This window comes from Rhipicephalus sanguineus, chromosome 8, assembly GCF_013339695.2.
Source record: "Rhipicephalus sanguineus isolate Rsan-2018 chromosome 8, BIME_Rsan_1.4, whole genome shotgun sequence".
Classification (NCBI taxonomy): domain Eukaryota; kingdom Metazoa; phylum Arthropoda; class Arachnida; order Ixodida; family Ixodidae; genus Rhipicephalus; species Rhipicephalus sanguineus.
In genome coordinates this window covers 70,981,236-71,053,324 of record NC_051183.1, presented here as the reverse complement: position 1 = coordinate 71,053,324, position 72,089 = coordinate 70,981,236, and the positions used below count along the sequence as shown (strand labels likewise).

The 72,089-nt window shown below is 46.1% G+C and overlaps 2 long non-coding RNA genes across 2 annotated transcripts; both read left to right on the top strand.

Moving 5' to 3' along the window:
- The first annotated feature begins 37,455 nt into the window (after positions 1–37,455).
- Positions 37,456–69,838, top strand: LOC125759554 (uncharacterized). Its single transcript, XR_007417148.1, has 3 exons — positions 37,456–37,683; positions 58,547–58,629; positions 69,601–69,838. It is a non-coding gene; the product is annotated as an uncharacterized LOC125759554 (long non-coding RNA).
- On the top strand, positions 52,015–53,068 carry LOC119402072 (uncharacterized). The gene is made up of 3 exons (XR_005185624.2): positions 52,015–52,326; positions 52,442–52,582; positions 52,943–53,068. It is a non-coding gene; the product is annotated as an uncharacterized LOC119402072 (long non-coding RNA).
- Positions 69,839–72,089: the final 2,251 nt, after the last annotated feature.

The following is a 72,089-nucleotide window of genomic DNA, read 5'->3' as shown; positions in this document are numbered from 1 at the left end:
AGTAGCTTAAAGTACATGGAAATCGGAATTGATAGCTTGATATTTTTTACTGAAGAGTCGCACTAGTGCAGTGTATAAATGCAGCAAAAACACGGCAACAATAATACAATGACCCTTTATTTTATATCCTCATTGAGTGGCGCGGGTCCAAATATTTCTGATATGGTACATACTCACAATCATGATGCTTCTGAGCGAAGTTCTTACATGGTAAAATTCACTTTAGATCGGGAAATCCAGTGTGAAAAAATTATTATGCTTCCCTGAGAGAATCAACATATGTTTTTTTACGTCTCAAATATAGTAGCAATATATTACCGTAGGAATCTTATTGAATCATGCAATTATTGGGCTGGCATACGCGAAGTTTCAGCAGAGAAGGGGAGTCACGCGAAAGAACATTTCCAAACTGCAAGAAGCTGATTAATGAACACGGCAGTTATTTAGATAATGCATCACGCATTTTATTGCGATAGCAATTGTATGGGCACTCTCGGCTGGTTTTTGGCCGTCGTCATACACCGTATATATATATACATATATATATATATATATATATATATATATATATATATATATATATATATATATATATATATATATATATACGCGCGGCGTTAGACGGCAAGGCCACGAAGAGTACCGTCTTTCCGCATGCTGACGACGAGCTATTTATATACACCATATACTTCAGCGTGCTTTCTTACTCACCAGCGAGATGGCGCGAGCTGCGCGCGGGGCGCACTTTAAAGGCCGTCGCTCCGCTCCTGCGAACGCCGATGTTCTTCGCCCTACAGGGCGTTGTCACCTTCGTGCGCTTATCTCGAGGAAAGAAGGGGGGCGGGCGGGGGGGTGGAGCGGGGGGTTGTATGTCTTGTGCTTTCCCCGCGATGTCCACGCTGAAGTCACACAGCATACGAAGGTCACTTCGCTCGCTGCAGCGTTTGCTAAAGGAGCGCGCACTTCAAACAGAAATAAGTAACAACTGCGACATTTAGTTCGCGCTCGTCCTGTGTGTACCTGTTCGTTGGTTTCGTGCGTCCTGCTTTATGTTTCAGCAGTACGCTTCAAGTGTCAAGCTGTGACGCATAATACTTCGCGATCGTCCTGTGTGCGTTCTTTTCGTGCGTCCTTTGAGCTCGAGCGACGCGCTGGCAATTTCGAGCTGCTTTCTGTTCATCGCTTTACATTCCGATTTGTTGTTATAGCATTCATTGCTTCGCCGTTCCGGTGAAGCTGTGACTTTTTTAATACACCGGTAACCTGAGCGACGCGTTCAACACGAAAGCGTTAAAGAGCTCCTTTCGCGGAAATTCCGGTGTCGGCGTCGCTGGATGTGAGCGAAAAATCAGCGTCCTGCGTGACTGAAAATTCGATAAAGATGCAAATAAAATTCATAATATCTTTCATTCGAAGAAGAATCGAACACCAGGCCTTCTGCGTGCAAAGTAGGTTTTCTACCATAGAGCGACGCCATTGTTTGAAACTACTTCGAAAAGAAAAACACTATATGAATGTCTTGTAGTAGGATGAGTCTTCTATACGCGTGTAATATTCCGTATCCGTAATATTCCGTAATATTCGTATCAATTGAAGTACGTGGCAGCGTACAAAAAAGTAGCTTAAAGTACATGGAAATCAGAATTGATAGCTTGATATTTTTTTACTGAAGAGTCGCACTAGTGCAGTGTATAAATGCAGCAAAAACACGGCAACAATAATACAATGACCCTTTATTTTATATCCTCATTGAGTGACGCGGGTCCAAATATTTCTGATATGGTACATACTCACAATCATGATGCTTCTGAGCGAAGTTCTTACATGGTAAAATTCACTTTAGATCGGGAAATCCAGTGTGAAAAAATTATTATGCTTCCCTGAGAGAATCAACATATGTTTTTTACGTCTCAAATATAGTAGCAATATATTACCGTAGGAATCTTATTGAATTATGCAATTATTGGGCTGGCATACGCGAAGTTTCAGCAGAGAAGGGGAGTCACGCGAAAGAACATTTCCAAACTGCAAGAAGCTGATTAATGAACACGGCAGTTATTTAGATAATGCATCACGCATTTTATTGCGATAGCAATTGTATGGGCACTCTCGGCTGGTTTTTGGCCGTCGTCATACACCGTATATATATATATATATATATATACGCGCGGCGTTAGACGGCAAGGCCACGAAGAGTACCGTCTTTCCGCATGCTGACGACGAGCTATTTATATACACCATACACTTCAGCGTGCTTTCTTACTCACCAGCGAGATGGCGCGAGCTGCGCGCGGGGCGCACTTTAAAGGCCGTCGCTCCGCTCCTGCGAACGCCGATGTTCTTCGCCCTACAGGGCGTTGTCACCTTCGTGCGCTTATCTCGAGGAAAGAAGGGGGGCGGGCGGGGGGGTGGAGCGGGGGGTTGTATGTCTTGTGCTTTCCCCGCGATGTCCACGCTGAAGTCACACAGCGTACGAAGGTCACTTCGCTCGCTGCAGCGTTTGCTAAAGGAGCGCGCACTTCAAACAGAAATAAGTAACAACTGCGACATTTAGTTCGCGCTCGTCCTGTGTGTACCTGTTCGTTGGTTTCGTGCGTCCTGCTTTATGTTTCAGCAGTACGCTTCAAGTATCAAGCTGTGACGCATAATACTTCGCGATCGTCCTGTGTGCGTTCTTTTCGTGCGTCCTTTGAGCTCGAGCGACGCGCTGGCAATTTCGAGCTGCTTTCTGTTCATCGCTTTACATTCCGATTTGTTGTTATAGCATTCATTGCTTCGCCGTTCCGGTGAAGCTGTGACTTTTTTAATACACCGGTAACCTGAGCGACGCGTTCAACACGAAAGCGTTAAAGAGCTCGTTTCGCGGAAATTCCGGTGTCGGCGTCGCTGGATGTGAGCGAAAAATCAGCGTCCGGCGTGACTGAAAATTCGATAAAGATGCAAATAAAATTCATAATATCTTTCATTCGAAGAAGAATCGAACACCAGGCCTTCTGCGTGCAAAGTAGGTTTTCTACCATAGAGCGACGCCATCGTTTGAAACTACTTCGAAAAGAAAAACACTATATGAATGTCTTGTAGTAGGATGAGTCTTCTATACGCGTGTAATATTCCGTGGCAGACGCGCAGAATCGCGCCAGGCGTCAAACCATCTGAAATGTGAACGGGTGTTTTAACGGCCGACCCATTACAAAGCGCTCAGACATATTTATTCATCACCATCAGCAAAAGCATCAACAAAGTGAGCAGCTGCGTAGTTTCGCGTGTTGCCTTGCAGACGCGCAAGGGCACGTTCACACTGAGACATTCGGCGGCGAGAGCGAGCAGAATCCGCTTCGGCGGCAGCGAGATCCGCCGGAAAATCCCTTTCCGCGTCGATCGGTCCTGGACCGATTTTTGCGGCAGCTGCCGCCGGATTCCCTCATCGCGAACCAATCGGAGCGCGAGCAGAACATTCGAAAAATGGCGGCGTGCTTGTGATATTGGAGTCGTCGAAGCCCGCAGCAACAGCGAAGTCTTTCGTAATCATCCTGTAGCTCTCGACAAGTGCCAAGTGTTGGCGCGATTATCATCTTTGCAATACACCATCGCGGTCTCGCAAAACGGGTAGCATTATCTCCGCTCGACCAAGTTTCTCGCGTCTTGCAAATCAGGGCGGACCAACTACGACTGCTTGCGTCGCTTCTTGTTCGGCGAACGCATGTTTCTCCTCGTCAGACGTCGCCAGGAAGTTCCTTGCCAGCAGGCCCAGCAGTTCCACGACCCTGCTCCTGTTTATGCGCTTCGCCATAACGAAACGCGTACACAACGCAGAGCGCGTCGATGCCAGACGTTCGTTTGCTTGCGGCACGGTTGAGGCATGCAGCGAAAACCGAAACCACGCTAGCGATTGAGAAAGCGATGCGCACGAGACCCGATTACGCTCTCGCGCTCTGCTCTTGAAGGCAAAGCTCAAGCGTCCTAGCTCCTCATTTTATGGAGGCGAAAATGTTTGAGGCCCGTGTACTTAGATTTAGGTGCACGTTAAAGAACCCCAGATGGTCGAACTTTCCGTAGCTCTCCACTACGGAAATTACGGAAGTCTCTCATAATCATATCGTGGTTTTGGGACGTTAAACCCCAGATATTATTATTATTACTTGCTCCTCATTTTCTTTCCTGATTTTTGAAGCTCATGTAGGAAGAGCTTGATGAATAGTGATAAAGAAAATCGATATCCCCTTTCGAACGAACTGAAAGAAAGGTGAAGCATGCTAGCGCTTGGCCATGGCGTGCGTGCGGTGGTTTCAGTGAAACAAGTCCGTTTGAAAGGCATAGGAGAAAATGGAGTTGTGTATACGGAATGGCTATAGATTACGTCATACAACAGGCCATTGCGTTACCAGCCGATTGAGAGCTTGCGGTTAAGGTACAGGCTTAATGGTTAAGGTACAGGCTGAATCGTACTTGTCTAGAGCCATCGACCGCGCGGCTGTGGACGCTCGCAACGTGCGCAGCTGCTACTTTGAGGTAAATACAGGCTTCGGTACATGCTCAAATTACAGGATAAGGGCCTAGCATGCTGTGTGACTAAGTTTGGTATCATTACCGCGCCACTCTCTGCATATTTTTGCAAGAAACGGCGGCTGGAGTGGCTGACTGGCCACCCTAGACAAGTGTGATACAGAATGTACTCTTTGAATTCCGAAAAGTATAGCGTCACTCTAACGTATATAACGTTGCCCAATATCACAGGACATTAAGTGATTTCGCTTTTACGTTTTTTTCTTTCAGGGGGGTTTCGATTCTTCAAGTAAGCAATTTAAAGTGTATTTTCCTTCAAGCTTCGGCTACCGGTTCGCCTTCACTGTTGTATTTCAATATACCGCACAATACAAGTAAGCTTTCGTTATGAAAAAAACAAACTGAATGGAATACTTCTTCTCTTTCGCGTCAGATAATTGGGAAACTGGTAGCATTATATGCACTGCAAGAATTGTGTTTCATGCTTCAACATATGATAAGCCAACTGCTCGCCTGTACCACGAAGGCAGCTGATTCGGTATCGCTCACTGCCCTACTAGAAACTGAATGCTGGTTAATTCTTTGTGTAATTGCCTAAATAAAAAAAAGCGGGGAGTTTTCTGCCTTGTTCAAGTCATCAAACACCTGTTGCAATCTCAGAGTAAAAGGAGGCAAATCCCAAATAAAAGTTCGCTCGTGTAGTGAAATACATCACTACTAAGCTATGTAAGCTATGATGTTCGTTATTTTTATTGACCTCCTGAGCCACTTCGCTCATGATTTATTTCAGATATGGTGGAGAGGAGAAGGGTTGCTTTCGTCGGGGAGACCATCACGTTGCAGTTTTAGTATCTCAGATACTTGTTCGGAATATTTCAACACTGGTCCCACCTAGGAAACCAATTATTTTTTTTTTCTGGTACACCATCCTTAGTTGATTGCTCGAGAGTTCGTTTGAAACTCAACAGGTCGAGATCAGGTCGTCAGGAACAGGTCGTCAGGAAAAACGCCCGCATGACTTCAATCGTAAAACAGCGCGTCAACGACGCTGGAAAATTAGTAAGAACAACGAAGTAACGCAGTGTAGGTAACTGGACACCCAGTGACACGAAGCCACCACTGACAAATTCACCACTGACGAAACCACCATCACACAAAACCACCACTGAAGCTAGACAACTAGCGATAAAAATGTAATGCGAAGAAAACCTTGCTTTTCTTCATTTATTCACTCTGCTGTGGCAGTATGACGTCATAATGACGTTTCCGCTAAGCCACGTGACCCCGGGCTGTTGAAGTGCAAATAAACTCTCCCCTTGACTGCTGTATATGCCTTTTCTTTCCTTAAGCATGTGTCGCTCCACGCTGCCTTCACGATACATTACCAACTCTCCCAGTAGACCATCGCTCTGAGACCGTCACCCTTCTGCTCGCTTCACTCTTCGCAGAGACGTAAGCTTAATAACGCTTGCTCACCAGACCAAGCCGACGGAGACATATCTCACGCTTGGCTTTTCCGATGCCTATAGTCTGGAATACTATCGCGACAAACGGCCGCAATATGTCAGGCTTGAACGGATCACGGCGCCTCCGAAAGGGTTTCACGTCCTCGAATTCCACACTGAAGCATCTCGTCTCATGGTAAGATCGATTTCGCTTGAAGCAGCTTAACAACTGTGACAATGATTGATTAGTTGCGTTCAGCAGTACAGGCGAAGTTAGCGCAGATAAGGTTTTGTAGTAGACGCTGTCGCACTAGTGAAAACATTGACTGCGTACCTAGGAGACATACAAGGTGAGAAGGTACACACGTATTTTGCTCAAAAGTGAGTATAGGAAACGTTGCCTGAAAAGAGCAGGAAAATTTGTACCACCCTACAGTACCTGCACAGCGTGCTAGGTGGCACTGTATTTCGCTCTTATGAAGTAATGATTCAACTTATGTCATGCAAACGGTATGCTCTAGTTATTCTGAATAGTTACTTATAATTAAGCATAGGAGCTAATGATTCGTATTTAAGATGTAATATTATTGGAAGTTAGCGCCAATAAAATTGCTGAGTGGTGCAAATATACACATGAAGAGCTATTCATCTACTTTCCACAATATTTTTTTTAATTGTAAGACGAAAAAAAAATTGATATATTGTATAATTTCTATACAAAGAGTTTTCGTCAGACCTCGAGAAAGAAATAGGCGTTCTGACCAACGAAAAAGATCAGTTTTCATCACAGGCTTTCGAACGTTTTGATAAAACGGACGGACCTTTCGGCATAGCGTTTTGTTTTTGAGCTTGAATGACGACTCTTATATTTTACGTACAGGCAAGTCTGGATGGCAACTTTCCTTTTCCCATCCGGAAAGTGTTTACGCAGAGACAGACGAGATGAGAACCTTTCATACAGGACCAACAGGGGGCTCAAAGTTCGTATTTTGGGAAAGCCACTTCACTGCAATCGAATTCTTCGTCCAGTTTGAAGTAAGAACGTGTTCTTTATCAAGATACTAATTCAAGCTCATTAGCTCAATGCGCTTATCTTTATCGCGCTGACGCAATAATTAAAAGCTTTGCATCTAAACCGGTACACGGATTAATCTACCTATTGTTTGTTTGATGGTTGCCCCTTGGTGAACTAATGCAGCGTCTAAGTGCTTCCTTGAAGACTATTGAACAAGGGCATGTATTGGAGTATGACTACCGATGCCAGTTCTATAAGTAATTAGTAGCATTATATTAATTATTTGAAGCAACAGCTATAATATGCACACTACTGTTAATTTCGTGCGCGAGCCGTCATGGTGTTACACTGGTTACGGTAATAAGCCGATGACCCAAACGTTGCGGACCCCGGTGGTCGCATTTATATGGAGGCAATGATAGAGGCCCTGTATGTAGGTTTAGGGGCATATTAAAGAACGCCACATCTTCAAAATTTTTGAACCTCTCCACTACAGAACGCCTCATAATCATATCGTGGATTTGATAGTAAATTTGATAGTAATTCTTACATTTCTTCTCTAATACATGCCGTGTAATTCTGTTCGCTTCGAGACACAAGATTACACGCTTGCAATTTTTGTATATTAACAAGTATCTCTAAGTGTAAAAAAGTAAAGTGAAACTGGACCGATGTGATGAGAAACTGTCGGCTCCTTGGTTGAACTTGGTGATTAAAATGCGTGTATTTACACCCCACCATTAGCCGAGCAATATTGTGGCCACAATTCCAGTTTCTTAATGGTAATCGTTAACTGAGCGAGCATTAGGTTACAGTCAATAATAAGTACTTCGAAAAAAATGCTCTCGGACCCGGTACTATGAATCAGATTTAGGAAAAAAAGCTACGAGTAAGTACAGATGTTGCTAGCGTCATTGTTTCACACCCCTGTAAACAGTCACACTTTCACTGCCAGGGCGAAGCAGTAAATGCGGACAGTAGCTAATTGTAATGTTATACGAAGTGAGACTGGCAGCTAACTCTTTTGGATATGATCTCGCGCAACTCTACAAAACGGTGGTGTAAGAGAATAAGGATGCTCCAGGGAGAGATGCTCTTACTGCGCAGTCTATGCGCGTTGAGAGCGCAGCATGTAGAAGGGTATACGAGCCGCCCGCTCATGGCTGCCGAGACAGCGCGCGCGCCAGCGATCGCGACCGCACCCTTACAATCAAAATTCGCAATTGCGGCACGAGCGACACCCCCCTCCCTCCTCTCGTCTTTTCAGCTCATTCAAGACTCGTTCTGCTTCGACGACTTGTCATGCTCGTTCTGCTTCGAAGACAGGACAGGGTGATGGTTTTGCTTGCGCCCTCCGAGCGACGGAGATGGCCCTGCTCGTTTGATCTTTGCTTCAGCCAGCTTCGTAACCACCGCTCAAGCGCTATTACTTCTGGTAGAACATATGATGCGCGGGGGGATGTTATCAAATTGGATCTTATACGAGACATGACGGCGACGGCAAAAGCCAGCCGAGAGTGTCCATATAATTGCTATAGCAGTAAAAAGAGATCATGTCTAACTCTTTCTCTTTCTCTTCTATATATATATATATATATATATATATATATATATATATATATATATATATATATATATATATATATATATATATTATATATATATATATATATATATATATGTCATACTATCACTCAGGTGATAGAGAAATGCGCGGAATGCAATCACTCCCTATACATAGTCTTCACAGATTACGAGAAGGCATTTGTTTCGGTGTGGACATCAGCAGTTATGCAGGCACTGCGGAATCAGGGCATCGACGAAGCTTATATGAACACAATGGAAGAAATCTACAGCGGATCCACAGCCACTATAGTCCTCCATAAAGAAAGCGACAGAATCCAAATAAAGAAGGTCGTACGGCAGGCAGACCCGAGATTGCGAGCTTTAACCTATATTTCGCTCTTTTAGAAGAAAAAAAATACCATGCATTACGCAGCACACTGTGGACACTATCACTGATTATCTGCATAGGTATGTGTAATATTTTCCTAAACGTTCATACAAATATATCTAACGAGGTTTTAACGTCTTGTCTTCTAGCCAATTTTCACCTTCAGGCACGAGAACCTCAGCATCAGAAACGGAGGATATGCCTTCATACAAGCCAAATGGCCTCGTGATATCGAGTGAGTTTGTGTGCCGGATACCTTTCCTAAAATCCTTTATCCACATGCTTAGTTTGATATCATTAACCATTTGAATTTTTTCGCACACGCAGTTATTAAAAAAAGTAGTCGTTTCTTTAAAATTCAGTGCTACGGAAACAACATTTCCGGGAAGGCCGCACCTACGCCGTTTCGGTCAATGAAGCTATACGTTTAGCATCAGTTTCACGATTTCCAAAGCAGATTTTTCGCGGAGTTTTTATGACGACGTCTTTGTACCTGTTTAAGAGCGAATCACCGACGGAGCGTATATCTATGCAACGCTGTGTTACTGTACGACATGTTGTTAAAACCAGGCGTTCTGACATATCGTCTCTGATATAGGCGTTCTGATATAGGCGTTTGATGACCGGCGAAAAACTATTACGCATCTTCACTTTAACTGCGCCACGCTTATGTTTCCTCTTCCAGTATCAAAGTCCCCATCCGCATGGGGAGTGTATATTCAAAGAAGACGATTCGTTCCGTCGGAGAAACGGCTCTCTTGATCAAGATGTACAACACTGGATTCGCAATTGGCTACGCAAACAAGAACACCGGTGCAATCGTGGACCACCGTTTGACGAACATACCACTAGACGGATTTCAGGTGGAGCCGCTGCCAACTGACGTGACTGAACTCACAATAGTAAGTAGCAAGATGATGCCATGCAAAAACCTCGGCATCCTTAACCACGTGCGCTTAAGGAATGTTCTTACCAAAGCTGCGCGCTTTTGGCGGCATTAACGGTCGCGCAAAACGACATGAGGAGTTATTCTGAAGCAGATTTACAGTAAATACGTTTCTTGTAGCCATAAGGCGATGCTTGTAGTAGTGATTTGCCTAGTCTTCGCCATAACATCTTCGTCCAATTCTCTAAATTCTATCGTTTGAGGACAAGCTGGTAGCAAAGTTCAGCCATTCTCATCATTACTCTCCTCAGCCTATTTTATGACCTGTGCAGGACGAAGGCCTCTCGCAACCATACCATCACGTCAACCATACCTTGGACGCGCTCATTCCGTTTTAGCCTGGCGAACTTCTTAATTTAACCAAACATGCCTAACTGCCCATTGCGATCGGATGCGTCACCCCTTCCTTCGTATCCATTCCGTCGCTCTCACTGACCACCCATTGTGAGTCCGTGCGAAAGTCAGCAACAATACCTTGATAAAAGTGAAGACGTTCTCTACCTGGTCTTTGTGCTCGCTCTGTTCTTTTTCATGTATTTTTAAGCTGGTGGTGGCTTTCCTCCAGTGCAGCGTAGATTTCTCTCCGCTGTATCAATTTAGAGACACATTGTGTGATTGTAATTAACCGTACTCTATCATTCCCATAGGCCAAAACTTGACAGTTTGCTGATGATAAATCTTTGAGCACGATACAGCTACGCCTGACAGGACTGGACGTGACTAGTCAGCACTCAACAGCCTCCCATTTCTTATACAATTATTTCAGTTCATAAATGCGAGTGAGAAATATGGTGGCCTCGGGTATCTGTAATCCCATGTAATGGAATAGTAGGCGACTCATATGTGAGCTGTCCCACTTTCCACAGTGTTATCGCTGAGGTCACATACGACAATAAAAGCAAAGGCAGGGACAACGCCCAATGTGAAAACGTCTCTTGTGACCATGATTACTGGAGCGCAATGCTCAGCACAGAGTACACACGTGTAGCAGATATTCAGAACTCCTAATACAAGTTAACAATAACTACAATACCTTTATCTCTAACAAATAAAAAATCATGACAACGAGTTGAATATGTGCTCTAAAGCCATGTTGAAAAGTAAGTAGGTTAACTGAGTCAATTCACTGTGCGGCCGGAAGGCGGTGGATTTTCATATGCCACTTTATCGATTTTAGTGGATGTTATTAGAACGTTTTCAGTTGTAGCTCTAGCCGGCCGTGCTGTACTAGTTCTAACCGCCTAACATATATAGTTGAAGAAACGTGTTTTATGTTATGTGAACGAACACACATGTCGATTATCCACAGAGTCCTATCATACCAAGTACAGTTGATTTGATGCGATTGATTCAGGAACACGCAAAATAATAATGAATATTCAGTGAATACGTATGAATAATTGCACTGGCTAGTGATCCTAAATCAATTTCAACTGAAAACGCATCTTTTTCAATATTACCCCCAGAAGTCCAAAGCGTCATTTCGGCGTTCGTGTTCACTTTTCAACCAGAGGGTAGCCATCACTTTTTTCGAGAAAGGGGGGCTAAGTGGACAAGAGGGTCACGCGCCATTTTATTACTGTTCGTGCGTGTGTTTTAGGGGTTCTGAGCGCAACGGTATTGAGAATACAAATTAAAATTTACCTTTATAGTTCTCATAGTACGCTTTAGAAACGGCCTCCGAGCTAAAAGCGGCTTCGAAGCAAAATATAACTGTTTTTGTCAAATGCGATAGTTCCAGGATTATTTAATTAAATCAGATGAGATTAACGCAACCTCCATTTTGATTTAATAACTTTATTCTTTGATTAGCAGCACAGATGGTTCGTTCTTTCACTCACTTGATGTCATCGAATGAAACTTACCAACCACAGGGTGTTTTACGATCCATTTACCTAACATAATACAAGCGTAGTAAGAATGCCAACCAAGGCTAAATCTAAAGCCAGCGTTTGACAGTGCATACGGTAATGCTTATGCAAGATTCCTTAACGGAATATTTCTTCTACCGGTCATAATATTATATTAAATCACTCGGCGTAAGTGTTCTCCTGTTTGCATACTGTATGAGGCTCATTTCGTTTCTTGCCTTACAGGTTACCGGAGATCTTCCCTAAAGTACATCTTCTGTTGAATAACTACATGGACAGAGAATGGGTGTCGGAACTTCTGCAGTATATTTCCATCTTAAAATATACAACGACAACGCCATTTATCTCCTAATCTGAATGTAGTAAAAACTTATTCCCAAATTAGTCGCACGCACACGTGTTACCAAAAAGAAATTTTCTGAGAATTCTGAATTGCGTATAGTTCGAGCAATGTTTTCATGGCTTCATACTAAGTGGATCAGTCTGTTTCGTACTCACTCTTTGAACCAACGATTATAAGCATGGATGAGCAGTCCAGTAGAGCGGTATTAATGAACACTTTTGGTTGGCATTATTACAAAGTGCTAATGAATAGCAGAGACTACTTGATGCAAGAGTATAGAATGTCAAGAAGTAATAACAAATGACCTGTACTGAATCACATCTGGACAAGGACGCGTAATGCTGAACTGACCTCCACAAATATTTTATATTGTCAGCGAACACATGATGTATTTCTACAACACATAGAGGAAGTGCAAACTGCTCGTTGTAAATCAGTCACATTACAATTATACCCTAGCGAAGCCGAAAGGAAAATTTCTGAACGGATCTAGCAATTTTTTAGGCCTTATAAACAGTGCTCTCTTCAAAAGTGACAAAAAAAAAACAAGACGGGCCGTCCGGCAAGCCGAGGATGCCGCCCCGGTCCAAGGGCTTCAATCCGTCACCTGACGCCATCATCGTCGACGGAGAGTGGGACGGGACAGGGGTTAATCCCCTCTTCCCCCCGCCTCGCCCGGACTTTTAATGAAGTTTATTCACTCACTCACATACGGGGAGTTAATTCGACTTCGCTTTTCATTCGACACTACGAAAGATCATCTGCACACCGAGCTTTAATTTTGAGTTGGTAAGTCTTGTGCATTGCTGTATAAGTGCTTGTGAGCATCTAAGGTCATCCCATTAATTGCCAACGTGGCATCTGCTCCAAAGCCTTCTTTTGTCTCGCTTAGGGGACGTTGCTCTCCGCACTTCATAGGGGACGTTGCACTTCATAGGGGACGCACTCATAGGGGACGCTTAGGGGACCTTGCTCTCCGCAGTTCATAGGAACGTAGTAATAAATCATAAGGCGAACAAAAAATTATAAAATCAGACAAAAACGTGCAGGACGCTTGAGCTTCGCCTTCAAGAGTAGAACACGATAGCGTAATCGGGCCCCGTGTGCATCGCTTTCTTAATCGGCAGCCTGGTTGCGTTTTTCGGTGGATGCCTCAACCACGCCGCAGAGGAAGGAACGTCTGTGTGTGTAACAGTGGCCGTTTCAAACTATACTAGAACGCCTATTTTAGGTACTGTTGCGCAGTCCCCACTACCCCATAATTCTCCTTTTGCTAATCACCGAAGAGCCCACTGCGCGTCCGTAAGGCAATACGCCAACCTACGCAGCTGCTCACGTTGCTGAGACTTTCGTGTTGATGATGATTAAATATGTCTGAGCGCTTTGTAATGAGTGGGCCTTTAAAACACCCATTCCTTGTGCAATTTCGCATGTTTTGCAGCCTGCGTTATTCTACGCTGCTGCCACGGAATATTGCATGCGTTAAGGACACTCCTCACTACATAACATTCATACAGTATTTTTTTCCGAAGTAGTTTCAAGCAATAGCGGGGGTCTGTTGAAGAACACGTGCTTGTCACGCAGAAGGCATGTGTTCGATTCTCACTCGAATAAAAGATTTTTATTATTTATTATATTTGCATCTCTCTCAAATTTTTCCTCACGGTCAACGCTGATTTTTCGCTCACAACCAAGGACACCGACGCCGACGCCGACACCTGAGTCTCTGCGGGACGAGCTTTTCAGTGCTTGAGCAATAATATGTGCCACTTCTTTGATAATGTTGACTTCCTTGGAGTGAGGCTAATTAGGTTGCCTAAGCATAATTTTGCTTTCGAGCGGCGATGCCTGATAAGCCACGCCGGCTTAACTAACAAGCATCAAAGAAATGGTAGAATTGCTGAACGCTCATGCTACAGAGATGGGTCTTCTGATGCGGCTTTAGCGATAGGTCCCATATCCCGTGCGACCTCACCGTTTTCCCATTTTGCAGCTGTTGCCGCAAAAGACCATAGGCAAGCTGCGAATTATCTATTCATTCAGTCAATTGTACTTCGTGAGGATGCTGCATAGCAGAATGATGAAGAGGGGATTGCCATCCGTTTTACATGGCAAGCTTAATGCTCTAAGACGGAAGACATCCATCTGCACAGTGCTAAATATTCATCCATCTTTTCCCAATGTAGTTTGATTTCTTCCTAAATTTTTGCCTTTGCTTTATAAGCATTATCTGCGAAGAGAAGTACACTTGGTCTTGCGCGAGCTTATAACGAATTTAACCTACCCTTTATTCTGCCCTCTGAAAAACTCTCTAGTTGTTTTGTTGGTAACATGATGCCTGATATACTGTTTTTTCTATTGGCTCAACTGCCGCGATGCAGCCGATAAATTGTGAGCAAGTTCTGCCTTGAAATATTAATCTCACAAAGATAGGCTGTGTGTTATTTAAAAAAATCGCAACCCAGTCGTACCTCTGCCTTAAGTGTTTGGCAGCGTAAATTTTCAAGCGCAAGTCAAGAACCCGATGCTAACAACGTTGCACCTGGACTATACGCCACAACAAACATTCTGGCTTCAAATGAATAGAGAAAGATACAAAAACGTTGAAAGTAATAGTTTGTAAAATCATGCTAAAACACGGTTGAGTCGATGCATTGGTTCGTTAATGCACTATATTTATGATCAAGAGAATTAAATTTAAAGAAGCCTGCCTCTGCGGCCGGCGATATACAGGCACAGACCTACGTAACAATGCGTTCATGCTCCCATTGTCCAGAACCAGATAACCCTTTTTTTAGTGTTGTGTTCAGTACTCAGCTCAATATGGGAAAAGAGTGGCCACGTCTTTTGTTCGCAAACAAAGGATTACCGTCATGAATGCCTGCGATACGTTACGTATTCTATTTTTTGTTGTTCTCTGCGAGTCCTCGATACCAGAAGCGTATGGTGAGCAAGCGAACTCATATTTTTTTTCATTTTCTCTGGTTCCCAGTGCACTAAATGTTGGAGTAATACGCGTTTGGTGTTGCGTTGTCTTAAAGTGAAATTAGTACTAACTGTTGGCGTTTACCGTCGACAAACAAAGTTGAGTCAGCGTCGCATGTCTTTGCAGCTAAATGTTACACGATAATTATCACCTTAATTAAAGGCTCTCTGAGAGAGAGAAAGATGAAATTTCTATTTTCATTACGTCATTTCATTCAACAACGTATTTATGTGGGCTAGTTTATTTATATTACTCACTAAACTGTAAAAGCGGAAAGGAAGGAAAACAAAAAGAGTGATTCCAGAGCAATACACATTTATTCCTACCAATAGAAACATCGGTAATCTTTTACAGCGAAAGCTGCTATGAGATCATTTCAGCGGCAGTTTTTGGCGCCGTAGTTGTCCGCCGCCGCCGCCTGTGTCCGTAACCGCTATCGCACGAAATAAGAAAAAAAAACAGCAAATCAGAAAAAACTTTCAGGACGAAACGAGGATCGAACCCGGGCCCGCTGCGGGGGAGCCCAGTGTTCTACCTCAGGGCCATGCCGGTGTTTGAAACTGCTTTGCAAAAAGACCCTATATAGGCTTCATGTCGGGAAGGAACCACATTAACACATGTAATTTAGTGTGGTAGAAGAGCAAAATAACAACCAGGTGTCAAAACACAAACGCGAATTCTGTAACCGGGCGTCACACAATGCGAATTGCGCAACGAGTGGGTTGTTGAATGCTTCCAACCCATTACAAAGGCCTCTGCGATAATTCTTCATTCGTCATCAGCCACAGCATCAACAAAGTGCACATAATGACTTACAGGCGTTTAGCGAGTACCACGGTTCTCCGCAGAATGACGAAAAAATTCATAGTGGCTGCTTCCCTACTTCACAAAAATTATGATGATTTATAGCGTAGTGGGTTCCTCGCAAATGCACTTCTATTGATTGCCAAGGAAGCCCATAAGGCTCTCATGATCCATTTCATCAGGCTCTCAATAAAGTTAATTCCATCTCTCTCTCTCTCGCTCTCCGTTTCCTCCGGTTAACGTATGTTATAATGCGTGGTGGGACAGCTTAAATAACGACCCGGCGTCACACAATATGAATTACGTAAGTTGTAGGTCGTTTAAAGCTTCCAACCCATTACAAAGGGCTCAGCCATAATTCATCATCATCATCAACCATCGCATCAACAAAATGCACATAATGCCTTACAGATGGTACCTCGCTTCTCCGCAGAATTACGAATAATGTCGTGGTGGGTGCTTTCCAACTTCCCAAAAATTATGATTTGTGGCGTAGTGGGTACGCTGCTAATGTACTTGTATTAGTAGGCACAAGAGAGTTTATAACAAGCTCTAGAAATGCCACTCTTCCAGCTTTCGCTGTGACTGTGCTGCGCTTTCCGCGCAGGCCTGGCGTTTTTTTTTTTGCTAGTCGTGATTAGATTACAGAACATACCTTGAAGAAATGCTTTTGATGTACCGTGCTCAAGTAATTATAAAATGTTGCTGATAGGCTTAATATGCATGCATGCAAAAAATACGTTACTCTGATAGCAATGATAGCACTTCATGCAGTTGCAAACGACTGACTTGTCCAAGGGCAGGGATGGGATTGAAAAGTCTGTAAATTATGGTTCAGAGGCGAAAAGTTTAGTGTGGAATAAAGACGAATGAATAATAATATCCGGCACTTAACGTCCCAAAAGAGCGATATGATTATGAGGGATGCCGTAGTGGAGGGTTCCGGAAATTTCGACCACCTGGGGTTCTTCAACGCGCACCTAAATCTAAATATACGGGTCTCATACATTTTCGCCTCCATCGAAAATGCGGCCGCTGCGGCCGGGATTCGATCCCGCTACTTTCAAGTCACCGGTCGAGCGCCATAAACACTAAACCACCGTGGCGGGGCTAAGGACGAATGATTCAAGGCGCTGTCATTTCGCAAGCTTGGGCACAAAATTATTGAATTAAAGTACAAAACAAGTATGCACGCGTTTATCTATGTTACCACGCCCGGCTTTGCAATAAAATGAGGCATGCGCGGCAGCTGAATTCTTTATTGAGTGATTTTAAGGAAATAAACTTCTCACCACCCAAGCTTGCTACTAGTATATTTGAGGCGAGGGTTCATGCGTTTCCTGGAAGCATGCTTACGACGAACGATTATGAAGGGCACTAGAGAAAACAGGCAACATTCAACATGCAACACTGTTCGACATGTGGTTATTAGCACTTTTACCGTTCAGAAATATCTAATATGATGAGCTACTGCAATATATTCTCTAGTGGGGAACAAAAAAACAGAGAGGACGTAAGCTTCCTAACTTTCTCTGCCAACCATACCACGTATATTACGTATATTACTTAGATATATGCTTAATATATGCTTCAGCACCCGAAGGTGGGGAGAAAATGATCAGCGAGCAGAAAAGTAAACATGAGTTAGAATACACCTAGCACTCAACAAAAGAAGGAAATTTTGAGAGCTCGTTTTTCTTTGTTAGACACAACCTTATTGTCCTTAAGCACTCAAAAATACGAATGTAGCAAATGACTTAATTTTTAAGCGCAAAAACGTTCTAATGTGCACTACAGCATTTCCCAGACTGACGAATGACGGAGAAGAAACTTGACTACCTTTTTTCTCCTAACACAATAGTGTTGTGTCTTGCTTTGGCATTCCTTCGACTTAGATCAACGATGCGGTATTATTGCGGATTCTGTTATTGCACTAGGCACATGGTCTCGTCAGCGACGGTTCTTTAATCGACTTGCCAAAATGTGTACTCCAAGTTTTACCAAAGCAGCTCTATTCTCAAGCAAAATAGAATGCCAAGAAACATGCCGGAGTGGAAAGAGGTTTTTTTAAATGTATTTTTGTCCTACTTCTTTACTATTTTGCATATTGTGGATTGTTGCATTTGCTTCCAGCTGGTAAGCTTCTGTGTCAGTCGCTACCAGCATCTTGTGATGTCGTGACAAATGAGAAGCAGAATTTAAAGCGCAAAAGCATACTCTTAAGCAAGTGCTTTCTTTTTCAAGGAAGCTGTATACGCTTTTCTCAATTGTGCATAATGTTTCAATATATGTCGTTTTGTATAGCATCCTGATGAAGCCATGGTTGCTTTGTTGTTGGCTAACTTGACGCTATACACTACGAGTTGAGGATACGCAAATGACAAAACATAGGTTCGGAAATATGTTTACAAAATGTGATTTACCTTTTTAAGGAAGATTCCTGTAGGTTTTCTGATCCGTTCAGAGCGATTTTTTTTTACTGAAACAATGAATAGGAGCTGTTGGTGCTACTCTGTATCTACTAATCGTAATTTCGAGTGCTCAACCAAAATACCGGGTGTCAAAGCTTACAGATCAGGACTCGGTTTAAACCTCCAGTGCGCAGCATACAAACACGAATGACAAAGGCGTAGTACATATCTACAAACATTATTCTAAATAAGATTGATCCTTACGCTAGACTCGAACAGTGCGTACGCTTGTATAATGAATTACCACTAACTAGACCTAGTATCACTTCGAGTACCGAAGCCGTTGCTTAACCAGCTCACTGCGACTTCATGCTTCACAAGGCGAAATACAGCACGTTTAACAATGACACGCTTCCAAGCAAGCAGGTTCAGACGCTTAAGGCGTTTTTGCGTGGCTCATGGGGCATCGTCAAATTACTATTCACTGGAAGGTGGGCCAGATAAGTTTTTAGAATATAAACACTTCATCAATCGACGATGCTATATGAAATGACAGTGAGAAATATGGGTAGATGACTTGTGCTGTAATTTTTGCTTTCATTTCCTATTCTTCATGAAGAAATTGTGGTATAATCAGTAGGAAAGAAGTTTCACACAATACATACCGCATAAGCTTCCACTTCAGGAACCAGTATTTTGTGATGGCAGTGTAGTTTAACATTTCAATGTCACTTATTAAAGCAGAACGCGGGCCTCATATAGCCGTAACCGTTAGGCGCTTTCATCACCACTCACCAAAAACAAAATAGTCAGGCTAGCCATTTATATCCCTTCAAATAACCAATTGAGTAATTCGTGCTTGCCTACATCGTTTTGTGGTGAAACAGTGGAAAGACACACTGACTCATTACAACTTTGGTAACATCGTGTGAATGAAGTCCAGGTAGAAACGCAGACGGCGCTATGGGCAATCGGGTGCAATTTGTGATTTTTCAAATAAAAATAAGTAAACAAAGATAAAGCAGTAGATAAATCTCAACATCAAGGAAAAGGCTACAGCCGTCATAGTTCGGCAAACTCACTCATGGGTCGACTCACTCAGAGTGAGATTCAGCCATGAGTCCGTGTGAGTCCAGGGGAGCAATATTTTCGTGAGTTTGAGTCCCAGTGAGTCCGACTGAAGAAAATTTCGGTGAGTCTGGCCGTCACTTTGGCCGAGGTGTTTGTGGTCCTACCCCACTTAATACCGGCGGACATATTTAATAAAGTTTTTACTTTGAGTCCGAGTGAGACCAACGCGCGAAGTACACTTCTTAGGTGAGTCTGAGTGACCTCCACTTTTTTTTGCTGACCTATGGTCCTACCTACTCATCTTCAGCCTTACTATTAGCATTATTTAGGCTTATATCTATACCCACGTCTATCCACACATGTTCCAACGCACTAGCGTTCATAAGCCAGGTCAATATTTATTGATCCGAGGCGTGAGTTACAGAAAGGGGTGCCGTGATCTTGAAATTGTAGTAGTTTCTGCATGGACACTGCCACTCGCTTTGACCGGTAGCTTCTGCCCCGGCTCCTGAGCTTCGTTTGCCTTGGCTTCGCGTCAATCCTTTGGGGTAGCTAAGGAAGCAGTGCCCGGGGCAGCACGTGGGCTACCCCTTTTACACCACGCAAGCGGGCCGCGAGCACCGCAACTGCGCAGCATGCGGCGCTGTCTCGAGATAGCCGACGCGTGGTTTCATCAAGAAACTGGCAGGATCATTTCTTGCGTGATAACGGAATCCGTGCAGTTAAAATTGCCGAGAGGAAGTCCGTATTTAATTGCAAGAAATGTCACAGGAAGTCTGTCGGACATTCCCATTTCTAATGTCATTCTATGCAGAAGCGCCCTCGATGCGCAATACAGAGGGCTTCTGATTGTCGAATTCACTTCATCTCGGTTTAAAGTTGCATTAAGCAATAGCGTGTGTGAAAATTCAGGTCCCATTCAGCGGTTTACCCTCAATTCCAGCCACACATCCGAAAGCATTAGAGTTTGTATGCTGCAGGTGACAAATTGAATCTTGGGAGCAGGTAACACACCCGGCAATTAGTTATTTAACATGTAGTCAGTTGCAAAATGTTGCACCATACACTCGAACGACAGCGGCTGTGGCGTCAACAGATATTCATTATTTGGCTCCGGTAGAGGGAACATAAAACGAGCCAGCAAGTGTAGCCATTTAGCCAATGCGTTTTTTTTTTGCCGCTACTGTTCTAAGAAAGTAGCCAAATCGGCACAAAGCAGCCAAACCTGGCAACCTTTTACTCTGCTATGCCGGCAAGGCCAAAAGTGGCTTTCGCAAAGTCATTTTCGTTTCGTATAGGGATAGCCGAGAACTATCTTCACGACGTCTGCGGTACCGAGGAGACTGCAGCACATCTGTGACTGTCCTTGCTACGCTGTCCAGAGACGATCACTCGCAATCGCTGTCGCTTGCCTTGACAACGTACCGGTGTCTCTAGCAACTATCCTCGAATATCGTCCCTAAAAGCCATGGTGCGACGTAACGTCAGCCCTCACGTTAGAGTACAGGCTGTTTCACACTTAGGGGAAATCTCGGAGCGCCTGGCATCGCGATGCGACTAGCGCTGCAATCGCGCGCCGGCAACAGCTCGCGCGTGCGCAGACGCTTCAAGAGTGTGCAGTTGTACATCTGCGCACGCGCGAGCTGCTGACGGCGCGTGGTTGCAGCGCTGGCCGCATCACGATGCCAGGCGCTCCGAGATTTCCCCTAAGTGTGAAACTGCCTGTGCATACGTCAGCATTACCGAAACTAAGTGCACATTCTGGCGCAATCATGTGAATATCACGCGCAGCTTTCGTTATTGTATTTGACCGAGGTCTAGCAACGCTTCAGCTATAGCTTGCTGAATGATAGGAATACAGATGTAATATTTTATAGACTGATATAAAAGCGGAGCCAACAGCTGGAAGCACAGACGTTAATCTAATATGACGCCTGTATCGTAGGAGTATACATATGTAGTGTTTATTGCTTTCTTGTAATTTTAGATAGCCAGCACCACAACCTAAACTGACGTTGCACCGACATTACGCCTGCATAGGCTGCTTTTTCAAACCAGTTTATAGACCTTCGTCTTGGTTGAAACAGCACTCACGAAACGACGACGAAGTAAAGGAAACCACAGGACAGGCGCTGACTCGCAACTAAAGTTCATTGGGAAAAACACGCATATATATAGGTGATCTGCAACATAAACAAAACAACAACTAAAAACATCGAAAGCAAAAAAAAACGCAAAAGAAACAAACAAGTCTCAGGCAAGTAAAAGCAAAAAGGTAGGTATCACACTGTGCAGGTGCTGCAAATTCTGCGTCCCCGCCACGGTGGTCTAGTGGTTATGGCGCTCGACTGCTGACCCGAAGGTCGTGGGATCGAATCCCGGCCGCGGCGGCTGCATTTTCGATGGAGGCGAAGATGTCTGAGGCCCGCGTCACTCAGCGAAATCGATGGCATGCTAACACACTTATCTCCTTTTCTTCTATTGTGGAAGGCCTCGATCACTTCCATTGCTACCTGCTCTTTATGATGCGATAAAATCATTGTGTCACTGAAGAAAGGTGCGCAGCCGCATTCGTGGCAATGAGCGGCGAGAGAATACGGCTTTGTTTCTGTCAATGATCGTTCGTGTTCACGAAGATGGATATTAACGCATCTTCCGCTTTGGCCAATGTAAGTTTTCCCGCACGATAATGGTATTTGGTACACTATGGCCTCCTTGCAATCTGTAAAATAGAAGGTGTGGTTGACTGCACAGTTGCCAGGAACATTTTCCCTGCCTTTCCTCTGCTTATCAATGCTTCGCCGTAGCAGAGGAAAGGCAGGGAAAATGTCACACCTCGTTTTGTGATTACGCTTTCACCGTTAACTACTACGGCTGCCACAAAGGGTTTGTTTAATCATTTAACATGGACGTTAGTCGTCGGGATGGAGATGTACCACGAATCATCAGTGGGTGGATCCACGTTAAACGGTGTTATAGCTGCCAGACATCAATATACATTGTGCAGACTCTCTTATATCAATATTCAGTAAACGTTCAGTTACTTCTGTAAGGGCACGCTTTACTTTTGTGTTATTCCGATTCCTATGACGGAGGGATCAACCATCTTTTTTCTTCTTAGCGCGCGCATGCATTGCGAAGCTTTCTCCCTATTTCACTTGGATTGGGTCCGCGCCTGGCTCTCGCTCGGTGAGCAAGCCGCCAAGGTCAAAAGGCGCTCTCTCTCTCTCTTCTCTCGTACGCATACAGCACCCGTTCAGAGCGGCCGCCCGAAGAGAGTCACGTATATATATATATATATATATATATATATATATATATATATATATATATATATATATATATATATATATATATATTTCTGCTATCTGTGGACGGGATTTCATTCCGTGCGTTGAGGCACGCCACCTCAAGCCAATTCGTTACACAATACGGAGTATATACATGCGGTGCCGATTGGCCACATCGAGGGTTCGCAGGCTTTTCCTTTTAGTTTCTTTTTTATTTATTTCACAATGGCGGTAAATCGGGCTAGTTAATTGTATTCCTTTACCCGGCACAGCTGCATGCATGCCCGCAAGCACTGAAGGCAGAGCTTCGGAAAAATACCAAAAAAAAAAATGCTAGAGGATGTGAAATGGGAGTTTTTCTTGGTTTTATTCCTTAACGGGGCCCTGCAACACCTTTCTTTGTAGACATGGAGTGCCCTCACTAAAGAAGCTTATTGCCTCAGGAATCGACCGCCGCAAAAATTTTTAGAATACGTCCAGCATGAGCGGAGTTAGAGACATGTGTTGCACGCTATAAATTCTTTCTCTCTTCTCTCGTCGCGAGGAAAGCGCCGGAGGCTAAACAGGGAAGGATGGCACGGGGGAAGAAGGTACGTCACGCGCACGTGGTGACCTTGAGCACTTTTAGATGCGAAGTATATCTTGCTCGGGGGTATGCAACGCGGCGTGGTCATCCGCACGCAGCGTTGTAGTCCGCACTCACACTACGCATGCGCAACTCTTCTCCTTCCCTCTATCCAACAGCTGCGCGTTAATCTCTCCACTTCTCTACCAGCACCTGCTTGCACTTCTCTTGCGTTCTCGCTTCTGCTCTCACGGCGCATACGCTACTCTCCTCCTCTAGTCTCCTCTCCTTCAAATGGCAAGGCGTGGCGCGCGTTCAGTTCAGCGCTTGCCTCGGTTGGCTCCTCTGAAATGCGGGCTCGACATGCCGAAATTCTCTCCAGCGCAGCGCCGAGACAAGGGCCAGCGCATGCGCGTCCCCTCCCCCTCTCTGTTCTCTCCTACGCTGCCTCTCTCTCGTGCGCCTGTCGACGTTCCTCGCACGCCCTGTGAGAATTAACGGCCAGGCTAGAGGGGAGACACGACGCGCATAGTGTTCCTCTTAGCGTTCCACGAAGCGAGGTCAGTAGCATGCCCAGCGAAAACCAACGGAACGCTATCGTGCAAGTGCTCCGGCTTCGCATCGACTCATGGTCCCCTTTAGCGGGAGATGGTGTAAATTATTTTCTTTTTTATTCTTCGAACGTGCGCCGTACATTCAGTGCAATCGCGCGCGTGCGCGGGCAAGTGGCGGCCTCCCACGGCGGCCGCAGTAGCTACCGAGCGCGCCATGTTCAAATCAGCCTATGGCGTGGAACTTGAGTCTATGACGCAATGATTTTGTGTAAATAGCTTCATTTGTCGAAAGAAGAACAAGCGATTTTTAGCTTATTTGGAGAATTTTTGTACAGTGAAACCTCGGTGATACGATCACAGCTCATACGAATTTCGGGGTGACACGAATTTTTCGTTGATCCCGGCCAAGGCCCATTAGACTGCAATGCAATGGAGTGCGGTTGTTGCGAACCAATTTTCACCAAGTGACGTATGATACGAACGTACGCTACCGCACAGGTACGAAGAGGTGCTGTCCCGGAAGACGAGCCAAGCACGTGCGAGCGCGGGAACGCAAGCGTGGGCATGCGCGCCGCATCGCCAAATTGTCAGAATTACGGTCAGAAAAACACTTTTCTTACGGTCAGAATAAACCTTCAGAGACGCGTCACGGCCTCCGAGATTGTGTGCGCGAATCTTCGAAGCTCTTAAGTGCCTCTGTGTACCTTCGCGTTTAGATTACAGAAGATATTAGCGCCATGCTTCTTTTCATAACGCGTCGATGCGGGCTCCTGTCGTTGTGCTGTGTTTACACGTGCATGCCTCGTGCATCAGGCATCCTATGAAAGGTGGACGAGGACCGAAAGAAGAGCAGGACGGTCTTTCCGAAGGAGTCACGCCTCACCATGTCAATATGCGCGACCGTTGAGGTCGCACCACATCCCCAACACCTCCGCGATAACAAAATCATAACACAAGACCAGGGTTCTGTAATTTTGTGGCCTTGATGCATCGCGTCAAAGCGCTTCTTTCGTTACTTTTGCTGCAGTACTCCGGTGTCATGCAAAAAAAAAACATACTAAAATTTTAAAGGGGCTACTGTTGTCGCGGGTCACAACGCACCTGGTTCATTAAATAAATACGCGCCTACGGGCCATATATTTATGAGTGCTGGTATGATTGCCGACATCTAAAAACTTAACTATCATTCAGGGTTCTTGCGGACGTTGCTGCGGCCCTGAAAAAAAAATAACTGAAAATGTACGCCAGCTTTCTTTTGTCGCATGCTAATTTTACATGCTTTCTGCTGATACGAATTTCGGACGATACGATTATTTTTGGTGGTCCCGTGAGATTCGTATCACCGAGGTTTCACTGTAAATCCCAGGCCGCGTGCTACGCTACAATGTTTGTAAAATTGAGAGCACATAACCTTATTAAACCCATCTTATTACACCCAAAGGGAGTATCGTCCAGATGCAGGTAATATTAAGGAGAACTGTAGCCCTTAAAACGCCCAATTAGGCTAGTTTGCGCTTGCAGTGTACATGATTACAGTGGGGACAATAGAAAATTTCAGCTTGTCTGCACACGTCGTTTCGTTAGGGCTGTACCGGATACAGTGGCAGAAAGCGTGACAGACCGGACAGGTGCTGCCATCTGGCGGGACCGAGATGAACCAGGCAGACATAGAATTGTTATTGCAGAAAGCTGTAGACGGATAAAACTGAAGACACCCGGAGAGGCACCGCCCAGGTGACCGAAGCACGGTAGCCGATCGCGTCCGCGACTAAGGAAATAGTCCCGTTCTTGCACTAGGAAATGTGCTTCGAAGTCGGGGTCACCGGCCGTCCGGCTCATGACGTCGGTCAGGAGTGCGCTCCAATTGGTGCGGGTTTCTGTGCATCCGACTGTCAGGAGAAAATGCCGCGAACTTCTAAAGTTGCATCCGGCCATAGAGCGTTCTACTTCTCTGCTTGGGTATATTCTCGGCAGCAGCCTTATACCGAATGTGTTGCCTTTGAAAACGCTTTATCCTCAACGATAATAGGTGAAAACAAACGTGTCTATAACTGTGGATGCACGAAGCGTCAAAAGATGCCGATACGATCGTCCGGCAAACCGGTATTCCGTAGACCCTTTGCGTGTACCTGAATACCGAACGAGCCGAACACGTATAATAGAGAGTTTTTGTTGGGCGTCCGCAGCAGGTCTATATCCGCCGGCAGACAGCCGCTTCCAAAGGCTGCCTACGAACGCAGAGCTGATGCGGACGCCCAACTAAAGCTGTCTGTTGTTATGTTCCTAAAACTCCTCCAACCACACTGAATAGCGATACTAGGTGTCCACAACGACGATGGTTTCTAACCAAATTCCACTTTACTCAAGCAATGGCCTTCCTAAGCTGGCTAGCGCAATTACTCTCATATGATTCGCGCCCGCTATTCCTAACTAACACCGGTTTGTATTTGGCTAATTGTTGGTTAATGTTGGCTATCTGTTGTCTGTATAATGCTGTCGCACGTTGTGTGACCGCCATATGAACAGCATAGTCTGCATTTAAACTTACTCGATTGGGTAGTCGTCTGCCAGGTATTTCAATTTCTGATTCTAATACCGCGTGCGTGACTGACTAGCTGACCCGTAACGGTGGTGTGGTGGCAAAGGTGTTTGACTGCTGACCCAAAGGCAGCGGACTGAATCCCGTCCGTTGCGGCCGCACCTTCGGTGAAGGCGAACATGCTTGAGGCCCGCGGACTCAGATTTAGGTGCGCGTTAAAGAACCCCGGTGGCCGAAATTTCCGGAGCCCTCCACTACGACATCTCTCAATAATATCGTGGTTCTGGAACGTAAAACCCAAATTATTATTAATACTATTAGCAGGGAACTGACACGCGTTTCTTAAAGATGAGTTAGCAGGCAGCGATACCGGGCAGCCTGGTGCTAGTGGGAAGTGCTGCCTGTGCGGACCGCCTTCGATTGCCTCCCTTCAGAAACATGTGAAAAGAGGAACTGCTCCTGTTTCGCAAAAACGGATTCTTGGGCGAGTTGGTTCGTACTTAGAAAAGATGGAATAGAGAACGCACAGAAGAACGCACAGATACAGTGCTGACTCGGAGCTATATTATTGCTTTTAACGCAGGTCTTTCGTAGCAAGCATTGGAACAACACAAATGTGATTAATTTTGCGGCGAGGTCAGAAAGTTCACTGAAGGAGGAGGAGGAAGGAAAAAGAAAGGGAGAAGGCAGGGAGGTTAACCAGACAGCAGTCCGGTTGGCTACCCTACGCTGGGGGAAAAGGAAGGGGAGTGGAAAGATGGGAGAGACAGAGAGAGAGGGGGGAGCGAAAAAAAATGTGGCGGTGGCACTGTAAGAGTAGTCACAAGCGCTCACAAGCGTTCACACAGGCCCGTAGTCCTTAAAAAGCACAAAAGTATTTTAACTGCCTTGTGGGCCGACGAGCGATGGGGACGGTGCTCCAGAAGCATCTGCACGGAGAGCGGCCGATCGTCCGATCGTCTCATCGAATCAGAAAGAGTTCGTCTTTCAGAGGCAAATCGAGGGCAGCGGTATAGCAGATGATCGATGTCTTCCTCAGCACTGCAGACCTCGCATGCCGCGCTGTCGGTGATTCCAATAAATGCTGTGTATGCCTTCGTGAAGGCAACTCCCACCCAAAGCCGACAAAGAAGTGAAGCTTCGCGTCGACGAAGTTCACTGAGAGGTAAGCAAGGAAAGGTGGCAGCGCTGACTAAAAAAAAAGAGAAAAATGGTACATCATAATGGTATGCAAAGTTAAAGTCACAAAAAAGTGTATGTATAAACTTCCCGGATGATATTGCTTTGTTTCGTTTTTCAATTGTTTTTAGAATTTCTATTTACACATACATTTATTGCGAATTTCACATGGCCACTACGAGCGTGGTTCCCTTTAGCCTCCTCTGTCCGATTGCCTTGTTTTCTTCTTTCACCCGCCACGGTGGCGTAGTGGTTGTGGTGCTCCACTGCTGACCCAAAGTTCACGGGATCGAATTCCGGCCGCGGCGGCCGCATTTTCGGTGGAAATGAAAATGCTTGAGGCCCGTGCACTTACTTTTAGGTGAACGTTAAAGAACTTCAGGTGGTCGAAATTTTCAGAGCCCTCTACTACGGTGTCCCTCATGCTAATATCGTGGATTTGAGGAGTTAAACACCCCCAACAAAAATTATTATATTATTCACTTCTTTCGGCAACGTCATTACCCGTGTCATTATAATCGCAATGTTTCTTGTAATCTCCTTTCAGTTGCTCGGATGCGTGCCGTAAAAGGCCTTGCAAGACAAGAAATCAAATAGTTGTGAATCAGCGCTGTATGTGCGCGTATTCCTGTGTGTTCTGTCCTCATTGCGTTGCTTTATGCTCTATCGTTCCTGTGTTTCGCAAACATTGATCCAAGTTGTGAAGTTTGACTCAGGTAGAATTCACGCTAATATATGAACCGCGTGCTGTGAAAACCCATTTATACGCAATCTGCTTCGTTTCACAAACGCAGATGTCGAGAAGGTCCATATCTCCGACGTCACGGTTGAAAACGCTGGTATAGGAAGAACGATGACAATGGAATAAACGGTTCGATTCACCGAGGAACTAACACGGGACCCAACACTGCACATGAAAGTACGCACGAGGAGCGGGTCCCTACTCCCGTGCATTTTTCGCATGTGGCCGTGGTGAGATCATTTATCTATTAGAGAATCAAACGGTATGGCGTACATTCAGTGCTTACACATACCTATTGCACCAGGAGAAATATTGTGGATATTCTCTTGCAGTTTTCTTCAAGCCGTCATAACGGAATTTTCGGACGCACGCCAGATGCCTAATTTGTTGTTATGGAAGCCACAATCTACTGTGTTGCTTAAAAGCGTTGGCTTGTTTGCAGCTGGCCCTTTCCTTTCTTGCTTCTATCTTCGAATGAAAACCAAAACAAAATAAAAAAAACCTGCGCTAGTGCAACGAGTCACATAGTGTATCACATCTTGGGCTGCATATAACGAATATATTTTAACGTTCAAGCCAGCTTGCCAAAAATGAGTTACACATAGCTTGATGTGACTTGATCTTTCCGTTTCGTTTTGTTCTTTTAACCAGAAAGAGGACGTTGTCTATGTGTCCCTTTCATAGAGTTAGTACACACTCTAGCGGAAGAGCTCCCCATAGGGCCCTGAATTAGGATCTCCAACCACAAGGGCGCCGCCATTCCCGTGATTGCATTACCGTGTGAGCATTACCAGCCCCTGAGAAGCGTGCTAGACTTGATGGTGGCATTCAATTGTCATCGTAAATAATGAAAGTGAGCTCACGTGGAGTAAATACGTGTTTATAGAAATCGCAGAAGACGATGCACTGCGACTCACTCACAAGACGCGCAATCGGTCGCGATCTCGTACTCAACCGGATATGGTGGCTCCATCGCGCAAAAGTTCCTAGAAACGCACCTTCCTGCGCCTCGAGTGTTGAGCACAGTGAACTGCCTAAATCGCCTTGAATCTTTACTAAAGGTCTTCTAAATAAACATTAAACAGTGTCCGCACGTTTCTAATTCGTAAAAATGACCATGTTTTTTCATAGCGCCTGTATTACTAATATTGAATAGCGCTAATTTGAGTCGATCTGACAATAATAGCAAAGGCAACAATGACAGTGTAATGACGGTGTTCGTGTGGTCGGCACTCTGTCGCCCGAGCGTTTCCTCTAGTGTCTGTTCTAGCTTTATCGCCCCTTTCGTGTGTATATATGCGTGTGCCGTTTCGAATAAAAGGAGATTCTAATTCATGTTTCGCACCGTAATTGGTAGCTCTTCATTTATTTCACATAGTAGTATGCAGTGGTGTGATATGAAAATAGAAACCGCTCAACTTGTTGCAAGTCCTATCGGCTCTGCGGAGGAACCTCCGAGAAGGAGACTCTGTTCGGTGGAGCTTGGGACAATAAGTGCTCGGTTCCCGCTGCACCAGTGAGGCTGTCGACATGGCACTACCTCTGCCATCTGAAACAAGCGCTTATCGGGGTGTGTGTACATCAATGTTTAGGCGAAAGCCTTAGATGCCTCGTCAAACGCGAAACGTCCGCGTGAACACGAGTGACGCAAAAATTCATGATGTGATGACCTCCACATATGACGTCATCATGACATCACAGGTTGCCAAATTTTGTGACTTCATCATGACGTCATATGATGGCGTCATCTTTTACACAAACATTTACTTGGGTGAGCGCACACCAATGTTAAGACGAAAGCTACAGGTGCCTCTTCAAACGCAAAAAGGGACCGTCGGCGTGAACACGAGGGAAACGAAACATCATCAGCATACGATGACGTCACCATGTGACGTCGTCATGGCATCACAAGTCGCTCGATTTTGTGACATCATCATGACGTCATATGGTGACGTCATTTTTTACGCGAATGCTTAGTGGGGTGAATCTACACCAATGTTATTTTGAAAGCTTCATCCTGACTACTTCATGACGTCGTATGATGGCGTCATCACATGACATTGTCGCTTGGGCAAAGATGGGTCGATCCTGGCGGCACTGCAAAATCATGTTAGGCGCAGAAAGCTTCTAATGCACCTGATCCCGGAGCCAATGCAAAAACACGTTGGGTGCTCAAGATATCAGGGGTGGTGGGTGGGGAGGATTAATGCAATTTACAGATCGACAGAGACGAAAAAAAAAAAGAATGTGGCTTTCGCCTTCGAATCGTCCTAGGCAAATGCGCAAGGGACCATGTGACGCTTTTGTTATTCCTTGGATATAACTAAGGCGTGTTTTTTTATAGCTTTTGTCAGGTGAGAATCGGCAAGCAGTGACTCTTTACAGCTGTGAAACAACGACAACTGGTGGGATGTGCTCGTTTGTACGAGGAAGTGCTCGACAGGAAGGCTGCTTGTTTTATGATGATGCAAACCTAAGATAGGCAAGCTGAATATTGAATTACTTTGTCTAAATCGTGGCACAGCGTCATATATATGCGCCACCTGACATGAAAAGAACATGTATTAATGGACTACCGAAATTCATTAGCAACAATTACGTGGTCACTTCGTTCCCTGAAGAAAATTATTCACCAAACAGGCTGGATCTCCAAGCAAAATATTTTGGAGCAGCCCTCTTTAGAAGGGCGTGTCAATTCCTTTCATGGCTCCGTGGCCCTTTCGACACTTGGTACTGTCATAGAAAGGAATAGTAGAAAATTTTGATTACCCAGTTCCTCAGTAGTATGCGTACTTTATGTTGAGGATTTGTAATTCTGATATCTTTAATTTTGCGCGCCTTTTTTTTTCAGGTCGCACCAACGATCGTTAACGTGGAGCTTTCCGTGACCGACGGTGGGTCCGTTGTTGGGTGTCAGCCATTCCATGTGGCCATAGCGGAATCATGGATTGCATCAATGCTCAACATTTACCGCTGGCATTAAAGCTCTGGTTCGTAACTATATGTTTCGTTGCTGGTATTTTGTGCATTTATCCGCAAAGTAAAGACGTACCTCTATCTGCGTGAGGTGACGGTAACTTGACTACATCTTGATTTCATCGCTATCGAGACGTCGTCGAGTATTGACCGACTCGCCCAGCAACAATTTCTTCTTAAGCATCTGATTCAGCGAGGGTAATAAGAGAGCAATCGTATAATCACGGGACGAAGAATGGAGGTCATGTTATACTGATTTGGACGACCTCGACGTAAGAAGTCACATGACCTCAGTCTAACATCACACGGCATCGTCGTTTGGTCAAAGGTGCGCAGATCCAGGAGGCAGTGCAAAAACCCGTGGCAGTTGATATATAAGCAAAAGGGAGGAAAATAAGCAGAAGAAGATGGCGATCGCCTTTGAGTCGTCTTAGTTGAATGCCTAAAGGACCGTGGGACATATGTTTTTTTTTCGGAAGCTAAAAATGGATGCTTGGGCGAGTTTTTTCACATAAGGATGAAACAACCGCGCAAGAAGACTTGTTTCTTATACCGACAACAAGCGGAGAAGGGGTAGCCATGGCCAAGAAATGGCGGTATCAACTTGTTTAGTTATTTTTATTTCAATAAAAAACGAAAAAAGAAAACGCTCTACAACAGTAAGAGAAGGCGCTGCGCTGTACCTGTGCATCTTATCTTCCTCGTGTTTCATCTTTTTCGCTGTTTTTCTTAGTAAGCTTGGACTGCGTGCAGATAACACATCCTGACACTTTGTGGCCGGATGCAGCAGTACTGAATGCGCTGCCGAACAAGAATAGCAACAACACTAATAATGATAGTAATAATGTTAATGGTAATAAAATACTGCTACTACTACTACTACTACTTCTATTACTACTACTACTACTACTACTACTACTACTACTACTACTACTACTACTACTACTACTACTACTACTACTACTACTAATAGCCACAAAATGAACGATATAGATATTCGTATCCCTTGTCGGCACGCAGGTTAGCCCTCACTGCGGAACATTAACACTAGCCGCTTGACGGGTGTTCCTCGTACCATTGATACGACAGATTGTTTTCAGGTGCAGCAAAAAACAAACTAAGACACCATTATAACATTAACATTCGACCAGAATTGAATTGACCATAATTACACTGGCGTGCACTGGCGTACATGATAAAAAGGCAAGTAAACGTAATGTAAAATGAACTTCGAGAGCAATTCTGAGAATTGTCTGATAACGAGTAAGTATCTGAACGCCTGTTGCTCACCGATTGGTCATCAGCGTGATTGAGTGACGTTACCACGTTGACTGTCGCGTAGAGATGGGAACAGCGCCACTTGTTTTGATATGACCGCCTAAAATCAAGTTACCCCTTCGGATGTGTAGGTTTGAGTACCGCACATGCCTGGAATGTTTTGGTATTCTGAGCCCCTTTATACCTCGGAAGTCAGTGGGTTGATTTGTTTAAGGTGTTTAGCGTCCCAAAGCGATTCACGCTACGTGACACTCCATGGTGGAGGGCTCCGGTAATTTCGACCACCTGGGGTTATTTCGCGTTTACTAAAATTGCACAGTATGCGGGTCTCTAGCATTTCGCCTCCATCGAAATACGACAGCGGTGGCTGTGATCGAACCCGCGTCTTTCGGGTCAGTAGCCAAGCGCTCCTTTAAGTACATCGGCATGCGAAATCGCAGGCTGCGCCGAGAACGAGGCACGAAAGTGTGGTTGCGGCTGCTGTTCGCGGACTGCTTGCTTGACTGCTTCGCGAACGACTTCCGCCAACGAAGAGGCTGCTGTCTGGCTGCTGCTGAAGTTGCCGCCTCTGGAGCTCTTCTTGAACAATATACCGTTCATGATTAAAACTAGTTTGCAGCGCACCGAAGACGCAGATAGTAAAAGAGGAGAGGACGGCGGTTACCCGAGGACATGAGTAGGCGCTGCCCTGTTCTTTTTTTGTGTGCGTCTTCGGTACGCTTCAAACTAATTTTAAACGTGAACGTCTACCAACTAGCCTTACTCGCCGTCTCGTCATGCACCGCACGAGTTCTGGGGAGACATCGATGCTTTTCCCGAATCGTGTGGACACTGCATCCACATATGTGAATATAACGTCGTGGTTGTGGAGCATTGCTCACTGTTGGAGTGCCTTCTCCATCGTTGTCGCCTCGGAGCGAAACTCGAAGACAGTGGATGGAGCGTTTCGAACCAAACCATTAAAAGCTCGGGCTTCACACAGGGCATCAGGTGCCGAAGCTTCTTTAACTTCTGAGTAACTTTTCCTCGCTCATACTCGGGTCAGCCCGCGGAACTCTTTCCCTGCAGTCCGTGCTCGGGATCATAGCCAGCAGCTGCCGTCGGAAATTGTAAATCACCTTCGCGGTTTTTAAAGCACGTACAGAGGTGCTCAAAAGTTCCCAGACCGCAACGCCCGGCCGAGGAGCCGCCGCTCGCTGCTATTGGGGCGCTGCCATTGCAATCACGCCTTGGCGCACGCTGGAATCGGCGTGTACGTGGAGGGGGTGTGCTTCACCCTCCCTTTCTTGCTCTCCTCGCGAAGCAAGCGAAGAATAAACATGCTGCGTCATGTTCCCTCACTGTTCACTTTTCGAATTTTACTACTGTCGAGTGTGTAGCGAGGCGGCATATGGAAAGTAACGCATCATGCTTGCAGTCACATTTAGCTAGACACCGTATATATAGATTACTATAGTTTTCGGCTTCCTGGTGAACAATATCGTGCGTTTAACTTTCCATCCGTGCGTTTAACTTTTCAGCCGTCTGCGCAGGCCAATTCGCTGCTTGAGAAAATGATCGGAACCCGAAATGTTATTTAGAAGAGCTTATGCTTGGGGCTAGTCGGAACATCTTAGTGGGATAAGCAGCGCTGCACAGTGGTAAAATTGGAAGCGCGAACAGTGAGGGAATATGACGCACCATTTCTTATGAAGGAGAGCAATAAAGGGAGAGGAATTCACCCCCCCCCCCCGTCTCCATGCACACGCTCGACGCCAGCGTGCGCCAATAAGAAATTATCGGAACCCGCCATGATTCTTGTTGCTTCCGGATTGCGATGGTAGCACCTCGAGAGCGTCCAGCTGTCTCTCCTCGGCCGGGCGCAGCGGCATGGGAACTTTTCACCAGCCCTACCTGCGCAGTCTTGCAATGCGAAATAAACGCGGAGGAGCATTCTGTCATTGGTCCATCCCTTGCAGTCTCAGACGTGCTCAAACCTTCTAGCCATTCCTCGGCGTATTCAAAGGTGTACTTTGTAAAAAATTCGGCAGATCCCACGTATACCGTGGGAGTCGATGTTATGCGAAGCATGCGGCGGGTAGGTGACTGTGGCGTAACTTTTTTTTACTGAGCGACACGTTACAAAATGACGCTAAGGATTTGTATAAATTTTATACGCACACATATATATGTTGAAGAGCCGCATATGTGTTGCATAACCAGCTATTTACGGTTGGGTAACGCTGCAATGGCAACGTGTGTATTACCAACACCAGAAGCGGTAAGTTGACATGTAGTGGTTATACGTGTCCCGAGAACGCATGCACGTTTCACAAACCCGTGTGCATGTGTGCAAGAAATTCTTGACAGTTCTTGAACAAGGGCACCATCACCGTGATCAGTGAACGTCAGCAGCTGGTCATGACTTCTTATAGGATCCGGTCGTGATCGCGTTGACGAGGGGTCCACGTGTAGTGAAGTATGTCGTATAGTGGAGCTGTTGGAATTCGTGGATACCTCGGTCATTTCGTCGACAAATTGTCTGTCGACAGAGTCGGCGAGATGTCAGAATCTGAAGACACCCTTCGCGTTGGTGAGGTATAGGCTGTCAAGACTGGTAGGCCTGGATAGTGCTACATAGACCAACATCAGTGTATGGTGTTTGTCGTATTCGTAGACTACCTGGGCGTATGTAGCCTACGTAGCCTAGTCTACAAAGCGGCTGCCAATCAATCTGGCATCATTCTCGGTCAGCATGAGGCCATCGCTCAGCCTCGTAAGAAATGAAGAGGACACCGCGTCGTTCCGGTGGACGAAGTGCAGTTTACGGTGCGGTGATGTGGAATTGTGGATATCATATGTAACTTAACTTTCGTTAATGTATTCCTCCGGGGTCGAGCAGTGCTTCAATATAGCTTGCTGAATAATAGGAATACAGTCGAATGTTTATTAGACTGCTATAAAAGCGGAGCCAACACTGGAACTACAGACGTTAATCTCATATGACGCCTGTATCGTAGGAGTACACATCGTAGCAGTATCATGTAGTGTTTATTGCTTTCTTGTAAAATTACATAGCCAGCACCACAACCACAATTGACGTTGCACCGATATTACGCCTGCGTAGGCTGTTTTTCCAAACCAGTTTATAGACCTGGCGTGGCTCAGTGGTAGAATACCTGATTGCCACGCAGAATGCTTGGATTCGATTCCTGATGGGATCCTAATTTTCGTTCTTTCCATTCGTTGAGTCAACGCTGCCGATGTTGCTTTTCCTTAAGGCTCTAGCATTTAAGTTACCAATGTCTGTTCTCGCCGTTCCTGGGTAGATATAAACTGTCAATCACCTGTGGCGCATACCCGTACACCGCGGCCCGTGGTAAACGGGTATGTGCCACACGTGTCTAGTGGAAAGGGTTTGACGACGTACGCGACAAGATTTTAACGTTATTCATGTCACGATCCGGCAATCATATTCGTCAAATCCTCTTACCCTCCCATGCAAATTTTGGTCTACACCAAGTTAAGGAGGCCATCATGAGAGCACCCAGACGTAGGCGGCTAGATAGATAGATAGATAGATAGATAGATAGATAGATAGATAGATAGATAGATAGATAGATAGATAGATAGATAGATAGATAGATAGATAGATAGATAGATAGATAGATAGATAGATAGATAGAAATGCTCAAAGTGCCAGAGGTTCGCTAAGAAATGCTTCGCATTTAAAAGTCAGCACCGAGAAGACGGTAGGTATTCAAAGGTGTCCCTGTGGAAATAATCGGTCGTTCGAGGCTAATGGCGGAGGCCATGATTGTTGTTGCTTCCGGGTGCTGTTGTCCCCTTGAAGGGCGCAGTAATCTTCGTGCGTAGTTTAAAGAGCGTTCCATGTCTTGGTTCAATATCTTTGTTCTGGTACTTAAACGAAGAAAAATCGAAAGGAACCTAGATGGTCAAATTGATCTGGAACCAGAAAGAGAACGTATTTCGTCACAGATCCCACCGGACGTCGCGCAATTATCAATCTAAGGCCGTATATCTGCGAGGTCGTTTTCTTACGTAGGTAATTTTTACACACAGTGAACCACTGGAACCACGTTGTCGCCCTCATCGCCTATGCAAACGTATTGCGCAGTGTTCAAAGGAGTTGTCAAGAGCCATTACATATCATGCCATCTGTGAACCACTCTTGTTTCTTGAACTTTTGTGTTGCCCGTCACGCGTGTTTCATGGAACATTGGGGTACTAAAAGAAACGGTACTCGGTTCGTTATCGCAGTAGATTCCAGAATTGTTAAACTAAGTTTAGCGCGAAAAAATAATGCATCTACAAGGAAACACGAAGAGAGGAGGTGTTTCCTTCTTGTGTCTGTTAAAGTTTCGCGCTAAATTTAGCTTAACCATGATGGACCAACTAGCACGACCACTGGCCACGTGTGTGCAATTTTCCATCTATATATACACACGAACAAACAACCACACCCACGAACATGCATATTGTCTCCCCCACCCCCCGCCATTCAGAAAACTAAATTCTGGCTACACTTCTGAGCACGACATACTTCAGAAAAACACGACGTGGCAGGAGTAATTAGAAATGTGATTAGCTTCATTATTTGTACATATTCGTCACTAAATTGGAGTTCATGTCTGTAACTGAGTTATTTCGTAGCGCAAGGCAGGCGAGGAGGCAACCATGAAGCGATCTGACCGCTTCAGCTCTGCTGTTTAGGCGCTTCTGGAACATTTAGAGCCCGGCGCGCGTGCGTAGTATGGGCCATTTTCAATATTTGTGCACATATTTTATTCATTTTTCCTCGCCGATGAAACTCTTTGCTTGAGCAAGCCGATTAAATCTCGTCGATAAACTGCTGACGAAGGATCCAGTGACGTAATGGCGCCACTAGAAGCTGGCTACGGCAACGCATGCACGAATATCGGAGCATCGCTCTTAAATAGAGTGACACCCTAGTGGCGGGACCTTCATTTTGCATTTGTCCCTGCCACGTTGCGCATGATGCAGGCGGCAACTAATTAACGCCATGGTTGGCCTGGTCATGCATGGGGCGTGTGCATACTAGTCGCGTCTTCTTTTGTGTGTGTACGGACTGTAACTGTCGGCGGCAACTGGGCCGTGGAACTACCGACAAGGCGGCTGCATCAACTACAATTCATCGAGGCCCACCGACGTTACTCCGGGCTTCATCGTCGGCATCAAACATATTGGGAGGTGAGCCCCATGACAGGCTGGCGAGGGTGGGTATTGTTCACCGAACATCACTCGCTATAGCTTTCCAGCACAACCGAATTTCAAGGTAGTATGAAACTTAACGAGTGAGATCCCTGAACAATTCTGCCACTTTGGGTCTACACCCGTGACACTGGCGCGCACATAGCTTCAGGTTTAACTGATGGCTAGGTAGGTAGGTAGTTTGGTTAGGATTGTCTCCGGGAGGAAGACCCGTCGGGATTGCCGTGGCGCTCCCGCAGCCATCATTTCGCTCCAGTTTGTTTTCTGGTGCGGTGTGTGGTTTTCGGGATGCAAAACACATTTTCGCCAGCATTTTCTTCAGTTGGAGTTTTTTGATGGCATTGGTCTTGTAGACATCCCGCCTAACGTTTTATTTCGAGGACAAGCTTACTTCACAGCGCCCGTTCCATTGTATAATCTTTTGCTCGGATTCCTCGTCCATTTCGCCGCCTGCTGCATCGCGTATGCTTTTGTATGTGTGCGTTTGTGGTCAGTTGCTGACTGGCCAAATTGTTTTGCCGTACTTAAACTGGTATATGCCGAGCCGGCCAATCGAAAGGACGGAGCGCTATGTCCTCTTCTTTGGCCGCCTTGACAGTTTTATTTCACATGATGCGCTATAATACTCAGTTTTGTGATGCGCATAGATTCCGAAGCCGAAAACTTTGTTTTTGCTTCTCTTGTTTCTGCTTGTTTTGTTTGGTCTTGTTTTTGCTTGGCTCCGATGAGCCTTGTAGTACTCAGCCCAGTGCTCTCACGGCAGCCATGAGTCTGCTTTCGGTTCTTCTCTACCAGTGAAGGAATGCCACTATAAGTTCAATGGTGTCAAGTTTCAGTCTCAGTGCCGCCGTCGGCCACTTGCCGCTTTAAATGGTTTTATTTTCTCGTTGCGTTTCGCAGAACTGTACTGTCCCCTTGTAGTGCTTCCATTACCGTGGCTGTTATATTTTCTCGAGCTTGCACAACGATCATTAATCGGATTATCTATGTTCTCCGATTGAACCTACCTGTTCTGCTGTCTATCTCATTTGCTAACCCCGCTTCAATAAATGGCTGGTACCTTCCGCTCAGCCAATTACAAAAGGCAATGTCCTCCACATTTTTCTGCTTTATCGTTATGACAGCCTGCCTGTAAAATCGCACCTATGCTTTAGAATTTCAGTTGTGTGCAGCGGAGACGTCGTAGCTTCCGCTTGCTTTGTTATCTGTTCGGCCATTTATGTCTCCGGCCATGTCTCCCGTTGCATGTCGACCCTGGCAGTGTCAGCAATTCACCAGTGCTCTGTGCATGCGTGCGGTGCGGTTGGACCAGGTGCATCTGTAGCATCCTCAATGAGAATGGCCTTTTCCCTCATTCCAATGCTCTAGCGGGTGCGCAGTTGAATGATTTTCCTGTTTGCAGAACAGGTATATTCGGTCCGCTTCACTGCAAGGGGCTGCAAGTTCTACGGGGCTGTCTGCCTTTACCTCTTGATTTCGTAGCTATCCTGTCCTTCTCACGCTGCTAACGAAAATATACTTGCTCTCGTAAATATAACATAAGCCTCTCCGGCTACTCCTCCCATGGTTTTCCTGTTGCGCTGCTTTGCAGTTCTTCCACAGTTCAGCAGTTTCTCCTAGGTTCAGGCTTGAAATATACTGATAACTACTGTGGCATCGCTGTTTTAAGCCCTGGCACCATCGGCGCGTAACTTCGGCACTCGAATAACTGAATTGGAACCAATGTATTTGCATGCTATTTTTGCAATAGCTTGCGGTATGTCATCCGTAACTTGTGTAGGCCTTTCTTTAAGCTCAGTAGCTCATTCATGTGCTCGTCCATGTGCTTCGCTACATCTTTATCGCTTCGTCATAACACTGCTGCCCTTCTCCTGCTTCTACTCCTCTTCAACAGGGAGTTTTCTTTTGAGACAATAGTTATATTGAATGACGATTATGACAGTCCGTTACTTTTCTAATGGTTAATTACCTTTTTAATGAACTTGAGGGCAGTTGTTCATATGGGACTTCATAGTGAAAAGTGCAACTTGCGGTTTTCTCGTGCATACCTCGAAATAATCGTATCAGCACGAAACATCGGCGCGATGAATAAGCGGTCCACTTGTGAGTCGTTTCAGAGGACTTGCCGTTTTCCTCAACAAATTCTGCTGCCACACAAATTGGGTTTGTTACTTGAAATTCTCGTCTGAGCAACACAGCGGCAGCATTTGCTGCAGCATGTCTGCTGCATCGGGGCCTTATTCAGATGAATGTCTGAAATAACGTTTTTCTTGCGATTTTCAAACAATGGGTACGCCACAAATTGTCACGTCCTGCTTTTCCGCGTCACTTGCCCTCAAGTTAAAAAGATTGTTAGTTACTCATTTCAAGTAACTTTAGGCGCGACCAAGTATTTTCACTTCGACGTAGATTTCGTCTGTCAAGACGACAGATGGCTCATTTATTGTCTAGAACAGGCCCTGTATTGCAGCCACCGCTTTCACAAAACTGCAGTTTGCTCCTGTTGGGTTCCGGCGAAAGACTGTCTCCTACGTTTCCCCGTATCTCTCCCCTTCCACTCTTCCCCTAAACGTTTTCGTTACCTTTCGGAGTTCAACCAGCTTAGTAGCGCCTTGTCTTGCACTTGGTGGTGCCGCCTCCTTTGTCTTGTCTTTGAGAGCACATTTTACAGGCCGTCGGCGTCTGAACTCTGTTGTTGATAGGATCATTACTGTCATGTCACTGTTACTAGTTCGAAATCGCTTTCGCCAGTATCTTCAATCACAATCTTCTCTATCTGTTTGTTGGCGATCTTCAGTATTTCATTTAATCCTTTCATCTGTACCTGCGTAGTAAGTGTTCCCTGTTACATGTCATTGATTTCGCTGCGTTGATCAACCCGTCATGCTCATTCCTTCGCTTCATTACTCGCTTGCTCATTTCTAGGCGGGTAACAATGACTCCTTACCTGATAATCGGCCTTTACTATGCTTATGCTGTCCACATTGGTCTCGTCGCTTAATACTCGGCTTCACCTATTTTTCCGCACCTTACTCGAGTCACTCTCCTTGCTGGCGGGAGGCGGTATCCTGGTCACGGCACCATGAATAAGACGATACGCCAGTGAATGCTTCGTTCCAATGCAGTTTAATGCGTGCACGTGCGTTTCTTATTATCACTATTGCTGTACTCGTTTTTCGCCCACAAAGACTGTCAGCAACGCTAAGCGCAAACCGCGCCTCATTGTTCGAGATGCTTCGCGATTATTGTAGATCGTTTTGTTAAGATTGCGCGCAAGACGCGAACACTCAAGCTTATTCTAGAACTTGCACGACAACCAGCAATAACGCTGCAATATTCGACGGCACATGTCTAAATGCCGACGCGCTTCACCCCCTTGTCAGTTGATCGACGGTCGACGCTCTGTTCGCCGCTATCAGTGTATTGCTGTAGTTTGACTTCCAGTTCCCCGGCCACAAGTCCGGCCAAATAGTTTCATCTCTGACGTGCTGAATGCTGCCTTCGTCGACGTCACGACCATGTGACAATATCTCTCTCGCGGCAAGGAGCAGTCTTGCGCTTCTTCGAGCGCCGTGACATTTTATAGGCTCCTACGCTGGTATATTTAGCTTATTCTTCTGGTGCTTCTAGGCTACGGTTGTTTTAACAAGAACTCTCTCGCCACACCACCTAGCATATCCTTCCTCTTCTGCACATACATAAATCCTACTGTGCGCTTCACCGGTCTTGGCGTTCAATCCTTAAGATTCATTGCGGTTATTGCTGAATAATACGATGTGATATGTCAACCGTAAATTGCTTGAATTTTGTCCGTTAGTATTTATCCTACTTGGTTCCCGATCTAGTTATTTTATTTTTATTCATCCACTGAGCAGTAATGGCGAGGTTCTATATCCTTATAGCGGACCCCCTACCTAATCGATGAATTTTCCTGCTCCGCTAGAGTAGCGGCTTAGCTGTGGAAGCTCTGCATATATTGGCCTTTATGTTTCAACTTCTACTCAATGACTCAATGCCTCCGGAAACCCTGGTGCCTTTAGAGTTGAATGCCTTCGTAATCCGTGAATGCCATAGTTCTTTTTCTTTCACTAGGTAGATTTGTCCAATATTTGACTGCTCTCACACGGGTGGTCCATAAATCGCTTTCCTAAAGCCAGCTTACTCCCTGTGTTGATTAATGTGGACTGACTCTGATCTCATTCGCAATTATCCGTGAATATTTTGTACAATGCTGAAAGAAGGCTGATACATCTGTAGTTAGGCTTTGCAGTCTGTCTTTATGTATGCGCAAAATATTGAGCTTTTTAAAACTCGCTCGCGCATTTGAGGTTTTAAGGCTCAATGTGTAAGCCTCTACAAGATACAATCTCCTCGGTCCGTTTTTCCGTGTGGTATGATTGCAGGGTCTTTTCTGACATCATCGGTAGTTCCGCTTGAGACTTCCGTGTCTTGTTAAGCACCCCTTCCACTCTTAGCAGAGGAATTTATATTTGAGCTGCACATAGTAAAAGTCCTAAACCTACTTCTTTCTCACTAAAATTGGTAATATGGCCCTGCTTATCTTTGCCTACATAATTAACGTCCTTCCCACAGCTTCTATTAGCTACCTCTCTATTCGACGTTAGGTTTGTTATGTACTCTTTACTTTTGATCAGTTTTCACGCTCGGCAAATGGTATTTTCTATTCATGGTGTTAAAAAGGACCACACGCGAAATCTTTAGTCGATTTCAGTTTATTTTTTTCAGTTTACGTGAAAGCAAAACTGAAAAAATTTCGGGGGGGGGGGGGTTGAACCGCCCCAATTCCCCCCTTGGCTACGCCCCAGGCCGCTATCGTGTGGGGGTATCAATGGGAACCAACGCGTAGGGATCATTTGTTTCTCTCTAGTATCTGCTGGGATAATGCATTTGTTTGCACACTAGCTTATGCCTCAGTTTCTTTTACAAATTTGCAGATCGTTCTCACTTTTACACGTCTACCCTTGGCTGTGGCTAACTAAAGGTGGACCTAGATAATACGTTATGGCCTTCGACTTCGAAAAAAACATGTACTCAGGCCTACATGACCAATTTGAGCATCATATCACAGTAGTAGCAATTAAGGGTGTCGGAAAATACGTTCCTCCCCAATGCCCTCGCGATGCGAACGCGGGTATGTGCAGAGTCGTAGCAAGAAAAGACGCAAAAGAAAAAGCAATAACGATAATAATGAAACGATCCCACCCCGGAGCAGTGGGAGTGCAGGCTGACCAGCTCTCAGCTCGAGACTTCGGAGCAACAGTCTATATAAGGACAGGATTGTAGTAGGCGCGTTGCTTATAAATGTACCGTGGGCCGCGGCGGCTGCATTTTCGATGGAGGCGAAAATGTTTGAGACCCGTGTATTTAGATTTAGGCGCAGGTTAAAGAACCCCAGGTGGTCGAAATTTCCGGAGCCCTCCACTACGGCGTCTCTCATAATCATATCGTGCTTTTGGGACGTTAAACCCCAGATAGTATTATTATATAAATGTACCGTGCTTGTAATACGCCAAGCCATTTTAAAAATACTGCTTTATTGTTAAATTCAAGGTTCTGACTTACTGATAATTGAAAAGTTTGATAAACAGCGCGTAGACGAAAACTTGCTCTATATTCGGAAACAGACGTAATTACATTCACATTCCATTCCGTGCAAAAAGCGCTTAATTACATTCCCATTTCATTCCGGGATCGCGAAAATGTGGAATCATTCCGGAGTCATTCCAATTCCGGAGTGGGAACTCCGGAACACTGGTACTAAAAGACAAGGAAGGAAAAGTCACTAACAGTATGGATAGGATAGCTTAAGTAGCTGATGAGTTTTACAAAGATCTGTACAGTAGCCGGGGCAACCAGGACGATATTGTAAGAAGTAATAGTAGACCAGAGGAATGGAACATCCCACGACAGGGGAAATAAAGAAAGCCTTGGAGGGAAAAGAGGCAAAGCCGCTGGTGAGGATCATTTAACATCAGATCCGTTGAAAGACAGTGGACAGAATGTGTTAGAAAAAGTGGCCACCCTGTATACGAAGTGCCTCTTGACGGTGAGGTACCGGAGCCTTGAAAGAATGCTAACATAATCTTAATCCACAGGAAAGGGGACGTCAAGGACATGAAAAATTGCAGGCGCGATCAGCTTACTGTCCGTTGTCCACAAGCTATTTACAAACATAATAGCTAACAGAATTAGAACATTAGAATTCAATTAACCAAAGGACCAAGCAGGATTTCGTACAGGATACTCGACAGTAGACCACATTGACACTATCAATCATGTGATAGAGAAATGCGTGGAATACAACCAACCCCTATATATAACATTCATAGCTTACGAGAAGGCATTTGATTCGGTCGAGTATCAGCAGTTACGCAGGAACTACGGAATCAGAGCGTCAACGAACCATATATAAAAATACTGGAATAAATCTTATCTTAGATTTAGGTGCACGTTAAAGAACCCCAGGTGGTCAATAATTGCGGAGCCCCCTACTACGGCGTCCCTCATAAAGATATCGTGGCGTCGGAACGTGAAACCTCAACTATTATTATTATTATTATTATTATTATTATTATTATTACTTGATACTGGTAGTGTTGGTTTATGTAAATTGAATTACCAAAAATGAAAGCTCGCAGCCTTTATATTCAATCTGGTTGAACGTTTTCTCCGAAGTGCATTGGTTTAAACCGCACTCGTCTTAAGCGTCTAGTCGTGTTTTGGATTCCTCAACTTGCTATGACTGAAAAAATACAAAGAGCAGGAGAAGCCATTTCTTGACTTGTACCCCGCGAAAATACACACTGGGGTGTAGCTTTTCGCATGTGGCAGCACCGCCAGAAGACGGCCTAGCGACCAAAGCAAGCAATCCTGCGGCAAGAGCATCCGTAATTCTGAAGTGTCCACATGCAAATACACGTGGATACTTGCGAATTATTCATAAGCTGATGACAGAACATGCCCAAAATTTAGGCAAAACTCGGTGCGTGACACTCCAGCGTTAATGATGAAGCGTGTGTAGGGGGTTGTTTTTCACATATTATTTCTGTTGTCCCCCAGCGTTATGAGACAGATTAGATTCCTATAACGTATCGAGAAACCCGCGTTGTTTGCCTATGCTGGTGGTGACACGATGTTCACCTACTAATCTACAGACCCAATTAGTCAGAAATCTTAGATCATGAAGTTCTTCGGTTTCCTCGACTACCATATCACTCATTACCATTGTTTCAATTGTACAGTAATGTCAATAAACACACCGCGCCGTCAGAGGGTGCTAAGTAACTATCACTCATTAAGGAGAGAGCGTTGTATGTCTCGTGATTTTAAAAATCCGGCGTTCGGCGGCGCGAATACCATTGGTACCAAAACTCGAGTGGGCCGATACCACAGGCTGTGCAACAACGGGTGAGGTGGAAAATGCTTGAGGGTGAGGGTGGGACGAACAATGCAATTGACGAATAACGTTGAAGTAGTTTAATTAATGAATGTCTCTCCATAGCATAGGCTACTGTGGTCTCCTTAGCGTGAGCTAAAGGGGTTAAATTTTATTCCAGTGCCGCCGAGATAATGTACATACTCGCCGTGCGAGCTATTGGCAGATAGTGTGGCGCTGCTAAGCGCGAGGTCGCGGGTTCGATTCCCTGTCATGGCGGCCGTATTCCAGCGGGGACGAAATGCAAGAACATCCGCTCACTTAGATCTAGGTGCACGTTCAAGAACCCCGGGTGTTTAAACCTATTACAGAATTCCCCACTGCGACTTGCCCCGTAATGACAATGCGGTTATGGCAAGTAAAATCCCTTAAATTATTATTTAAGTAGGACGCTAGGGGACAACAGAAATATGTGAAAAACAACCCCATACACACGCTTCATCATTAACGCTGGAGTGTCATGCACAGAGTTCTGCCTAAATTAATTTTGGACATGTTCTGTCATCTGCTTATGAATAATTCGCAAGTATCCACGTGTATTTGCATGTGGACACTTCAGAATTACGGATGCTCTTGCCGCAGGATTGCTTGCTTTGCTCGCTAGGCCGTCTTCTGGCGCTGCTGCCACATGCGAAAAGCTACACCCCAGTGTGCATTTTCGCGGGGTACAAGTCAAGAAATGGCTTCTCCTGCTCTGTGTATTTTTTTTCAGTCATATAGCAAGTTGAGGAATCCAAAACACGACTAGACGCTTAAGACGAGTGCGGTTTAAACCAATGCACTTTGAAGAAAACGTTCAACCAGGTTGAATATAAAGGCTTCGAGCTTTCATTTTTGGTAATGCAATTTACATAAACAAACACTCTACCAGTGTGTGTTAATAATAAGTGTTAATAACAATAATAATAATTGTTGAGGTTTCACGTTCCGAAACCACGATATCTTTATGAGGGACGCCGTAGTAGGGGCCTCCGCAATTATTGACCACCTGGGGTTCTTTAACGTGCACCTAAATCTAAGATAAGATTTATTCCAGTATTTTTATATATGGTTCGTCGACGCTCAGATTCCGTAGTTCCTGCGTAACTGCTGATACTCGACCGAATCAAATGCCTTCTCGTAATCTATGAAGGTTATATATAGGGGTTGGTTATATTCCACGCATTTCTCTATCACATGATTGACTGAAATCACTAAACTGAAATCTGTTCACGAGGTTTACTTTCTGTCCTCGTGCTTTGCATAAGATTTTAAGGGCGACGACAGTTGTTGTCCTCTGGGGGTTTCGTTTATAATATGTCTTCATTTTATTGTTCCTCTAAACCACTGCACTGCTTCAGCAAAATCCTGCATTCCCGTGTTTAGCGATTTTATTCTTGCTATTTATCTTATCTTTCCCTCAAAATGCTATTATCCCTGCTTTTTTCTTTCTTAGTACTGCGTCCTGTAGAATGCTTGAGTCCTTGCGCATTATGAAATCAATAGCGTTATTTGTCACGAACGGATAGTGTCCACTAAGGTGCTGAAATCAAGCAACATTCCCCGTAAGTTATTGCTAGAGTAGATACCCTAGTCAATGACAATATTGTAATAGGATCATGCCTTTTGCATTACCAATTCCACTGTCTCATAACATTCTACTTTTTTTATGATGGCTGAACGTTGCGGTGTACCCTTGCGCAAGTTTTATTATCTCCTGCTTGCTTTTACCGATGCCTGTACCCCTTTCGGTGACGCTCTAGAGTCCTTAGTTGCCCGTACTATCTTTGTTGATTAAACGCCCCATGACATACTGTCGCTCCTCGGGAAGCCCTCCTCAACAGGCCACGTACCCTTCACTCAGCTCATTGTGGGACTTCCCAGTAATCTTGGTTGGGAGACGTGTGTGTGCCGGAGGTGATTAACATTTCGTAGGGGGCGCGACACAAGTAGATAATTGGTAGGCACACTGTGATAGAAGTACGTACTTCGTTTCTTACAGCTCGCATTTACTCAAAACTGCCGGACTAGCGCTAGAATTTAACATACGCGACGAGAATGGTTAGTGTGCTGCATAAATTTGTCATTTTAATTTACTTTCTTTGTACTACTGTTACCGCTTTCAGCTCCTGAGGTTGCAATGAATTCCGTTAATCTTGCTGACTTTTCCAGCCTCCGTATTAACACAGATACACGTAGGCCAAGTTAGTAAACGTTCTGCCTCCGCTGGCCGTGTTAAGCCACGTTGCAATTGTGAGTCTTAAACACTTGGTCAATAAGTCTCTGGATCATACTGAAATCAGTTCGGTAATACTTCAAGGACACATATACTAGCAGTAATGTGTAATAATTTCAGTTTATTTCTCTAAATACATGGCTGCTCACCGCTACGTCTATTGCTCCTTAGGTGCCAATTACAGTAAAGGTTGCGTAGAGGATTTCGTAATTTGTGTATGTGCATGTACTAGTTTGATTGGTTGATACCTCTGTATCCCTACTGAAACGTTCTGCACGTTATTCCAATAGTTCCATTTCTTTCCTTACGGAATCGGTATGTTTGCCATGTATTTCCGTGATAATCTTCGTGAAATATGCGGAATTGTTAAAATTGTATATATGGAACGTATCGGTAGGGATGTACACTCGGACTCAACGAGTAGAAACATGGCGGCCTTGATTTGCAGTGCCCAAAGCCATCAGTGACACCAGCAAATTTTAAATTGCTTTAATAAATACCAGTGATGTCATGCCTTGCTGGTGCCACATTGACCGCGAGCCACAAGTTCCAACTCATATTGTGCTCGGTTATATTTACCTGTACGTGTTATTGAGCTGTGAATTTCCAGTAATTCCCCGAATTAGGTAACTAACTAGTCAAGGACAGCGCTTTTAGCGTTTCACTTTTAATTAGATTGACCCTCTCAGTTTATCAGGTATTTTTAAAAAAATCCTAGAAATAATGCTAGTTGTCTGTACTTACCAGCAGTATTTTAATAAGTTCGTATTATTTGTAATTGGTCCACCATTTCATTCCTCCTTGAATCGCCAATGTGATTTAATTGTGGGCTGCCCCAGATAACTTCGAAATCAACCCTTTGTTTTATTTGGATTTAGTTTTTCGGGAAAAAACGATGCCTGCAACCTACACGTGTACCTTAAATACACGCGAAATGGCACGCGGCTTCTCAAGTGCTTCCGAGCGATTTTCGCGTACACAGCTGCATTGGTTGATCGGCGCATCGTACGCAGCTTCGCCATATAGAATGGCTCAATAGGCTTCGTCACCTGTAAGGAGGGCTAGTTCTCAGCATCTGCCTACTCGAAGTCTCATGCTGCGCTCAGCGGAGCTTTGAACTTGGACAGGCTCCTGCCTCCTAAGAGATAGCAGTGTGCAAATTGAGCCGTGAAGTTGCACTTCAAATCTTTACCTGCTTATAAATCGCAATCACCTACCACCTAACACGAAAGAATACACCACGTTTAAGAATGTGCGACCATCCTGAAGCGTGAAGCCCTGTACAGGGCAGCAGTCAGCGAATTCTATCTGCCGGAATTCGCATGGAAGCGCTTGAGTAGCGGCACACTAGTACGTAACCATTGGATTTCGTACTTCGCGGGAATTTTTTCATTTCTTTAAACCAGGAACACCTCGGGGCGAAATTGGCACTGGATTCGGTGATAATTAGCGCTGGTCTACAGCTTTGTATATCAAGCAATGATTATACATTGGCAAGTTAATTACATATCTACGACTGCAACGCATCGTGTTTGTAAGCAGACACGGCTACCGGTAATATGTAGTACATATGATTCTTCTAGCAGTGTTCTTTTTGTCTGCAATCGTGGTCAGTTAAAGAACAAGCGAACAGTCATTCGGTAATTGTCGCTCACTTGTTAGTGACCGTACTAACAAGGTAAGGAATATTGCAATAAACAATTCCATTAATAAGTGCGGAAGGGCAATGCCGTGCTTGATCACATCTCTAGTTCCGCCTTCTTGCGAGAGGATATGGCAGTGCGAACGGCTCATGCAAACCGAACAGTTGTACACCTATTGTTGGGAAATTGCAGTTCACTGTTCCCGTACCAACAAGGCTTGCCACGTAACAATCATTCTTACTTTCATCGAGCTCTGCAAAGTCAGTTTGAGTTAGTCCTTTCACGAACTCTTTCTGGTAATTTTTCTCCAGTAATTTCGGTGCCTGCATCTTGGGTTAGCGCTTTTTCTGACAAGTTCATAGGCTAACGGAAAGTTTAGTGTGAAAAGTAGTGAGCCCGCGAACACGTTAACCAATAAAAAAAACAGTGCTTGAACAGCCCAGTCTCTTGTGCCTCCGTATTTGAACCTCCGCTCTCGTTCCCGAACCGGCCACTATTGAGCTAGTAAATGGGCGGACATTTGCTGTTCGTTTAGGCAAGAGTGCCCGCAACCTCATGTCTTGTGAATGCGTTCCCATTATCTTACGTGAAATTGCCTCGCGTTTCGTTGCAGCTTCACTCAGTGTCCGTGCTGCCAGTCAGCAGTTGCAGACAAGGAACCACGCACAAAGACCTCAATCGACTACCATCCCTCGAGGACCACCGCAAGGGTTGTGGTTACTACGAGCTTCAACATCGGCATCGAACACATGGTCAAGTGAGCCCATTAACAAGCCTGGTGAGCGCCTGGGTCTTCTGCCGTGACGGAACAAGCGCGTAATAGCTTCAGTTTTAGCTGACACTAGGCAGGCAGGTAGCTGGTTAGTGTTCTGTCACGGAGGAAGACTCATCCGGTATGCCATGGCGCTACCTGCCACAATTTCGTGCCAATTTGTATTCTGGTGCGGATTGTGGTTTCGGCGGTTGTTTCAGCAATTTCAGGTCTCGCGTCGACTTCAATCACTACGGCTACGCATCGTGCCCATGCTTCCGCCAATGACAGAGGTTGGTTTTCTGTTTTCTTCCGATTTCTAGTCGACTCATATCGCAGTCCGTTATTGTCGGTGTCACGCGGCGCACTGCTCATTGCTATTATGCCCCATCAAATTTAGTCTTTTGGCTCCCCTGTGCTACTTCCGTAAAGGATGCAATCTCGATCAAAATAATCGATTCGCATCTGGCCCGATCAAGATCCGAAGTGTCAATGTGACGCATGGTATTAATCCGCGTCTTTTGAGCTTCTGTGTATCATTGCGATGTTAACACTTGCTCTCCTTTGTTTTCTCTTACACACGTGCTTACCGCCCTGGTCAAAATACCTGACCTGGTAAGATCTCGGAACGATAGGCGCTCACCAAGAGTAGTTTTTCAATGTCCGCTTCGGCCTTTTAACGAGTGACCCATCTGTTTCAGATCGCACCATTCGGCGTTCTTCATCATCTCATCCGCTTAGCGAATGATATGAATGAAGAGCGGCACAAGTCATGCTCAGTAGCGCAGGCGTACTGCGCTATTGCGCATGACGTCTCCCCAACACCATCCTTCACTGGAACTTGTAAGTTTGAAAGTAGTGCTCTTACCTTTTGAACTGTCAGGAGTAGCCAGTAACGTCTCGTTTCACCCTTTCCACTTTAGCTCCTGGCGCAATTCAATTCGGCGTTCTTCCGGGCTCGTGCAAGAAGTCTACCGTGCGGTAACACTGGTAAGTATAAGCACTATACGAGCTATGTACGTATGCTGTGTATCTTGACGGCTCGTACCCACTGTGCTGTAGCTTAGCGGCTTAGTAGCTAAGCGGGTAGCGGCTAAAGTGACGCGCTTCTAAGCTAGAGCACACGGCTTCGATTCCCGGACACGGATGCCGCACTTCGATGTACGTAAAATGCATTACCAGTGTACTTAGACTTTAGTGCGCGTTGACTGAGCTCCAGGTGGTGGAAGTAATCCTCAGTCGGTCCGCAATATCCGGTTATCTTGTAATCGCGTTGTGATTACGTCAGGTGCTAGTATTTGGTTACTTTCACTGCATAAGTGACTTGTGTATCATTCCAGCTATACGAACTGTCGGTGTCGTCGAGGCTATGAGCCGCTCAAGAAAAAAAAAACCATGGACAACGATCGAACTGCTTCCTTGGCAATTCTGAACGGAATCCCGGAAGAGCCATCGTTACCACCTGCTTCATCAACGGTATCTAACTTTAAGGTGAGCGACCAACCAGGTTTAGAAAGATTGTGCGCTTTCAATGACTACTGCCACTTGCGAGCTTTTTGTGCAATCGAGTCTTTCTAGATTAACTTCGGCACGGTTGCTGCCTTGTCGGGTCTTCTCCGTGACGAAACCGAAAGGGGACTGGATCAGCAAGCGTCGCATATAGCTTCAGGTTTCATGAACCTGAAGTCTTGTGCGAATTTAGCAGCAGGTTGTGGCTACAGTAAAAGGACAAGCAACACCACACACACAATAGTTATACCTTAGGCAGGTTGCGTACAGGACGTCTTGTGGAGCTAGGCGCCATTCTGTAAAGGCCAACGTTCGGTGGGTATGTACCCAATTGGTGCTTGTCTTCTCAAACGTCCATCTACATTAAGTCCTGCTGTAGCCACAGTCACCACACGAGTCGTGTGGTAATGCGGGCTCTTAGCTAACACTAGGCAGGATTTAGCAGACAATAGGCAGGGTTTAACTGTTAGAAGTTCCCTTGCGTTTTCGTCGGAGGAGACTCCATTCTGAATGTCGTTGCACTCCCTGCCAGCTTTCGCGGTTGCGAAACGGCATTTAGGAGTCTTAATGCTGAGTTTTTCCTGCATTAAAAATTGTAATAGGTATCAATTAGGAGCCCAGTGCGTCCTGGCCATGCCAAGGCACAAGAGCACGTGCGCTTCTATTCATATTGTTTCACTCATGTCCAGTCTTGTTATAGTATTACTCTTGCAGTCCGTGTCCTTCGATGGCGGGCGTGTTCTATTGCGATGATCACTTGCCCTCCACCTTTGGCCTTCAAGTCTCGTCTTCTGTAATCCTGACATTAAGGGAGATCGTGCATGGATCACCTGTGGCCTTGTGGGCAGACCGGATTGGTTCGTAGTCAGCATTGATTGTTCTTACGTTCCTTATTTCACGATATCTCCATAAGGTGTTTCAGATACCTATGACCTTACTGGTGTGCTGACCATAAGGTAGCTGCCACGTAGCTCCTGCATGGGCCCCACTCGTCCAAGATCCGGTGTTCCAGTCCTCTCTCCCGTTCTTCAAACCTTGTTCAAGCAAGGTCCGTCCTATATTTCCTGCTTCATGGCCTTTCGTGGGCCGACATCTTGCACTTGCTCGAGTGAAAGTGCACTACGAGTCTTCATGGCTAACGTCTGCCTCGCGTGTCCTTTCAGGTTCTCAACGTACGCATCTGGTGCAACCCGAAACTGCCTGCAGTATTCGCACCACTAGCGTTGACGTCCGTCCACCCACGTCGCACTTGCTTACTGGCGCAGACATTCTTCCTGGATAACATCCTCTTCGTGTTGCCTCCTGTGAGAATCTCGCACTTCGTACGATACTGTGGCTGAGAGGGGGAAAAGGGTCCCGAGTAACACAAAAATTAAGGAAATGTCGCATTGGTTTCACACATAGATTTCATGGATAATAAGAATATAACATGTCTCAGCCCAGTGGTTTGTCGGCTATGGCGTTCACAGATAAGCACAAAGCAATGGCGTCATTTAAGTGGGAGCGAAGCAGATTTCTCTCAAGTTCTAAATTTAGGTGCATCTCTTGGTCAGGTTTATTCTGTAGCCCAAAAGACTAAGATTTCAAGTCATCATGTCGTAATTTTGGCACATAGGATTCTATCTTTTAATCATTTGCACTCAGTAACACACTTGTCGGTGCAGCTTTGCAATGTGGCCGAGTCACCTGAACCGGGAACTACGAACCAGGAACCACGGACAACATTTATCGTCGGCGATTCCTCAAGGACCACCGAAAGAGCCATTGCTGTGGAGCGGCGTAAAACTGGCAGGTTCACGGAATATTGCCAGCCATTGCAGTTTCGCAGCGCCACCAAAAAGTGCTCATGTAACGAGTACTTCCCGGTGCTTCCCAGTACGTGCTTATGGTCTCCTCTTCCACAAATAGCTGCGATTTATGCTTGGGCTGTTTATCTGGGAATGATATCTGGGAATGAAACGCCTACCTGCCCCGAGTGCCTTGTGTATACCGGTAAAGCAGGTACTCCGCATCTTCCCATATTTAACGGATCACTCATTTTTTTTTCCAGCTTACGAGCCATCAATTCTGGCTCTCGCAAATTACTATTGCTACACGCTCTCGGCAAGATTTCTACGCAGCCTCATCATCGTCCGCCCGGCCTAGGCACGGCTGCCTGCCTGCATCGCTGCGCTGCCGATAAAGAACAGCGCCTATGACGCGTTGACGGAGATGGAAACGCAGCTGCCTGGCTTGGAGGCACACTCACTGCATCGATGTGCGTAGCGTCGGTATGGTCACCTGTTGCTTCCAATGAAACAAGCTGCTGTCATTTTTGCTAGCGTGGGATTCGCTTCTCGGTTTGCGGATCGTCCAACATCTGGTGATAGCCACAACCCATTACCAGGGACTACCAGGAAACCCCTCCGCAACGGAGGCAGCAGCTTCTGTAGGACCAGCGCGAACTTCGGTGCAGCAGCGTCATGGAACAGAAAACTGGCCGTGCCTACTGCGTCCGCTGAAGTCTGAATCCCCGAAGTACGCATCAATGGGCGCTGCTCAACATGCCATCGGTCGTGTCGCCGTCAAGCTTCTGCAATCTTGGGTGGACTCGCCTGAGACGGGTTTCGGGCGAGTCGCGATGCAGTTCTGTCATGCATCACCGAAGACCAAGCGCACCATGGTTACGTCGACGCCCACCTGAACAACCGCAAAGCCCAAAGGTCCGGGATGTGCTCACCAACACACCACCAGCCAGCCTTCGCCTGCAGCTGAAGACCGAACCTGCGCCGCCTGCCAACCAAGAATGACCGGAAGGTCCGAATTACACGGAGTAGAAGCCTTCGCAGTTCTAACGCCACATGAGTGCTCCAACAAGCAAGACGCCAGTCCGGCATCTTTTCCTGCAAATGCTATGGCTTAAACGACTACCTCAATCAGTTCCGGCCTTTCTGCAGGCTCGGCTATTGCGACCTCCACACGAACTTTCCGAGATTGTTGAACAGGTGATCGAGAGTCATCACTGTCCAGCCAGCCAAGCTGTCTCACTGCTGGATACAACGAAAGCTTGAAAACTGAATCCGGGATATCCCACGACAGCTCACATCTTTTCAACTTTGCCTGAATCATCGTCCACCAGCGCGCCCCCTGTAACACTCGGAGCCACGTCACCGTCAGATTCTACAATCGTCGGGGCGATTCGCGCGAAAATGTCGACCACCCTGCGCCACCCGAAGTAAGGACAGCTGCCAGGATACGCAGCTTGTGGACGCCGTTGTGAAATTTGCTGCTGTCCACAATCTCGTCTTCAACGTTGCTGTCCATCCAGGTTTTCCGAGCTCAGTGCGACGATCCGGTTTAAAATCAATACGTACGGCTCCCACCACATGCACTGCCAACTTAACAGCCTACACTGTGACCTTCATTTGACTTTCATCAGACATCCGGGCACAACCTCCATCCGGACTGCTGCCACGATCCACCCACCCATCCATGCGACCAAACGTTCTTAGCGACGCCAATGCACGACCATCCACTAGTCCAGAATTAAAGTAATCGGCGTGAGAAACGATTCGCCATATCATGTTATCGCCTCATTTTCCTGTTTTGGTCATGGTCGCTGAGGCACCTTTACGTTTATCGTCTCGCTGCTCTTCGAAGATTACAGCTGGCGTGGTCGCCAAGGCTCCGACAACGAACGACGAACTGTTGGCAATCCTTAAGAGTGAGTCTTGCTACAGCTGCAACAAGTCTAAAAACCTGCGTCAATAACCACCCTAAACTCCAAGATGTTGCCATGACCTCTTCAAAAAGCTCCACAGCCTTGGCCATCCACGCATCCGCGCCTCTAACGCCTCGTGTCTGACCACTACGTCTGACAGTTCCATGCAGCGTGATCGCCACACCTGGGCACGCACCTTTGCAAACAAGCCAAGTCAAAGGTACGTCGATTCACCACCCACTTCATTACTTCGGCTCTCTGGTCGGTTTGAACATAGTTCACATAGAAGGAACGCACAACACAGCGCCTTCTCGTAACTAACGTTAGTAAAAAGCACATAAATCAGCTCAGGCGTGACCAACACCCACGTGTTCTCGCATAATTGACAGCAGCATTCAGCACTACAAAAAAAGGTTACAAAAAGCACTACAAAAAGGTTCAGCACTACTAAAAAGGTTACAAAAAGATTTAAAAGGTGAACACATGAACAATATTTTCCTACGTTAGGACTAAGTTCAAGAAATCTTGCTTTCATGCGGCACCACTGAAGGCATGCTTACACATAGATCGTATTTTTTTTCATCTCTCGGTTCTCTCTTGCAACCAGATGTCGTATTTGAAAATACATATGGTATCGCCAAAGTGAGAGGTGCATCCGTGGTCAAAACCACGTCGAGAAACATGAGTACTCATTCTCTTCTAATGAGCGCTTATGTTTTGGTAATTTTATATTCGAGCAACGGCAAATTTGTCCGATCTTAATGTGACCGGAGGAAAAACGAGGCTGATATACAGCTCCTACTACGAAAGGCACGATTGGGGCCGTGCTTTATAACGAAGCCTTTTAATCGCACCTTAAATTCCAGGCCAGTATATTTTAAATTCCCCAAATGCTACTCCTTTTATAGGGGAATAAAAGGGTACCTTTGTGTTTTATCTACCAGCTAAAGTTTCAAACCCATGCGAGTGCTTGTGCACATACAAAAATACGACAAATATATTTTTCATATGAAGAAAGGGTTGTCTGTCAAGGGTGTTTCTACTTGTATACGTTTAACGAGCTCTTCCATATTCGCCCAGGTAGTGCCTTATATAATCTCTATCAGTCTAATGCGCGCTATGTTCTATGTTTGTTGCACATATTTCAGCTGCTCGAGTGGAACATGATTTAAAGAGAGAATTAAAACATTTTGACATAACTGAACTAACTGAAAAGCTTGTTTGATATATGTAGAGAGAAACATCCTTAAAACTATTCCCGAATTCTAAATCTGCGCATTCGAAAAATATAAAAAAATATTGATTTGGTCTGTTAGTCTCACAGCACAATTTCACAGGTCCTTTAGGTACGTGCTACCACCCGTTTCCCGAAAAATATGGAATCTGCAGTCGACCGTCTCTCATCTGTACTCTTCTCTCTGCTACCACCCTCAGCGACCTTCTGGTGGATCTTCGCTCGGCATTGACTGACGTAAGTCCATCTACATCCAACAAGGATAGCGTTCGAGCATTCACATGCTCCAATTTAAGGCTGAGTAATCCGTCTTCTAACCATGGCGACGTAATTTTGGCTCGTACGCTGGCAGCATGGCCATCATTACCTCCAGATGCCGTGTTTGTAGTGACATGCCGCGGTGATCTTAAGCAGTAGCGTAGACCACTTACAATGCGAAACGTTTTGATGTGTCCTCCAGAGCGCACTCCACATTGACCTATCTACACCATTAAGAGGTGGCTTGCTTTTTCTTCTAGCCATCCAACCATCGGCTCTGGCGCAAGCAAGGAACAATACCGCGGGTCCTTTATCTACGTCAGCTAGCCCTCCCCGCCGACATATCACGTCCTCCGTTCACCATCCTTGAGCACGCTGTTGAGACTCCCTGTTAGCACCGACTGCATTCTTCAGCGCACCGTTTCTCGACGATCTGCGCGTGCTCACATAAGCGCATTTTTATTCTTGTGACTGTTTTCACGAGTTGTATGGTTGGATGTCAATATGCACTAGCGGGGGTTAATGTTCATGGAACGTTCCGCAAAATCGTGGCAGATTGTCTATTCGAATACTTTATTATCAGATCATGTTTAAGGCGATTGACGGGTATTTTGTAATGTGGGGTAGCACCAACGCCAATGGGTAAGCGATATGGCAATTGGTTTAACTTTACGGTGGGACCGCAGCGCGAATAAAAGATTGCGAGAGATGTGTGTGTGTGTGTGTTAGCGGAAACGCGTCCGTGCGTTTGCATAAAACTACCCGCTAACCCATGTATCTGTGTTCGTGCACTTCTATTTCGGTGCTTTTCGCGGCTGTCATTCCGTTCAGCAGCAATTCCGCTGCATTGTGGGATGACAAAATCGTGCAGACACGCGCTCTTCCTGCAGGTCTGATGGCTAAGGGCGCGTTCACACTGAGACATTCGGCGGCCAGAGCGCGCGGAATCCGCTTCGGCGGCAGCGAGATCCGCCGGAAAATTCCTTTCCGCGCCGATCGGTCCTGGACCGATTTTTGCGGCAGCTGCCGCCGGATTCCCTCACCGCGAACCAATCGGAACGCGAGTCGAACATTCGAAAAATGGCGGCGGGCTTGTAATATCGCAGGCGTCGAAGCCCGCAGGGACAGCGAAGTCTTTCGTAATCATCCTGTTGCTCTCGACAACTTCCAAGTGTTGTCGCGATTAGCATCTTTGCAATACATCATCGCGATCTCGCAAAACGGGTAGCATTATCTCGGCTCGACCAAGCTTCTCGCATCTTGCAAATCAGGACGAACCAACCACAACTGCTTGCGTCGTTTCTTGTTCGGCGAATGCATGTTTCTCCTCGCCAGACATCGCCAGTAAGTTGCTTTCCAGCAAGCCCAGCAATTCAACGACCCTGCTCCTGTTTATGCGCTTCGCCATAACGCAACGCGTACACAACGCCGAGCGCGTCAACGCCAGCGTTCCTTCGCGCGAAGGGACGATGACAACTAGACGCCCTAGTTTCGGCGGTGCGGTTGCTAAGTGGTGTGAACAAAGTGGAATTCCGGCGGCGCGCGAATTCCGGTCGCTGTGGCGGGCGGATTCCCCAGTGTGAATGAGCCATAAGGCGGTGTGCGTACACCGACATGGTTGCGCTAATTGTTTTGTGTGTAGCACGTAACACAACTTCTAATACGAAATGTCTTTACTACTTCGCAACAGCTGAATATCGAGCACATAAGTACATCTGGAGCCAAATGTTTACAGCATAACGGTAAAGCTTGGCTAGTTGGCCTTAGATTCATAACGTAACGGATTCAAAACGCTGTATACAACGCGGTCCGCGTGTGCTTCTTCAAGTGCTTTGTCCTGTATTGCGCGCAGTGCATTTCTATACGTAACAAATATTTACAAGGCAGACTTCTAGATAGAAGACTCCTCTACTTTTCCTGCTAATGAACTGCGTAGGTCACAACAGCTGCCAAAGCCTACAATTAGCGACATAGGAATATGCTCCCAGCATATGTGGTAATTCCGCTGTCTTACGTTGCTGTATGAACCTTGTGTCGGCGCGACGTCTAAGCATGAAATCTTTGCTATCGTTGCAGCTTCTGAACCTTCGATCGCGCCGGGTGCACTCGGTGTTCGATGGAGGATGGCCTTACACGTCCAGCACATGCCTTTGAGAAAGGTGCTACTCCAGATATCCCTGCAGCCGCATTGCACATTTACCCTGAAATATCGGGCTTCACGTTCCTTTATCACTTGCTCGCCTCCTCTGGTATTCATCGCACAGGGAAGCCACTCACTGCCGCGTGCCCTCCCGTCTTCACTCCATGTAAGAACTCTGTTCCGCTGTGCTTCCGGTCAACTCTTAGGACCACTAGCCTATCGACATTTGTCGATGGACTGCTGCTGTTTCTGCCTGTGTGGGACTTATAATGCGATTCTTTCAATCCACCTAGGACAACCACCTGTCTATATGTGCGACGTCTTCCAGTGCTAGTAGAAGTAGCAGAATCTGCCACGTTTGAAAATTTTATATAATGAAAATATCATTGTATCATTTCGGAATGTGTAACTCATCGCGCACGATTTCTTCTTCATAGCGAATTTCTCCGTCGTAGTCATAAGATCAAACTCTCCCGATTTTGATTTCGTCGAAGTCGGGAATGGTGATCGCGACGTCGTGTTCGATCTTATCTGCACACACCCAGAGGTTGTGCTGAAATTCCTCGACCGATCTGCATGTTCTTGTTGGTGATGATTGAGGCATCCATTCACATTGAGCAGGGTTTTGGTGTATTGATGCTTTTTCGCGTCAAACTTGGCAAGGGCTTTACCTTGTCTCAAAGATCTCGACAGACCGACCCCTCTTTCGCTTTCTGTGTTGAGTAAAGTGTGTTTGTGTGTTCAGTAGGTCTAGCCAGTGGCAGTTCATCTTAACGTGTGAAAGAGGTAGACAAGACAAAGAAATGATTCAACAGGACAATCACTGCACTCGAAATCGGCTTATTTTCCAAGCAGACCGTTAATATAACAAACCAGCGCACCACGTGGGACCAGGAATTTCACATGTTAGAATCTTTCAGGTTAATCTTCCAAAAAAGAAACTTTACAATCGCCTAGTACAAATGATGCGTGGCTGGGTCAATTCTCTTGCCGTTTATTCATACCGGAAGTTTCGATGATTTTTCTGGTCAGCTGATCCGTTTTATTTGAAAGTATGTTTGAGGAAAAAGCGGCATGCAACTGCATTGATAGCACTGCTCTTTAGTGTTTGCATCTTTCTCGGTGACTTCTTGTTTTCCAAAAGTGTTGACGCACCAGCCACTTTGGCCGACTTAGTGCTCTGCGCTGGAAACGTGAAGCTCCGAGTGCGTGGCTTCAGGTAGTTAGACTGACTGTGTGGGTGAGAGCTCTTGTGACATCGGGGGACTGCATCCAGTAGACGGTCTTTAAGTCTGCTTCATGGTGGAAACGCTGGAGCGCTGTATGCCATGGTTTCAAAACACTGCAGCTTATGTGCCGTGCTACGCGAAGTGGCAGGAGCTAGCAGGCGTGCGTTAACGATTGCAGCACACCGCCGGATCCACCGAGAACCACGAACAGACTGACCCTTTACATGGTGCATTGGCGGTCTTTCGAGAACGCACTTGCCCTCACTTTCACCGCCACCAGCCAACCGGTCAGAGCATGGCATTGCAATCGCCGAACATTGTACAGTGGCGCCCACTCTTAGGGTGAACACGGCGCAGCATGGCCGCGTTCAGCGGAGCGCCAGTGCGGCCGCGCATAGAAGCGCATGCGCCCGGGGACGCGCGGGAGTGCACGAGGGCTACTGTGCGTAGTCTTCCACATCGCCCCAGCGCGTGGCTCCGTTGTATTGAGGCGTCGCTCTTGCTTAGCTGCAGTACAGCAAGAGCGGCGCGCTCGTGTGCGCCCCTGCCACTTGAATTCAATGTGCGGCCACGCCGGATCATCTGGCGCTCCATAGAGCGCTGCCACACTGAGCCGTGTTCACCCTAAGAGTGGACGGCACTGTACATCTTTGCAGATGGCGGGCAAAGAGTGCACAACGCGAGTTCTCCACTGTAAACTTGGATGCATGCGTAATATTTAGCCCAGACCGCATATTCTTGGTTGATATTTTGGAATCTAGCCTGGCAGGCACTTACAAAAGTGTCTGGCGCAGAAAAAAATGCTGTGTACCCGCATTCTTTCGATTATGCTTTTTCTGCGCGTAATTGCTTCTGAGATGCATTCGTTTCCACTTGTTCGGTATCACTTTCGGCACGCACATCGCCAACCATTTCTGCGCTTAACATGCTCCTCGTAACCAGCACTGATCAATCTAACGATCATGACGTTTAAAATTTAGCTATTTTTCTGCAGACTACTTCGACAAGCCGAGCGCCGGCAAGAGTAGGCTATGCTATTTTTCAAGGTATTTCAGTACACGGAAGAGCAGTTGCGGGGCCTTGCCGACCGCCGATTGTGCGCCCCGCAAGCATGCTCTTATTCACGTGTTACTGCCAAATCCATTTATGCTGTCTTGTAGTCCGCGATAAGACTCCATAAAAGGGCATGACCTACTTTTTGCCTGCGCGCCGCCTTGTCGCCGTCAGGTCTCGAAAATATTAGCCAAATTTTTCAGCGATCAGGTCATTAGACTGATAAGCGCTGGTTACGAGGAGTACATTCTGCGCAGTCCAGCGGAGAAGTTCGCTAGTGATGTACGCACCGGCACTCCGACGTTGAGCCTGAGGAGTAAACTGATGCCGAGGAACCGAATGCGTCTCGATAGCTTATGCCCGGGAAATGGCGCATAATTTAAAGAATGTCAATTTAAGGTACGGCTTAATTTTTTTCTGAGGCTAGATAACAAAATCTCGATCCATATTCTGTTTGGGTACACGATTACGAACGCATCGATGATTACAGTGTACAACTGCCGTTACGTACCATCTGCCTCCGTCACGTGGAAAGATGTCCACTGCTCGGTGATTCAAAACGCGAGACTCTGACAGCGTGGCTGCTGGCGGTGAGGGCGTGAGCGTTCGGGCGCACGGTGACTGCATCAGGAAAATGGTCGTTCAGTCTGTGGTTCCGGGCGGATCCGGTGTAGTGCTGAATTCTTAGCGCACGCCCGCAAGCTCCAGCCGTTTCCCACGGCATGGTACATGTGCGTGGTGTACTGAAGCCATGGCAAGCAGCACTCCGCCGGTGCCACAAAGAACCACATATTGAACGGCTGTATACCGGATGTGACAAGAGCTCTCACGCACGCCGAACCGCTACCAGCTAGGCGCTCCGCGCATCGCGTTTCATTCGTAGAGCACTTTGCACCGGCCAAGCTGGCCGATGCGTTTTTGAGTGTACTTTTCGAACGTGATTGGTCGCTCACAAGCGTTCATTCACATATTAATTCGCATTGTTAGAAGTGTGGTTGCATGCCACTCTTTTCACTAAAACAATACTTCAAACTCGTAGGGATCATTTAAGCAGAAAAATCGTCGAATCTTTCCATATCAACAAATGAAGGGACTGCATCAGTGAAGCATCATATGCACTCGCCAATTGTAATGCTGCTTTCAAAGGAGGTTTCTAACTTCGTATAAGCGAGTCATCGTTACACGTGGCAGACTGGTATGTCCGCATATAAACGCCGGTTGTCAAAACACGCTAAATGTGAATGCATCGGCGGTCCTGTTGAGTCGTTTCTTCCTTCTTTCATGTATGTGTCGGCTTCTTCTCGTGTGTGTGTGTGTGTGTGTGTTACACCATATCTCGTTCAGTCACTGCTCCCTTTTAAAGATCAACAAGTGAACTCCATGCCGCTCTTGTTCGGTCACGAGGTGATGGCGCAGACGCACTCCTTCGTAGCGATATGCCTAAGTTTCAATTTGTCATTCAGATTTGGGGACCGGTTCTCGTTTGTACACTGAACAGCTGCATCGTCGTCAAACGTTACGTCAATTATTTACTTCATCGGAATTGGTTTGAGTCTCACGTGAGAGTTGTAGATCGTCCATAGCATTGTCATATCCTAAAACGTTGATGGTTGAACCGTTCCTTTATTCGGATGTTCCAAAATCTTACTGCTGGCTGCTTGTTCAGTTTTTCATTGGGTCTTTCATGGTATATAATTTCCAACTCTACAATCATCTGCGTGCTTTACTCTGCCGTTGTCAGTTAAACGTGCAAGAGCATCAACATGCCAAAACGTGCATGGTGTGACTGGAGGGGTTTGTGGGGGCGGGTCATGATCATAACCAACAAAACATGCAGACTGGCGGGAATACGCTTCATTATGGCGCAAGTAATGTTACCTTATGTTGCATTGCATGTCACTTTATATGCTCTTGCGGAGACCGTATGCACGGCCACTGCTTAGAATACAAAGCGACATGGAGTGCACAAGTCGATTCAAGTCTTTTAATTTCCTGGCGACCTCTGTGAGCTTCTAGAGTGCGTATAGATTGCTGATTGAGGAGTGATACCTGGGCGCTGTTTCTGGGGCTCGATTTGACAGGTACTCTCCGTATGTACTAAGATCTCTTGATAACGTTTTCCTATATTACTTTTCTGAAGGTTTTTCCCCAGCAGTGTTATGTATAGTTTGCTTGCGCACCTTGCGTTTAGTTAATGGAAATGCAGCTATTGTATTGTTTCACAAAGTGTTTCGCTTACAGCAGCCCGTCTACAAAAGGGCTATGCATTATTTCACGTGCCTATTAGTGCAGCTTCAATTAATGAAAGAGAAAGAATGCTCTGAAATACTGAGTAGTGCGTTAACTTGTTTTTATTTCCTGTTGTACAATGTCCCTGCTTAGTACCTCTATGCGTTTTACTAACTACATGTATTTCGTTTTGTTTGTCTAAGACAACGCGTCACTGCATAGTTTGTTAGAGGGACTATCGATGTACGCAGTGCCGTTCTAATCTCTAGTACGGCAAAATGTCTTCTTTGTCCTCTACGCTTTACACTGCTACGTAGCTTCTGTATGTGTCCTGATTGTATAGGTTGGTGACAGTAGCCTGCGCGAAGGGGCAGTTGTGCTGTTTGATTGTTTGCTTTCTGATGTTCCAGTAATTATGTGGTTCCTACAATTCCTGCATAAGCGAATTGTGTATCATCGAAGCTATACAAACTGTCGGTGTCGTCCAGGCTCTGAGTCGCTCAAAAAAATGGACAACGCTCGAACTGCTTCTCTGGCGACTGTGAACGGAACCCAGGAAAAGCGATCGTTACCACCTGCTTCATCAATGTATCTAATTTAAAGGCGAGCGACCAACAAGGTTGACAAGGGGTTTGCGCTTTCAATCACTATTGCCACTTACGAGTTTTGTTGTGCCATCGAGTCTTCCTAGATTAACTTCGGCACGGTTGCTGCCTTGTAGGGTCTTCTCCGTGACGAAACAGAAAGGGCACTTTGATTCGGAAGCGTCACTGATAGATTCAGGCTTCACGAACCAGAAGTCATATGCAAATTTGGCCGCGGGTTGTGGCTACAGTAAAAGCATAAGCAACACAATACCTTAGCCAGGTTGCGTACAGGACGTGTTCCGTGGGTATCTACCCAACTGGTGCTTGTCTTCTCAAACGTCCATCTACATCAAGTCCTGCTGTGGCCACCAGTACCACAAGAGTCGTGTGGTAATGCGGCTTCTTGGCTAACACGCTTTATCGGACAATAGGCAGGGTTTAACTGTTACGTTCTCTTGCGTTTTCGTCGGAGGAGGCCTCCTTGCCGGATTTCTCGGATGCGAAATGCCATTTGGCAGTCTTAATGCTCAGTTTTTTCTGCATCAAATAATCGTCCTAGGTATCTATTAGGAGCCTAGAGTCCTGGCCAGTCAGGGTACAAGCACAGGTGGACTTCTATTCATATCGTTTCACTCATGTTCACTCTTGTTATAGTGTTACTCTTGCAGTCCACGCTGCACGTGTTTCATTGCTATTGTCGCACTGCCCTCCACTTTTGGCCTTCAAGCCTCGTCTTCCATTATCCTGACATTAAGGAAGATCGTGCATGGATCAGCTGTGGGCTTGTGGGCAGAACGGTTTCGTTCGTAGTCGGCAATGATTGTTCTTACGTTAGAAATGGAGCTGCCTGGCTTGGAGGCACACTCGCTGCCCTGATGCGGGTTGCGTCGGTATGGTCACCTGTTGCTTCCAATGGAACAAGCTGCTGTCATTTTTGCTATCGAAGGAATAGTTTTCCGGTTCGTGGAACATCCCACATCTGGTGATATGCACAACCTATTGCCAGGGACTTGCAAGAAACCACTGAGAAACTGAGACAGCAGGTTCAGGAACATCACCACGAACTCGATGATTCGGTGCAGCACCATCGTGAAACGCCAACTGAAAACTGGCCGCGCCTACTGGATCAGCGGGAAAATTCGGAACCCCCGCAGCAAGCTTCCCGGGCACTGCTCTACACACCGTCCGTCGTGTCGCCGTCAAGCTTCTGAAGTCTTCGGTGGACTCGCCTTAGGCAGGTTCCGCGTAAGTCGAGGTGCAGTTCTTTTGCCACACATGACCGAAGACCAAGCGCACCATGATTACGTCGTCACCCACCTGAACACGCGCCAAGCCAGAATTGTTCGGGGTGTGCTCATGAACCCACCACCAGCCAGCCTTCGCCAGCAGCTGAAGACTGAACTCACCGGCGCCTGCTACTCAAGGAAGATCAGAAGGCCCGAATAACGCGCAGAGTGTAAGCCTTCGCAGTTCAAACGCCACACGAGTGCTCTAACAAGCAAGACCTCGGTACAGCATTTCTTCCTGCAAGTGCTATGGCCTCAACGAGTACCTCCATAAGTTGAGGCCTTTCTGCAGGTTCAGCTCTTGTGACCTTCAATGGAACTTGCCAAGGTGGTTGAACGGGTGATCGAAGACTTACAGCCATCACTGTCTAGCAAGCCAAGCTGTCTCACTGCTGGATACAACCAAAGCTTGAAAACTGAATCCGGGATATCACAGCACGTCTCAGTTCCTTTGAACTTTGCCTGAATCGTCGTCCACCAACGCGCCTCCTGTAACAGTCCGAGCCGTGAGCCCTGATAACTGCCTGTTGAGACCGCCCGATTCTACAATTATCGAGGGTGATTCGCCCGACAATGTCGAGCGCCCTACGGCGCCGGAAATACGGGCGGCTGCCAGGATACCCAGCTTGTAAAAGTCATTTTGAAACGCGTTCCTTCCCGCTATCTCGTCCTCAAGGTCACTGTCCATCCAGGGTTTCGGAGCCCAGTGCGACAATCCGGTCTGTAATCAAGATGTACGGCTCCCACCATCTGTACGGCCAACTTAACAACCTAAGCTGTGACCATTTGAATTTCATCAGACATGAAGGTACAACCTCCATCCGGACTGCTGCTACGACAGACCCATCCATCCGACAATAAAGTGTTCCTTGCGAGGCCAACGCACCACCACCCACCAGCCCAGAATTAAGGTAATCGGCGTGAGAAATGATTCGCCATATCATGTCATCGCCAAATTTCCGTTTTGGTCATGGTCGCCGAGACACCTTCACGTTTATAGTCTCTCTGCTTTTCGCAGATAGCAGCTGGAGTAGTCGCCGAGCCTCCGACAACGAATGACGAGCTGTTGGCAATCCTTAAAAGTGAGTCTTCGCTACAGCTGGAACACGTCACCAAACCTGCGTCAATAACCACCCTAAACTGCGACATGTCCACAGGACGAACCAGGCCCAATATTCCCATGTCCTGTCGCCATGACCTATTCAAGAAGCTGTCCAGCCTAGGCTTTCCCGGCATCCGCACCTCTAACGCCTCGTGGCTGAGCACTAAGTCTGGCATTTCCACGCAGCCTGATTGCCGCACCTGGGTACGCACCTTTGCCAGCGCGCCAAGTCAAAGGTACGTCGCTTCACCACCTAGTTCATTACCTGAGCTCTCTGGACGGTTTCAACACGTTAGAGTTGACATAGAAGGAACACACAGCACATCGCCTTCTCGTAACTACATTAAAAAGCACTCATCGGCTATGGTGTGGCCAACAGCGACGTAATCTCGCATAATTGACTGCAGTATTCAGCACTTACAAAAGTTTAAAAATGTTCAAAAAGATGTAAAAGGTGATCAGATGTACAATATTTTACTATGTCAAGACGTACTTCAAGAAATTTTCTTTTCATGCCGCACCACTGAACGCATGCTTGCACATCGATCGTATCTATGTTTCATCTCACGAACCTCTCTAGCAACCAGATGTCTTATGTGAAACTATATATCGTATCTCCAAAGGTGCATCCCTGGTCAAAACAATGTAGAGAAACATGAGTACTCATACCCTTCTAATGTTTTGACAATCTTGTATTCAAGTACCGGTAACGTTGTCCGATTTAAAGGCGACTGGAGGAAATACGAGGCTGTTTTACAGCTACTGCTACGGAACGCCTTTTTAATCGCACCTGAATTTCCATGCCAGTACCTTTTCAACTCCCCAAATGCGACTCAATTCGTAGGGGCAGAAAATGATAGCTTTGTTTAATCTACTAGCTAAACTTTCAAGCCCATGCGATTGCTTCTGCGCATACAAAAGCACCACAAATTTGTTTTTCAAACTTGTATACCTTCAACGAGCTTTTGCATATTGGGCCAAATAGTGCCTTTTGTGGCTTCTTCCATCTCTGTCACTCTAAGGGCGCTATTTGTGTTGCAGATTTCAGCTGCTCGATTGAAACAGGATTTAAACAGATAAATAAAACATTTTACTTGACGACTGAGCTAACCGAAAAGATTGTTCAGTATATGTAGAGAGCAACATCCTTAAAACCAATCCCAAATTTTAAATCTCCGCATTCCAAAAACATGTGAAAATGACATTACTTTATTCCTGTTTTCGCCTGACAGCACCGATTTCGCAGGTCATTTACGTACGTGATACCACCCTTCCTCCGAAAAATATAGCGTCTGCAGTCGACCGTCCCTCATCAGAAAGTCTGTCTCATCTTCTCTCTGCTACCACCCTCAGCGTCCTTCTGATGGATCTTCGCTTGGCAGTGATGGGCGTAAGTGTATATACATCCAATAAGGATAGCACTCAAGCATTCACATGCCCCAATTTAAGGCTGAGTAATAAGTCTTCGAGCCATAGCGACGTAATATGGGCTCGTACGGTTGCAATATAGCCAGCAATACCTCTAGGTGTCGTATTTGTAGTGGCACGCCGCGGTAATCTGAAGCAGTAGCGTAAACAACTTACAATGCGAAACGTCTTTCTGTATCCTCTAGAGAGCACTCCACTCTGACCTATCTACACCATTAAGAGGTGGCTTGCTTTCCCTTATAGCCCACCAACCATCGGAGAGAGCACTCCACTTTGACCTATCTACACCATTAAGAGGTGGCTTGCTTTCCCTTATAGCCCACCAACCATCGGATCTGGCGCAAGCAAGGAACAATACCGCGGGTCCTTCATGTTCGTCGTCTGGGGCTTGCCCCCCGACAGATCACGTCCTCCGTTAAACGTCCTGAGCGGGCTGATGAGTTTCCCTGTTCGCAACGACTGCATTCTTGAGCGCCCCTTTGCTCGACGACCTGCGCATACTCGCGTAAGTGCATTTTTATTCTTGTGACTGTTTTCACGAGTTTTATGGTTGGATGTCATTAGGCGCAGGCGAGGGTTAACATTCATGCACCATTCCGCAAAGTTGTGGCCGATTATCGATTCGATTACTTTCTTATCAGATCATGTTAGAGACAATTGACGGGTATTTTGTAAATTACGGGAAAACTGACGCCTATGGGTTAGCGATATGGGCAAGCTGAGTTGGACCGCAGCGCGAAGAACAGATGGGGAGAGATACCTGTGTGTTAGCGCAAAGGCGTCCATGGGTTTCTAGAACACTACCGGCTAACACGTGTATCCGTGTTCGTGCACTTCCATTTCGGTGCTTTTAGCGGCTTTCATTCCGTTCACCAGCGATTCCGCTGCATTGCGGGATGACAAAGTCGTGCACACACGAGCTCTCCGTGCAGGTCTGATTGTTAAAGGGCCCCTGACAGCCGATTTCTTGTTTGTGACATTTATGTTGTGATAAGTAGGTCTATGTCTTGTAATCACGGAATGACACCGTAAATCCTCCAACGTGATGTCTAATTTTTCCTAGCAGCGTTAATTATGGTCATTTTTAGTGTAGGTTCAAAACGCGCGCCGAAAGAGGATAAGAAACTAGCGCCGCGCCGCGGCGGTCGCGCCTCGGGGCACGCGTGATGACATGCGCTCAGTATTGGGTGACGTCAGCCATGCGCTTGTTGAACTGCCAGTTGGAGAACACACACACGGAGAGCTCACGCTGCCTGCCGATACGTACCGAAGGAGAAGGTGGGAGAGCGAACATGCTTCGCAATATACCACAGTGCATGCACCGCGCATACTTCTGTCTGTGACGTCGACAACACTTGCTTTACCTCTGCAACGTCACAAGGGGCCTACGTCTACGTCATACTAGTGGTTATGTTGATAGGAGTTCAAAATTCAGATGAGCACTCAGGCTTACTTTAAAACCAAATTAAAATATCTTAAAGGCAACGCTCGTCACTCATAATCGGTCAGAAGTGCCCCCGCATGCAGGACTATCAAACAACACAGGCATCTCGAGTTTCCAAATTCGGTGTCAGGGGTCCTTTAAGACGGTGTTCTACACCGATATGGTTGCGCTCAGTGTTTTGTGTGTAGATACGAAATATCTATCACTACTTCGCAAAATCTGACTATCGAGCGCAGCAGTACATCTGGAGCCAAATGTTTCTAACAAAACGGAAAGACTGGATAGTTTAGACAGCGCTGTCCGTTTCTGCTTCAAGTGTATGTGCTGTTCCGCGCTGTGCAATTCCATACGTTACAATATGTTTACCAAGGCAGACTCCTCGAATTTTGCTGTTAATGAACTGCGTAGGTTCCAATAGCTGCCAAAGGCTAAAATTAGCTATGTAGGCATATGCGCCCAGGATAAGTGGTAATTCAGCAGTCTCATGTTCCTGTATGCACCTCATGTGTCTGCGCGACGTCTAAACATGATATCTTTCCTATCGTTACAGCTTCTGAACCTTCGATCGGACCTGTTGCACTCGCTGTACGATGGAAATGGCCTTCCGCGTCCAGCACATGCCTTTGAGATAGCTACTACTCCTGATGTCCCTGCAGCCACAGTGTACCTTCACCCTTGAAGATTCGGCTTCACGTTCCTTTATCACTTCCTTGCCTCCTCTGCAATTCGTCGTGCAGGGAAGCCAACCACTGCAGCGTGCTCTTCAGTCTTCACTCCATGTAAGAACTCCATTCCGCTGTGCTTCTGGTCACCACTCTGAGGACCACTACCGGATCTACTACTGTCGATGTACTGCTGCTTTTGCTGCCTGCGTGGACTTATAATCCGATTCCTCCATCCACCTTAGACTACCACCTGTCTACGAAATGTGCGATGCCTTCACGTTGGTCATTTATAACAGTCAGGTGCTGAACCATTCGAAGGGTAGTACAAGAGGTAGCAGAGGCTGCCAGGTTTCAAAATATTTATACGTTGTTCAGCTGGCATCAGTTGCGTCTAGTGTTCTTGGTGACTATGTCGAATGTATTGAAACTATCATTGTATCCTTTAGGAATGTGGAACTCATGGCGCACGATTTCTCATACTGGATTTCACCAATAATAGGGTGTGTCCATATAAGGTCAAACACTCGTGATTTTGATTTCATCAAAATCGGGAATGGTGACCGGGACCTCATGTTCGATCTTATCTGCACACAACCAGTAGTTTTGCTCAAATTGCTCGACCGATCTGCATGTTCTTGTTGGTGATGATTGAGGCATCCACTCACATTGTCTAGTGTTTTGGTGTATTGATGCTCTTTCGCGTCAAACTTGGCAAGTCGATGCGGATTTACGTTATCTCAAATAACTTGACAGGTCGACCCCTCCTTTTGTGTGTGTGTTGAGTAGGCTTTGCCAGTGGTAGTTCATCTTAACGTGCGAAACACGAAGACAAAACAAAGAAATAATTGAACAGGACCACCGCTGCACTCTCAATCGGCTTATTTTCCCAAGCAAAGCGTAAATATAACAAACCAGCGCAACACGTGGGATCAGGACTTTCACTGATACGAATCTTTCAGGTTCATCTTCCAAAAAAGAAACGTTACAATCGCCTAGTACAAATGATGCGTGCCTGGGTCAATACCCTTGCCGTTTATTGATACCGAAAGTTTGGACGATTTTTCTGGTCAGCTGATCCGTTTTATTTGAAAGTATGTTTAAGGAAAAAGCGGCATGCAACTGCATTGATAGCACTGCTCTTTAGTGTTTGAATCTTTGTCGGTGACCTCTTGTTTTCCAAAAGTGTTGACGCACCAGCCACTTTAACCGACTTAGTGCTCTGCGCTTGAAACGTGAAGCTCCGAGCGCGTGGCTTCTGGTAGTTAGGCTGTGTGGGTGAGAGCTCTTGTGACATCTGGTCACTGCATCCAGTAGACGGTCTTTAAGTCCGCTTCATGGAAACGCTGGAGCGCTGTATGCCATGGTTTCAAAACACTGCAGCTTATGTGCCGTGCCACGCGAAGTGGCAGGAGCTAGCAGGCGTGCGTTAACGATTGCAGCACACCGCCGGATCCACCGAGAACCACGAACAGACTGACCCTTTACATGGTGCATTGGCGGTCTTTCGAGAACGCACTTGCCCTCACTTTCACCGCCACCAGCCAACCGGTCAGAGCATGGCATTGCAATCGCCGAACATTGTACAGTGGCGCCCACTCTTAGGGTGAACACGGCGCAGCATGACCGCGTTCAGCGGAGCGCCAGTGCGGCCGCGCATAGGAGCTCATGCGCCCGGGGACGCGCGGGAGTGCACGAGGGCTACTGTGCGTAGTCTTCCACATCGCTCGAGCGCGTGGCTCCGTTGTATTGAGGCGTCGCTCTTGCTTAGCTGCAGTACAGCAAGAGCGGCACGCTCGTGTGCGCCTCTGCCACTTGAATTCAATGTGCGGCCATGCCGGATAATCCTGCGCTCCGAAGAGCGCTGCCACACTGAGCCGTGTTCACCCTAAGAGTGGACGGCACTGTACATCTTTGCAGATGGCGGGCAAAGAGTGCACAACGCGAGTTCTCCACTGTAAACTTGGATGCATGCGTAATATTTAGCCCAGACCGCATATTCTTGGTTGATATTTTTGGAATCTAGCCTGGCAGGCACTTACAAAAGTGTCTGGCGCAGAAAAAAATGCTGTGTACCGGCATTCTTTCGATTATGCTTTTTCTGCGCGTAATTGCTTCTGAGATGCATTCGTTTCCACTTGCTCGGTATCTCTTTCGGCACGCACATCGCCAACCATTTCTGCGCATAACATGCTCCTCGTAACCAGCACTGATCAATCTAACGATCATGACGTTTAAAATTTAGCTACTTTTCTGCAGACTACTTCGACAAGCCGAGCGCCGGCAAGAGTAGGCTATGCTATTTTTCAAGGTATTTCAGTACACGGAAGAGCAGTTGCGGGGCCTTGCCGACCGCCGATTGTGCGCCCCGCAAACATGCTCTTATTCACGTGTTACTGCCAAATCCATATATGCTGTCTTTTAGTCCGCGATAAGACCGCATAAAAGGGCATGACCTA